The following is a 52,682-nucleotide window of genomic DNA, read 5'->3' as shown; positions in this document are numbered from 1 at the left end:
GGTCCTCACATGAAACGATGCCATATCAACTTTCTGGAATTACAGGCAGTCTTCCTGACTCTGAAACATTTCGAGCATGTTCTGGTGGGAAAGCATGTGTTGGTCAGGACCGACAACACTTCAGTGGTGTTTCATATAAATCATCAGGGCGGCACGAGGTCCCTCCCCTCCCTTCAGCTGACGCTGGCACTTCTGACTTGGGCGGAGACACGATTTCTCTCTCTGCGTGCGAGACACCTTCCCGGCCGCCTCAACACCGTGGCAGACACTCTGTCCCGGGGGGGCCCGAGACCAGTGGATTGGTGTTTACACAAAGGGGTGGTGAAAATGATCTGGAACACTTACGGTGCAGCAGCAGTGGACCTGTTCGCCTCGAAACAGACCACACACTGGGCAGGGATGCTCTGGCCCACGAAAGTGAACCTCCTGCTTTATGCCTTCCCTCCGATACCACTGATCTGGGCAGTATTGAGGGTGTGTCAGGAGGAAACAGGCCACAGGGTGCTTTTGATAGCTCCCAGGTGGCCGAGCATGCCATGGTTTCACTTGTTGCAAAAGTTAACAATGGGACCACCGAGTCCTCTGCCCTTGAGGAAGGACTTATTGTCTCAGATGGAGGGCTCTCTGTGGCACCCCTGCCCGGACAGGCTAAAACTTTGGGTCTGGCCACTAGGGGGAACCAGAGCATCATGGATTGTTCAGAAGGGTTTCAACACACTGTTCTAAATGCTCGTGCTCAGTCCACGAGGGTAATGTATGCTAGCAGGTGGAGGCTTTTCAGTGCTTGGTGCGCGGCTCACAATCTAAGCCCTGCTGAGTGTTCTGTGGCAGCAGTGCTTGAGTTCTTACAACACCTCCTGGATGAAGGACGGACTCCAGCCACGTTGAAGGTGTATGTCGCTGCATTGTCAGCCCATAGGGCTCCTATAGACGGGGCTTCCTTAGGCGCTCACAAATTAGTGGTGGCCTTCTTGAAAGGCGCACGAAGATTGCACCCACGGCCGAGAGTTGCCATTGCCTCCTGGGACTTGCACACTGTTCTCAACGGTCTATGTTTGCCTCCATTTGAGCCGCTGGAACATGCTGACATTAAATGGATCTCATTGAAAACAGCCTTTTTATTGGCAATCACATCTGCCAAAAGAGTTGGGGAACTTCACGCCCTCTCAGTAAGTGCTCTGTGCATGCGATGGGGACCAGATGACAACCAGGTTACTCTGTGGCCTAACCCTGCTTTTTTGCTTAAGGTGCTGTCCCCGCAGTTTGCCAATCAGCCTATTACTTTGGCTGCATTTTAGCCTGATGAAGGATCACGCTTACCATTGTGTCCAGTGCGAGCCTTACGGCTGTATCTTTCAGTGACTGTGCAGTGGCGCACGACAGACCAACTGTTTGTGCGCTTCGGGGCCTGTCAGAAGGGGGCGGCCATTTCGAGACAGAGGCTGGCGCACTGGGTCTCGGACGCTATCGTTTCTGCGCATCATTCTGCTGGCAAAACGGCTCCCACATCTGTGAGGTGCCACTCGACGCGTGCTATCGCGACCTCTTGGGCAGCTCTGAAGGGCATAACTCTTGCCGACATCTGTTCTGCGGCTACTTGGTCTATGCCCTGCACTTTTTCAAGGTTTTACCGGTTGAACGTGGTTCCGCTTCCTCCGGTCTCTGCAGCAGTACTCCCTAGTGAGGACTAGGATTGTTGCGTTAACCTGTGTGCTTTAAATAAAGTTGTTGAACTCAACTGTGATGCTTGTGGGTCTTTATTCCTCGTGACTTGGTGGTATAAGTCTTCCACTATGTTTTCATCGCCTCTGGCGGTCTGTAACTATGAAATAGAATGCTGGTTACAACTGTAACCGTGGTTCTATGAATAGTGGAAGACCGCCAGAGTCCTTGGTCACTCGGATGGCGAGAATGACCTTGGAGAAAGATCATGACAAATCTGTAGGCTTATATATTGTAGCGTCATGATGTCACCAGATGACAACCAATCAATAAGTTCTCGTAGCCAATGCGCGAGCGCATGATATCTTCCACTATGTTTTCATCGCCTCTGGCGGTCTTCCACTATTCATAGAACCACGGTTACAGTTGTAACCAGCGGTTTATGCGCTGTAAACACTGTCCTTCGTGAGAGTGAGCTTGTTGGCTATTCGCCTGCGTGCGTGCGTGCGGGCCCATTCCGATTTTGTGCCCAGGGCCCGTGGTCATGATAATCCGGCCATGTCTGCAAGGACCGCAGCCTTGGCAGCTGTCTTCACCTCATGGTCATTTAAATACGTGGTAATTTGTTCGGGCAAGGCGTCTTTAAACTGCTCCAGAAAAATAAAAACGAGTTAAGTCTCTTGCCAACTCAGCATGGGTTTGCCTTTCGAACTTTCTGCAGTTACAAAAGCGTTGTCTATACACCTCAGGAATAAGTTTGTAACACTTTCACAGTTTCTTTAGCTAATCGATAGCTCTTTCTATCAGCCGAAGGCAACGCCACAAATGCCTCCAGCCCACGAACAATCAGTACAGCTTGTAATAGCAAAGCGCTCTAGCTCACGGGCCTGCTCATGCTCAACATGTTTAAATTTCTCCATCTCGAATACGCAATCTTTGTCTTCTGCAGTTTTCTGACGTAATAGCTCCTGTTCAATTTCTCATTTCCTTTGCTCTCTCTCACGCTCCAACTCTAATTCCTTTTGATCCAACTGCATCCGTAGAAGTTATTTTTGCTGCTCAAAAGTCAATGCTGCCATTTTAGACACAGGTGCAGTTGGAAAAAAAGGACCTGGTGGACTAGGCTCTACCGGAGTGCCCCCCGGCAAGACTTGCTTTTTCTTTAAACGTTCACGAATGAACTGAACCAATTGTTCTTTCTTTGCCGATTTCGGCACCGTTAATTCAATTAAATAATGATCAGCAACATTTTTGTGAGTGCAACCAACAGGCTCTCAGAAGGAGCAACCAGATCAACAACGACCAAAACCACACAAACAAATACTGGTCTTCCGATTATATTTATCCAACCATACAAAAATAAATCAGCAAAGTGGAACACAGTTTACGCAGCAGAACAGTCCAATCATTGAGCATTCCCCCTAAGCATTTGCCCCCGTCATACTGACCTATCTTCACACTGTTTCCAAGGACCAGGATGATACATCATTTACTACCAAGCGCTGCTGAAGTCGTATTGTCCCGATAGAAACCAATGCAGCCGGTTCGTCACAGCGGTGCTCTGGCCCAGAAACAGTGGAACAGCAGCCTAACAAACCCAGCGCGGAAGCACTCTAAACCGGGGATGACGTACAGCTCCACAAGATCAGTCGCTCCGCTACGAAAACCGAGATCGCACAACAACAAATGGCCTGAAGAAATATCACACAATGCTCTCAAAGCTCCCCAGTTACCTTTTAACAAACAAACGTTCTTCCCAAACAAAATCAGTGTGGAACTCCCCCAAAACAAACACTAGCGAAAAGCCGGTAAGCCCAAACTATTACTACAGTACTAGGCCTACGCCCACTTCCATCCCCAGAAAGGGGCAGCCGTGGCTTACTGGTTAGTGCTTCGGACTTGTAACCGGAGGGTTGTCGGTTTGAACCCCGACCCCGAGTAGGCACGGCTGAAGTGCCCTTGAGCAAGGCACCTAACCCCTCACTGGGTCGGGATTAGTGTGTGCTTCACCTCACTGTGTATTCACTGTGTGCTGAGTGTGTTTCACTAATTCACGGATTAGGATAAATGCAAATCAAATTTCCCTCACGGGATCAAAAGAGTATACAGTGTTTCCCACAGTACTGAATTCTATTTGTGGGAGTAGGTTTGCAGAATTAACTTTTTTTGCAGAATTCAACAGTTTTTAACAAATTAGCATAGCGTGGTTATGATGAACCAGATTTAAGCACAATTTAGTACAACCTGGAAAATCATTGTGTGGTGGTCAATGTTGATATAGTGGTGGGCCGCCACATAGTCAATGTGTGGGAAAATAAAGCGCCGATTACGTAGCTCTACACACCTAACCAGGAATTAGACTACTTCCAATTTTCGGGAACAAATGGCTAAATGAGCCCCCAAAAGAGCTGCAGCCAGCCCCCAATGACAGAAGGCCAGAGCAGTAGAGGAGAGCCCAAGCCACCGTGGAGGAACTGCTTTTTTTCTTCCTGCAATCAGCAGCCCATTAGCTGCCAAACTAACCCCAAACAGCTCCCCCTGCAGACCAGTAGGGAGAGAGGCAGAAAGATATTAGCAGACAGGCAGACCCAGCATGGTGGTGAGCTTCAACTAACAACCGGACTCCTTATATGGGCTAAGATGGCAGCTGGTTCCTATCTGTAGGCGAACTTCAGAGGTCTATTGTGGGTTTTCGGAATGCTAAGATGCTGCTATTCTTGGGTTTCATCAGGTCCCTTGCCACAGGTGTATAAAATCAAGCACCATGCAGTCTGCATTAATAAACTAGGTGCTTGATTTTATACACCTGATGAAACCCATGAATGGACTTGTTGCACAAAAGGCTCTAGGTGAACTCATTTGTTTCCTGTGTGGAGCCAGGTGTGTTTGAACCTGCCGCTATTCTAAATGTAACTAGATGTACCGCCGAGCGGTACAAAATATGACCGCCGCCCAGTCCAGCACATTTTTTCCACAAAAATAAATCACGCTGAAAGGCCTACTGTATATGATTCTAACTGTCTCACTAAATTGCATTATCCACACTCAATTCTCACTGGTATCTGCTAGACAACAAGTACCAAAACATGATTAGTTCATAGATTTCACATGTAAAATTCATTTTATACAACCCCACCCCCATCTTGCCTGTTCATAATTCTGAGAAATTCTTGAATTGTGTGCATGTGTGCGTGTACATGTTTATGTTTATGTGTGTGGGTGTGTGTGTGTGTGTGTGTGCGTGCTTGTGTGTTGACCTGCGTATGTGTGTTTGTGCATGTGCATGCATGCGTACATATGTTTACAGTGTGAGTATGTGTCATACGTATGATTACTGTGAATGTATGTGTGTGCGTGTCTGTTTATGCACATGTGTGCACATGGAATGGGTTAACGTGACCCCTGGAGGCAAACATACGGAAAAAATTGGTCATCCTAGGCCCTACAGTTCTCAAGATATTCACAGAAAACTGTGTCTGCCCTACCCTCCTTTCGGGGGGTCCAGTACAGCGGGGGGGCTACAGATCAAAACGAAAAACGATGGTTCCATGCTATCCATGTGGGGTTACATGCCCACCAAGTTTCGTGTACCCCGGTCTTTCAGTGTCCCGGGAATCCTTGTTGGTGTACGGTCACTAAATAAATTATTTTATTGTAAGGCCCCCCATGAACGAAAGTTCACAAAACTTGGCATGCATTCGGAGGGTGTCATAATGATCCTACACTTTCAATTTCGTGCAGTTTTGACCATGTCAGCCAGAGATATTGTGATGAAAACACCTCATTTTTTGCTTTTTAATTTTTAACTAGGTGGCGCTATACATGAAATAAGTGGTAATGGGATGGGTTGACATGCCCCCTTAAGACCAACATACAAAAAAAAGGTGGACCTCCTAGGCCTTACGGTTCTCGAGATATTCACAGAAAACTGTCTCTGGCCACCTACAGGCCAGTTGGTGTATAGTAACATAAATTAATTTATTGTGTGGCCCCCCATGAACGGAATTCCACGAAACTTGGCGTGCATTCAAAGGGTGTCATAATGATCCTACACTTCCAATTTCGTGCAGTTTTGACTATGTTAGGTCACAGATACCTGCGATTACAACACCTCATTTTACTTTTTTTGTGTTTAACTAGGTGCTTATACATGAAATGAGTGGTTATGGAATGGGTTGACATGGCCCCTTGAGATCAACATACAAAAAAAAAGCGGGTTCGAGATATTAACAGAAAACTGTGTCTGCCCTACCCTCCTTTTCGAGGTGCAGTCCAGGGGGGGCTACAGATCAAAACGAAAAACAATGGTTCCATGCTATCCATGTGGGGTTACATGCCCACCAAGTTTCGTCTACCCCGGTCTTTCAGTGTCCCGGGAATCCTTGACGGAAATTTGGACATGCGAAAAAGAAAAAAGAAGAAAAATCTGACTAAACCTTCGCTGTGCGGCGGTCATAATTAGTGTCTATATGGACCCTGTTGGGTGTGGCACCAATAGTGAATCAGCACATTACGATAAAGAAGGACGTGTAGACACTAATTACAATGGACCCATTACACTACTCCCCTCCTAGTATTTCCGACGGAAATCATCGTGTCTGAACTAAGCGAAGAACATGCGGAGATTCTGTTCATGTGTACGAAACCACGCAGCGATTCTGTTCATGGCACGATGTCTTCACAACACACCATATGATTGGCTCAATGTATTCACATCACACCACATGATTGGCTCAACGTATTCACATGTCGACGTTTTGCCGAGTAAGGGGTGGGATATGTGTAGACAACGGCCATATTGGCGTGATAAACTAGCCCCATTCATTTCTATGGAGTATTTTTTGAGTGCTGTGTCTCCACATTAGAAAGTCTCTGGCATAGGTCATCTCTTTCGTTGCTCTGATTGGTTTTCTGTCTCTCCAATTGCGTCCTGAGGCATTTTGATCGGTGTCCTTTGGTGACGCCTTTTGGAAATGGGAGGTGAATCCTTCGCCAGACCTTTACCTCAAATAAAATTGTATTGAAAAGGGTCTGGTGTTAGCCAGGCTAAGAAATCCAGGGAGTTATTTAATACTTTGTATGGGGTTATTTCAGTTTCTTTGTCAGTTGCTTTGCCGTAATTGCATTCAACATAACATAACCAAATGTTGTAGTACATATCTGTCACTTTAGCATTCCCTTCGAATAATCGCATTATCCTTACAGTAGTCTTCTTGGGGCACCCTTCCATCCTTCACAACCATAGACTGTAACAAGATTATCTCGAGACGTTTGAGAAGTTCCAGAAACGTCCAGCAAGCGGGTGGTTCGTGTGTATCAGGGACTGTTAGTTCCCACCCACTTTTCCTCCACAGTCCATTCAGTCGGAATCCCCGAGTTGCTATCTCCGAAAAAAATTGTCGTCCCAAAGACCTGACTATCTATTTATTACCAAGATATGTAAGTATCAACGTTGACGTGTGTTAAATAGACAACACAATTATGGATACCCGCGCTCATGTGATGTGATAACTGGACAAATTGTTGGTTGCTGTGCAAGTAGGCTAGTCTGCACACTTGTTAGTTAGCGAACGGGTGAAATGAAAGGCGGGAGGGTAACGTGAGCTAACGCAAGGCATCGGAATTTAGTGAGCGCTACTGTTGGCTAGTAAGGCCCTGGCGCATACTTGGTCAGCATGTATGTGTGCTTACTATGATGAATCGCTTATCATTTAGAAGGAAATAGTACACGTGTGTTCACAAGGCGCCTGTGTTCGATACACAACTAGCTAGCGCAAAAGGAATGGCTAACATTAGCTTATAGTATTCTAAGATCTTGCTAGCCAGTATTTGGCTTGTCTGCACAGGCATGGGTTGAGGTAGCCTGTCTAATGTAGCTAGCTAACGTTAGCTAGTTCTAGCGTTGCAAAGTCATACTTAAGAGAACCGTAGCGTTAGCCAGATTACTTAGACACCATCATCGGCCATCAAGTCTAGTTATATGGATGTGAACATTAACTTAAGTTAGATTGAACGTCTGTGACAATAAAGGTAGCATTGGGACAACTACAACATTCTACCTGCATCTTAGCATGCTATCATATTAGCGTATTCGGCAGGCAAAGCATGTCAGCCTAGTGGCGAATGAATGAGGTAATGTTAACGTTAATGGTCGCATGTCGGTTTACGGACGAGATGGCTTTAATGGGGCCGAGTTGGGTGGCAATAAATTACAACATTAATTCAGAATATATCCCAAGTTTTGAAAGTTGTCCAATAAAACCAATATAGTTACCGTAACACGAGCTTGAAATCGGTCATTGTTGGATACTGTTGTCAAGGATTAACTAGCTAGTGAGCTATGCTCCATGTGAATTTACTAGCTAACGTAGCATGCTAGTACTATCGCTAGATTCCCAAATGGCTAGTGTGTGCTTGTGCACCTGTAAGAAGTGTCATTAGCTAGCCATGAGCTAGCAAACGCCTTTGCGAGGGACTTTCTTAGAAACTGACGTGTTGGTGGTATTTATTGTTATTAGTTGTAGTACTACAATAGTTGGGACTGTTGGTTATCCGATATTAGGGTAGCCTTTGCTAGCTATCACACATGGCATTATCCTATGTTTGATAACGTTATATAGATACATGAGTATTTTATAATGTGAATATTTACCGTTATTGATGTAGCACTAAGCCTCCATGGGTTATGTAGTGCAAATTGGAATGGTTTCTGAACCATAGTTTTTGGTTTCTCGTGTCCTTTTTCCTAAATGTTTCCAGCCTGTGTAATCACACACAATGGACATATGTTGGACAGCTTCAGCCTGCTTAAGATTTCTCAGTAACAAGGAGACTCCATGGATTAGCTTGAGCGCAATATGATAGTTATTGTAGTGGTAAATTGATGCAGGACCTTTGTCTCACCTGTGTAGGCCACCTGTCAAGTACAGATGGCCAATGACTTTCTTTTACTGTGCCTACTAAGATCAGTGATGCCTTTTAATTTCGGTGCTCTTTACTGTGTTTAAGTCATTCGCAGCTGACATTCTGCTCTCTACATCCGTTGATTGATAGTGCTCTTTCTTGGCCCTTGAAAACAGGCATCCAGCAACTGCCAAGTGGTATGACAGACGGGACTGTGTCTTCATCGAGTTCTGCGTTGCTGACAGCAAGAATGTTGAAGTGAATTTTGAAAAGTCAAAGTTTGGTTTTAGGTAAATTGACATTTAAATACAGTTTTTGAAACAAAAACATGTGGGCAGTGCCCTTATGTCCTTAAGACATGGTCATTAAATACAGTGTGTGGTCTAATGTTTTCGATTAAGTCTCAGTTACAACTATCTTCCTCATTCTGCACTTTAGTTGTCTAGGTGGGACTGACAGTGTGAAGCATTCAAATGAAGTTGACCTGTTTGAAGCTATCGATCAAAATGTAAGTTGAATCGAAATTAAAAATCCTTTTGAATTAAAACAAAACTAGCCTATATGGTCTTAATTATTGAATATAGTAATTTCATTGAATACATATTTCTTGTTCACAGGAATCCAAACATAAACGTACAGATCGGTCAGTGTTGTGCTGTTTACGAAAAGTTGAGGCTGGGAAGAAATGGCCAAGATTAACAAAAGAAAAAGCCAAGGTAACTGCCGTCCATCAGATGAAACCTTGCATTGTAGATTGTTAGTTTGCACTTGATTTTTAACATGGCAGGTAAAACACAATTGCTTTCAAATACTTCAGCCAGAAAAGGTAGGATAATTGTGGTTCATAATTTCCAGCTGAATTGGCTAAGTGTGGACTTTAACAACTGGAGAGACTGGGAGGATGACTCAGATGAGGAACTTGACAATTTTGACCGTTTCTCAGAGGTGAGCATACAGATTCTTGGGTTTAAATGTATGGTTTAACATATACTTCTCAGTAAAGTTCAGACATTGATTAGATTGTTGGCACAAGAGGTTCACATTATGTGCATAGCATACTGGAGTCTCTTTCAATACCTTTAGGCATACTGAATATACATAAGAAGTAGACATAGACAGATCAGATAGAGATCGATTACTTTATTCATCTACAAAGGGAAATTATGGTGCAGCATAGATTATAGTTTAAACACCTTTAAAAGGTATAATATACTGTAATTACTTTCATATGATTTTTGAGCACATGTTGGAACAGGTAGAGAAAATACTCATTTCAGAAGTTAATGAATTTTGAAATGTTGCTTTACGGTACAAATTAAACTAGTCTCTGCATTTAAAATAGTTAAATATTTTAGTATTGTGGGTTTATGTATGAATTGAAAGTTAAAGGGGAGCTATGCAGTTTTATTAGCTTAATTTACCTTAACTGAACAGCTTCGAAGTCATTGGAATGGTTATATGACTTTTTTCGGGTTGAATGGTGGCCGACTCGCTTCCCCCTAGTGCCTGTGAGCGGGAAACCACCCTTGCAACTTTGGGCCTTCCGGCCGACAGCCTCAGAGACAGAGTCTCGCAGCTATAGCTCGCAGCCTTGCAATGTCACGAATTGCTTTACTGCACTACACACATACACGCCAGGCACCGGCTAGAACAAGGTAGCTATGGAGTTTCTCAGACATTCGTAATGGCAGAGCCAGCGAAAAGAAGCAGAAAGCGAGTAAACCGTTGTCGGAGGAACAGGGAAAGAGGAAACGGCAGACTGACCGATTGAGGAGTGTCGTAAATCATATACTCTGAAGCTGTAGGGGGAGCTCTGCAGAGAAACCTGCGAGCAAAAACCGAGAGAACGGCGAAGAAATTGCCAAAACTGCATAGTTTCTCTTTAAACTATTATCAGAAAATGAATCTCTTGGCTTTAGGGTTGGAATGTGTACTTGTCATAGGAGGCGTCTGACACTAGGGGGTGCCAGAATCACATTTGTTGTCACTATGACACAGGCCCTGTTCAAACCTGGCATTATGGTCGAATCTTGACCACTTCAGACGACTAATGCCAGGTGTGTACGCACCCGGATCCGATCAGAGATTTGATCACAAAAAATATTTTTGGAGGTGGTTCAGGACCTCTGTCATTGGATAGTACTTGTAATGTGAACAGGAATGCGTCCTGGGTCTCATTTGAAACTGCCTACTCAATTGATGACCCCTGCATAACGTGCCAAGTGGCTCACGTTAAGTTAAAGCCACAAACTAAAACACGCTTTCTTAATGTAAGATCAATATGCATAATAAAGAAACAATCAGACACGATATAGCTATCTTTCAACAAAGAATAATCCGCAGAGAAATTATATAAGATACTTAAAAAATCCTTGATGGTTTGCAATTAGATAAGCCCCAATTTGAGAGTGTGTTAAAAATGACCCCAGAACCCCACTATTTCGGTTCAGTGACTTTCAGTGTACGCATCCTGTACGTTCGATCCGATCAGAGAGTTGATCACAAAAAACACATTGATAAGTGGTTCAGAATGCATTCGGCTTGATGGTGTTTGTAATATGAACAGACATGTGTTCTGGGCCACATTTGAAACTGCCTACTCAATTAATTAACCTGCATAACATGCTCCAATGGCTTATATTAAAGTTGCACACTATAAACCTTACTAATAAAATTAATACGCAAAATAACCAAACATTCGGACATGGCTGATATAGCTGAGCGTAAGCGTTAATTAATCACATCTAGCAGATTTCATTCAACTTAACACATTTACACAAAGCAACGTGAAATAGCCTGAACACCAGAATGTAGGCTACATCTTTTGATATGAAAATGTGGATTTTCTCATTGACCTTCTGAATGCCATTTAAATCCAGAAAGAACACAAACCAGTCTTTGATTTTGAAAACGTAAGCAAGGTTAACTGAATAGTGAATGGCCTACAGTAAAATTATGTGTCCTCACATAGCCTAACAAAGAGTTTACTTAAATGTAATTTCACTTTTGATTTTTTTTGAGGATTGTTTATGAAGAGTCAAGACATGTTTGGCGTGTGTAGATTCATAATTTAAAACCCACTGTTGAGAAAGAAAGTTGGCAGCTGCTTCATAATATAAATGTATTTATGCAAACAAAGCTGTAGACTGACACCTGCAATTTCTAATACAGTAGAGAGACTGGCATAACAATACCAGCCACCATTAGAAACGAACCAGAGACAGGAGAATATGCACAGTCATTTCTGCTCAACAATAATGCAGGCGTCTGCGCAAGTGTATGGATGACTTCGGTCAAGTTGGGAAGAAATTGACAGATTCCAACGAAGTAGGCTATGAGAAGATGACTTCAGTTAAAACTGAAGGTGCACAGTCTGTAAGCTCCAATATCCAAAGTTTGATGGGGAAAAAAACATAAAGCCGTATCAGCATATTAAGCACCAAATTTTATACTCTAATGCTAATTAACATTCTGTGTAACATGCATGTATTTAGAACTAGGCCTACTGCCGACATCGAGCAATATGCTGTTTCACCTTGTAGTGGCGCTCAAACTTAAAGTGTAAGTTCCGTGTAAAATGACCCATAGCCCTGTTGTATAAGCTCACCACATGCGGCCCATTGGAAAAAGAATGAGACATTTGGGACAACATAGGCCAAGTTATGGACAGCCAGCTTAAATCAGACCCGTGGGGCAGTGAGGAGTTACTTTCAGTTTCAGTTTTGATGCCCATGGGTCTGCTTTAAGCTGGCTGTCCATAGCTTGGCCCATGTTGTCCCACATTATCTCATTCTTTTTCCTATGGGCTGCATGTGGTGAGCTTGAACAGGACTATGGGTCAATTTACACGGAACTTACACTTTAATACAGCCCTCTATAGTGCTTAGCTGGGAAAGTGCTTAAGTCAGTGGCAGAATGTGAATTGTATACATAAGAAACGCCTGGATTTTGGAGTAGCTTCTCCCAAAGCGCTTCACTGGCTCCATGGTGCGTAAATGACTGACTGATGTATGTGAAGAGCAGAATGTGCGCAGGAAAATTGCTTAGTTGCACACATGGGAGAATTTGCCCCTAAGATCATTTCCTACTATGTGTGCACGGGCCCATAATCAAAGAACTTGAATTGCTCCAATATTGGCCATAATGTTTACAGATGATGAACACCATGGGTGGCGAGGATGGAATGCCAGACCTAGATGGAGTAGAGGAAGTAAGTTACTTATTGAGTGATTTTTAACCTGTTTGCTTTCTCAACAGTCATAAATCATGACCTGCAATATCTCCTTGATTTTAAGACATGCATGTTTGCTGTTGGTAGCCATAGCTACCCATAAGTAGGCAGCAGAGTTTTACAATTTGTTCTATAATTTTCCCCATCTAGGAAGACAGTGCAGACAGTGATGATGAAAGTAAGTATTATTCATCCATTGGATTTTAATTGTGATGATTGTGTAGACTAGTGCATATTGGAATTTTTAAAACATTTGGTGTCTCCTTCCAGAAATGCCAGACTTGGAATAAAGCTGCTCAGGAACCTTTAATCAAAACAATGGGAGAGTCATGACTGAACAGTTCACAATCTGGAAAAGAGGGGAAGACTAGATTAAGTGGACAAATCTTTTATCACCATAGACTCTGCTTGCAGGTCCCTCTCTAAACTCACCCATGGCTCCACTGAAGGTTGATATGCATACTGTTGTACAGCGCTTGTCACAATGATACTGTACTTGCTTATTTTTTCATCTGTTTTAACTTGTTCTGTTGTACTATGAACTATGAATTCTCTTAATCCTATTCTTAAGTACGGCACAGTACGTTGTACAGTTTTTCCATCTTGTAAGCAATACAAAATGAATTGCAAGGAAATATAATATTTTTGTCCACACCCTCATTGTTCAGTTGTCAATATGATTATGTAGGACTTAAATGGCCACCAAGGGCCTTTTTAATGTACAAAGAAATGTGTCCGTAACAGTAGTGCTATTGGATATGCTGCCTTAAGTATGTTATCTCAAAACTTCTGTTAAACTAAGTATCCCCTTGTAGTATATAACTACCTAGTGCATTACATATGTCCCCCTTTAAACCACAAACTGGAACACCGCCCTGTAAGAATAGTGTATAAATATTGCAGTTTGTCATGCTATTTGGAACTTTAACCCCACTTTTCCCTCCTTCCATAACTTGTATAGCGTGTCTCCTTGCTGTTAATCATACCCTTGAAGTCACACACAATGTAGATCATTTCATACACAAAGTGGATACTGGGTTCTATTTAATAGTTCCCCCACACACTGGGTGTTTTCCTTGTAAGTGTAAATGTTGTAGAGTCAGGCAGGACTCGGATGAAGCAGAACTGTTAACATTATATTGACCAAATTATATTTGCACTGTTTGTTCAATGCAAGTGTGAAACAGGGATTACAATAGGTTAGTCTGAAGTATGTGTGTCAACCTGTCAGTGTCACTGGCTATATAAAATATTGGGGAAATGTTTTGTTTTTTTTTTAAGAAAAGGATTGTCAACATCTTTCTAATAAACTGTTAAAGACGTGCCCATGTGACTTAATTGCACAGGATGATCGTATTTGAAGGTAAGAATTAGATAAAATGGTAGACTCCCCAGTAGATGGGGATAGCTAATGGAAAAACACTAGAAATATTAATCTGAATTTAAGTCAGATTCTTAATTGACCTGGAAATGTAATACGTGTATGCTATCCAGATGCCGCAATTTGAGCAATACCTTAATGAGTAGGCTATTTCCAAATGAGTGAGACCATTCTTGGCATGTATTTTTTCCTAGATGTAAAAGTTGACGCTGGTTTGATCTGGATCCACGTGTTCCAATGATCTACTCTCACGATCGTAAGGGGCCGTTTCTCCGTGCTTTGTCTTACGACGTCCTGCTGAAAATGCCAAGTCGGATAGTCATATGGTCACTTCATGTTCTTGATAATGTGGCCCGGGTATGAAATGACCTTATCCGACCAAATCGTGTGGCGTAAACTGTTTCAGAAATAAGGTTAATTAATTTATTTCATTAGGGTTAAAATACAGTGCGGGCATTAAATAAGGCGTTTTGTTAGCTGCAATGTAGGCTATGTGTAGGCTACATTACTATGAGCATGAGCCTAACACTGAAGATCTGACACTTCGCCCACTATAGTATAGCCTAGCCCACTGTCCATGATGCGTTAGCTGCAGATGACATCATGTTCGAGCTCTTGACCACCTGCTATCTGAGGAAGCATAATTGCGACAGCTCGACGCACATCCCATAAAACCGTTTTTTTTTTTTTTTTTTTTTTTAAATGTTTTTCGCCCCCTGCGCAATCCACCTTTTATCTGCATGTTCCCTTCGAGAATTCTGGCTAAATTAATCTGCCCTCTGAAATGTCAGTGGCTACTGAAGGGATACAAAACATTTCGATAACGTCGTTATTTTGCCTTTGGTTATTAATTTTGTTTACACGACAATTTCATAATGCCATATTTTTATGTTCTGCTGCTGAATAGTCTCATGTCCCTGATGTAGCCCGTAATAGCCAAAACCACTTCCTGTAGCCGCATTCTGACCAGACATCCTTTGCGCTCTGATGATTTCGGATTTGGAACGGACGTGTCGTGGGGTCCTAAAGCCTACCTTTGTGTAGCCTATCTTTAGGCGTCAACACTTTTATACAAGTTCCGAACGTGTTCGGATGCCAGTTCCCACTACACCTTGGAAGACAGCCTAAGACCACTAACAATCAAGGTTGAAACAAAATTGAAATAATGTAGTCAGCCTACTGCTGAAGGCCTGAGAGGTCAACCGATGGTCCATTTGCTGCAGGCTTACTCAAGCACTTCGCTCAATCAGATTAAGAGTTTTAGGCCCTACTTCTGAGTACAGGGCTGAACAATTAATTGATTTTTAATCGTAATCGCAATTTGTATTTACACAATTAAGTAACATTTGGCAAAGGCAATAATTAATGTTTAAACTCTTGGCTCTGTCCCAATGTTGATTTTTGTCACATCTATCATTTTTATAGGATATCCTCTGTGACAGACTGAAGCTCACCTAACAGGAATGCTGTGCACTGTGCACTCATGCAGTGGCATGTTAAAAAATCAGAAGTGGCCCAATTTAAAGAGGAACATGGAACTCAAGCTTGACTTCAAGCACAATATGTCCGAAAGAAATCACCAGGGCTTCAACATTTGGGGAAATTATGAAACTGCAGTATCAAGGGGATGTTGAATTAATAACCTCCTCATTTGGGAAAAGTTTCTCAAACTCCCATACGTCACAGATGGGCCTACTATATATACACATATATATATTTATAAAATAATGCAAATGATCTCAGCTGGCATTCTGTCTATAATATATGTATATTATAGACAGAATGCCAGCTGAGATCATTTGCATTATTTTATAAATCAGGGCAGCAGTTTTCAGATTACATTATGTGCTTACATACAGTAATTGCAAAATGATTCTTGACAAAGAAATGGCTGATCTTTAATGCAATTTCTACATTGCCCATTATCAGCAGCCATTCATCCAGTGTTCCAAAAGCACATTCTGTTTACTAATCTGATGTGCAAACCCTTTTGCAATTATGTGTTTTGTGTCTCCAAACTTTTGACTATATTTATATATACAAATATAAATTGACTACTATATATATGTTGGGTCTTTTAAGAGGGTTCTTAAGGCATATCTGTTCAACATGCACTTAGTTCATTAAGCGATTCTTATGCATTATGGTTTGTATAATATTGTTTTATTTTCATTAGGCTGTTGATTAATTTGACATTGTTGTTTATTATTGATATTCTCCTTAATATAGTCTTACTATGTTATTATTTTTATATTATTGATTGAATAGACGTTATTGTTTATTATTGCTTTTTTCCTTAATTTTCATTGTTTATTTCATTAGGCTATTGATTGAATTGACATTGTTGTTTATTATTGCTATTCTCCTTATTATAGTCTAGTTTTAATTTGTTGACTGTTAAATTGAAGTATTATATTGTTTTGTATTTGTAGGCCTATGTCACATTGGACAAAAGTGTATCCATAACCATAACCATATATATAGTGCAATATGTCCATATATATATATATATATATATGTAACTAAACAATATTTGCTTCTAATCTAACAAATATGGATTTTTAATGAATCAGCCTACATTTACATATCTTCATATTGTAACCTAGACAATGCAAAGGAGACCTTGCATCGTGGTTATCAAACTCTGAAGCTGATAGCCCAATAGCCAGCTATATGTCACAAGAGAAAACCAAGAAGATTAATCTTAATGACAAAAATGTAGCCTACTGATAGATGAATACAACCCCAGTAATAACTATAACAACAACAACAACAATGACATAATAATAATAATAATAATAGTAGTAGTACTACTACTAATAATAATAATAATATTCTATCAATAATATCAAGCATAAAAAATCCGGAACCATGTATTCAAGCAAAAAATAGGATCTAGCAGAAGGGTCGTTTATTTCCCCACAGGCACGTTCAGTTCAAAAAAATAAATCATAACATCAGCCCAACCTAATTCAGTCTAATTGACAGGTGTCTGCCTTTCACCAAACTAGTCATTTATCTGTCGGCGTTAAGACCCGGTACTCATGAGACACCCTGCAGTGTGTAGGGCACGGGCACCATTCACTTCCTCTTTCAGCTCGGTTTCTTTCTCTTCTGTGATCATGGCTGCGCTCAAACACACCAGCCATGTTTGCTAATTTGAGACCCAAAGGTTAGCGAATACCTGTTTACTATTTACATCGCCTGCACCATCTTCAACCATATATTTCTTCAGTCGGAGTGTCAGAGGCTTCAGTGCCTTTGATATCCAAGGATAACAAGGTTAGGCAGATACAATTTCATTTTTGCTGGAGAAGTTTTGAGTGTGTGTGTGTGTGTGTGTGTATGCGTGTGAAGGATGCTGCTTCAGAAATTCCCTTCACAGTGCAACGGGAAAACAATGTGAATTTATCAACAAAAGAAGAGCATCCCATAAAATAAACACAATAAACGTCAATTTGATGTGACGTTAAGGCTGGTATATCGTGTCCTCAATTAAAATATAACTTTCTGACAGTCTGGTTTTAGATGAAACGCGTGATGTTAAGGTTAGATACGCGGGCGCTGCACATTAGCTAGCTTGATTATCTGTACGTTTAACTTCTTTAATTATTTAAATAACCTTGGATTTGACGTTATCTAACGAGGGCTTGCATAATTAAGCACCTCGTGAATGTATGTTTATTAGTATTAATAATCCATATATTTATTGTATTGTATTCTACATGGTGGAAATTTCTGGTTGAACTGTACTGTTTCCGAAAGCATTTTAAGATAAACCAGTAATGCTAACCGTGGTGTTGCTAAATAGGCCCAGTTGGAAATGACGTTATTAAATGAGCATTAACATTAGCTCGCTAATCTGGCGGATTGTTAGTAACGTTACATATTAAAATATTTATTTCAAGAGTTGCGGTGGCGTTTTACCTTCTCTCGTATAACGAAACAACCCCTTTCATTTGTCAAGTCACAGTTTTCCTTAGGACCCCCGTTTGTATAGAGCCCGATGGCTAGCAGAGGCTTTTTTGTTTTCTTTTTGTCGAGCGTTGTAGCTAACGTTAGCTGCAATAAATGGGTCCAGTGTTGGCTAGCGCCCTAGCTGGCTAATCTTTTTCATTGGAAGAAGTTGGTGAGCAAGTTCTACTGAACGGACAGATTAAGGAATACAGCTGTATTGTCTAGTGTTATTGTTTGATGATTATAATTCCTTGTATTTGTTGGGAATGGAAGGACGTATTCGGTCAAAGATAGGCAGAATGGTTGAGGTGTATATTGACTGTTCCCTTTACTGGATGTTGGCTATCCCGTATATAAGGAGATGGTTAGGTAGGGAACTCGCGTAAAGCTGAGCGCATGGTCACATGTATTGGTTAGCATGTTTGCTAACCATTTTTCTTTCTTTCTTAATGGCAAGTAGCTCACCAACGTTAATAAAACGGCATTGTTGATATCATACGTATAAGTCGAAACTACTGTACATGTTATTTGTAGATACTATCAGTTGCTTAACTGCAGCTTCAGAAATTAAAGCAAATGTTTACGCTTGAAACCTGCTCACTTGCCTTGCTGTAGCTAGCGGGATGTGTTATTTTTGCGGTTGGGTTAGCTGGAGTGCTAATGATGTATAAAGCCGTAGCACGGACGGAAATCAACCAAGGCAATGTTGATGTATTAATATTCGTTTATCTGAACATCATGTACGATCGTTATTCTTTTCTCCGATGTTTCCAACGGTCCACAGTACAATAACGTTCCTTGTAAATAAAAGCATCGCCTGCTTGGCTGTGTGGTCAGCTGCAGGAGATCTTGTTGTGTCCATTATAAACACGGTAGGGCATCCCATCCGCGTTATCTGCGACATTTTAGGGAAGAGTTGTGGGAGTGAAATGTTTGTGATGTCGGCCACAGCGTGTCATCATAATCCAGCATTCGGTTGCGCACTCTTGCGATCTTGTGTTTGTAATTACTTTTATCTTAAGTGATTGCCGTTTTTATGGTCTGGTAATACTATTTCTGTTATGCGAGAGTTAGATTGCCGTGATATTTGTTTAAAAGAGGGTGTTGGTGTTGTTTGGTTGTTAGTCAAGTAACTTGAAAGCCCTCATCAATACAATTTAATTTCCTTTGTGCGTGTTAAGTTTTGTTTTTAATTCTTACTGTGAGTTGGCGTTAAAAGCAAAGATGGAAAAATAAAATGGAGAATTGCAAACGGACATGCAGAAATTAATACAGCGTATTTCCTCTGATAAATGTATTTTTTGAGTGGGGAATATAACATCCATTGTTTACATCGTCTCCAAAAATACGCTCCTTTGAAATATCACTTGCCTTAGTGAGCATGAAATGTAAGGTGCACAATATGTTCTTATGTTTCTTTCTGTTTCATGCAGATGGAAGCAAATAATCATTTTAACTATGGCCCACACTCGTCTGTGTCTGCAAACTCAGGACTGAAGCTTTCCTCAGGGGAGTCTCTCTATACTAATGGGTCCTCCATGAGCTTCCCCCAGCAAGGGAAAAGTGAGTAGCGGCAGTGTGTCCATCACCACTTTGAGCTGTTTGTGTTAATTGAATTTTTGTTGTTTCTCAGCACATTTGCTTACATTTATTTTAAGTCTTGTTTTAGAGAATGTAATGAACCGAATGCTTTTCTATTCTGTTCTCTCCTCTGTGTTTCTAATCATCTGTAAATGTCCTTGCAGATATAAACGGCGACATGAATGTGAATGGCATCACTACTGCAATTGGGACCAGCCAACCTGGCCCACACCCCACCTCGTCATCGTACCCACACATGACCAACCACCACCACCAGGGCAGCATGGCCTACGACTATCTGTGGGGCCAGCCCCAATACAGCCCGGCGATGTCGTCAGGGTCCACTCACGGCATGCACCAAAAGCAGGGCTCCCCAGGGGTCCTGCAACAGAACCAGCACCACTTCCAGAGCCACGGACAGTATCAGGTCAATGGGGCCATGGGGGCCTCCCACCAGACTCCTGTGGGTGGGGCACCTAACGTTAGCCTGGGGGCTGGACAGTACTGGAACAGGCCAACCCCAACACAGCAACAGGGAGGTGCATCCATGGCAATGGGCTACAACTCCCATAGTGTGTATGGAGGCTACCAGAGCCAGGTGCACCCAGGCTTGTCGCCCGCCCAGCACCACCAGCAATCAGCTATGACACACCAAGGGCCTCCCACGCACCACCACCCCCACCATCCACACCCGCACCACCCGCATGCCCACCACCACGCGCAGCAGCAGCAGCACTATGGCATGGTGCCCAACGGGATGCCCTACTACCAGCACCAGCCTCAGCATCAACCCCAGCACCCACCTCTGCCTTCACCTCAGCCCCAGCACCCGTCTCAGCATCAGCCCTTACCCTCGCCCCAGCCCCAACACCCATCCACGCACCAACAGTTGGCATCGCCCCAGCCCCAACACCCATCTACGCACCAACAGTTGGCATCGCCCCAGCCCCAACACCCACCCCAGCACCAACAACTAGCCTCGCCCCAGCCACAACACCCAACCCAGCACCAGACCTTACCCTCACCTCAACATCCACCGCAACATCAGACCCTGCCCTCACCTCAACACCCACCCCAGCACCAGACCTTACCCTCACCACAACACGTTTCCCAGCACCAGACCTTACCCTCACCACAACACGTTTCCCAGCATCAGACCCTTCCCTCTCCACAGCACCCGGCCCAGCAACACCAACCACTCCCATCCCCCCAACACGCCCCCCAGCCGACGTCTCAGATGATGCCTCCCACGTCCCAGAACTTCACCCCGCCCAGGGGGAGTCCTCAGCACCACCACTTGGGCCATGGCGCCTCGGGCAGCCCCCTTCCCATGCAGGTACCCATGATGTCTCCCTCGGCTATACCTGACGGTGGTTCCCCGCAGAGCCGGGACAGCCCCCTGGGAAGCAGTGTGCCACTGCCTTCAGTCATGCAAGGTGATTATATTGTGTTGTGTAATATAATTTATAATGGTCATCAGTAATTGTTGTAATGCATATATTGTGACCTGTGAGGTGGGTATTAATTTGCAAAAATGTGTATTGTTTGTGTGTGTGTCTTGCAAAAGTGTGTTTGTATTGTGTGCAGCTTCGCCCCATACATACTTTGTCACACTGTCCTTCTGCCACACATTAACCTGCACGTAAACTCCATAGATTCACTATAATGAAATATTTTAAAACCTCATTGATCAAGTAAGTAAGTGATAATTTAAGCAATCAGATGTCCTTTCTCGTGCGCAGTCCTCCCAGTCTTTCAGGCTAGAGGAGTAAATTACAGACTTAATTTGACAGGATGACCTAATCATCTGTCTTCTGTGTATGGGGTCATCCATGATTAATTCTCTCGTTCTCCTGTGCTCCCCAAGGCCGTCTCGGTGAAGCGTACAAAGAGGTGGACAAAGGCTACAACGGGGTGGAGCGTGCATCTGTTGCCCAGCGGCTTCCAAAAGCTGAGGGATACCCGGCCAGGCCCTCAGGCCACCTCTTAGTGCCCACCAGTGAATACTGCCAGCGCGTGCCACACGGGGGATGGACGTGGAGCCGCTCCACATGAGGGAGGCCATGCACTCAGCCGTGTCTGCGCCTCCTCCGCTCCTGTCCACGCCTCCGCGTCAGGCTCCGTCAGGGCCTCCTCCTCCTCCTGTGGTGTCCGTGCATCACATGAGCGCCACGGATCCCCCGCCCTCCTCCTCGTCCACCTCCACGTCTGCACATCCTCAGGTTGGGCCGAAGAGTCCTCACGGGAGCCCCGTGTCTGCTCCTGCGCCCATGCTCTCCTCTCCGCCACTGATGGTCCAGGGCTTGAGGCCCATGTCTGGTGGCATGTCGCCTTCCTCCATGGGAGCGGGACCACCGGAGCTGATGCCGGGTCCTCCCCCTCTGATGACCCACGTCTCGAGGTCGGCTCCGGTTCCGGTTCCTGCGCCTCCTCCTGCAGTGAGTTCGCCCTCCACGGTCCAGTCCGCGACCCACCCGTCTGCTCCAGCCACGTCGGCACCTCCTCTATGGACGAGTGCGCCTCCTGTGTCGGCTTCGCCGCACTCTCAGGTGGCCTACGTACCTCCTCAGATGGTCCAAGGCCCCAAACTTCAGGAGGCAAAGCCTCACTCCCCTGTGTCTTCTCCCTCAAAGGTGGCTCAAAGCCCCATGCCAGGAGAGCTTTCGAAGCCTCTCTCTCCGGCGTCTGCGCCTCCTGCGATGGCTCCTGCTCTTCCCTCGGGGGCATCTGCGACCTCTTGGTCTCCCCAAGAGGCCCCTGCGTCATCACCGTTGTCCGCATCACCTCAGAAGGCCGGCATCCCTTCACCCCAGATGTCGTCGTCGTTGTTGTCATCGTCGTCTCAGGCGGCCAAGTCTCTTCCTGATGCGCTCGTTTCTGGGCACGCTCCTGCTGCCGTCACAGCACCTTCCCCCACAGCTCCCGTCTCCACGGCACCTCCTCCTCCTCCTCCTCCTCTGGCGGCTGCTGCTTCCCACCGTGCCGCCTCCGTGCCTCCCACCGCGGCCTCCTCTCCCCCCGTGGTGAGCGCCACCCCTCAGGCCGCCTCTGTGTCTCTTCCTGCTCCCGGTGCGCCTCCCCCTGGAGCCGCTGCACCTCCCAAGACGGTCTCGGCGTTCCCCGCCGTGTCCACACCGACTCAGGCCGCCACCGCTCCTCCGGGCGGCTCCATGCCGCCACCTCCACCACCTCCTCAGCCTGTCTCCGGACTGCCTGCTGTCCCCACGCTCTCTCAGACAGGGTCCGCTCCGAGTGTCTCGGTGCCGCCTCCGGCCTCCAAGGCCACTTCTTCCTCCCCTCCTCAGTCCGCTGGGCAAGCCTCACAAGGGTTGGCCCAGCAGGACGCCAGCAACGCTGGCAAGAACTCCTCTTGCCAAGCTGCCAGCGAAAAGGAGGTGAGCGCTCCTCTGCTCGATGAGGACGTCGCTGTCAGCAGCTTTTCAAAGTCGGACTCCACCCCGACTCCACACTCCAAGTCTCATGAAGGCCTCAGCGATGTCGGTACTGAGATGTCGGCCCACAAGGTTGATAGCCCGGCCAAGAACATTCCCCCCGAGGCAGGGATGGCCCCTGCAACGGCAAAAGACCATGACACCCCAAGAAAGTTTGCTTCACTTGATGACACTTTTGACACTGATTCTCTGGACTACACCTCCGTGGCTGAGTCAACGCGCCTCGAAAGCTCTCAGGCTGAGGACACCAGTGTCATGGAGGACACTTTCGATGACTCAATGGCTGACACCTCATGCACAGGCGAACCCTCCATGTTTACAGAGGACTCGGCCACAGAGGACTCCAGACACGTGCCGGCTGACGACACCCAGGAGGATTGCGACTCGTCTCAGGTTGACGAGACCATGGACAGCTGTCTGAGCAACAGGGAGTCTGGCACAGAGGAGGACCGCTCTTGCCTGAAGGACTCAGTGAGTGATGACTCACAGAATGATACCTCACTCATGTCTGTGGACAACCACAACCTCTCGGGACTGCCCGGTAAAGGTGAGTGCATCAAAGAACTGGGAAGGGTCAGGTGTGCACATCTGGTGTGGTGATGTTTGTGTCAGTTGGTTGATTGGCTCTGCTGTGTAACTATTTTTTTATATATATATTTTTTATGATTTTGCTTCTGTAGTTTATGTCCAATGTGTTACTGTTGGGTTTTTTTTCATTGTGGATTTTATGTTTAGCCCTATTTGTAAGTAAACCAAAAGACAAACCACATGATGACTGAATGATGGATAAGCTGTTAGTAGAGCTCAAACCCTTAGACCACATCTTCACAATCTGAATCTACATCATCTCCTTAGCCAATGCCTACTTTATTCTTCTGTTAATTCCTTTGTTTGTTTATTCACTATATTTATACTATATACCTTCACTATATGTTTCCATCAGCATCATTTTTGGATTAGAGTTAGGTGGTTAGAATGATCATGTTCAGCCTTATAAATGGAAAACTGGAAGGCTGTCCTGTGTCCTCACACATGCTCAATGTCACGCTGTCCTCTTGCAGCCCCTGAGGAGTGCAGCGAGAGTCAGGAGAAGGCTGTGGAGGCGAGCGGCGATGGGCGTGACGCTCCAGACGGCCTTGGCGCCTCTGCTGCTGCTGCGCTCATGCCTGGCACAGCTGGCACCCCAGTGAGTGCTGATGAGGGCTGGCAGGAGACGGTAGTGGTGGTGGCAGAGGCAGACCCCAGCCCTGCGGAACTAGCAGCCAAACCGCTGCCCCTGTCCACCTCGGCCGTCACCGTGGCAACAACAACACCCCCTCCACAGAAGCCTGCTGCCAAGAGAGGCAAAGCCGCTGCGAAGCAGGGTAACAGCACTGTCCACTCGGACGCTCCTGACTCATTTGGGTGTTGTCCTCACTACTAGTACAGCGTTTTGCATTTTGGTTGTTCTCATGTTTTTACACTGTAGAGGTTGTCAACATCATGTTGAGGGAATTACATTTGTCATTCTACGATTTTCATGCTCTCTCAGCAGGCTACCCAGACTACTCCGTTTGGCACATAAATGAGTGCACATCATTAATCACTTTCAGTCACTCGTGTCTCCTTCCTCTTGGCTTGGTTGGCATGAGGATAATATACATAACTTTACAAATTCTATGTGTTGTATAGTACCATGTGTCAGTGCAACTATTTGAGGTTTTGCGTCTCATAAATATTCTTGTCTGGGTTCTCCAGCGTCCCAGGCCTCTCAGAAGAAGACCCCTGCAAAGGCCCCCAAAGAGGAGAAGGAGAAACGGAAGAGGAAGAAGAATGAGGACAAAGAACCTGCCGGAACAAGGAAGAAACGCAAGCTCTCCAAAGACTATGCATCTGGCTCCGCCACTACAGAGGTGACCCCACTCCTAAGCTCCCCAGACGCTGGTAAAGCAGCTGCTGACCAGAGCCCGGCGGCCGATCAGGCCACTCCTGTCAAGCCCAAGAAGCCCAGGAAGCCCAGGAAGCCCAAGCAACCTGGACCTGCTGCTGGCACCGCCACGGCAACCACCTCTCCAACCAAGACTGATGGAGAGCCCAGCGTGGAGAGCGGTCAGACTCCGCCTGCCAAGCCCAAGAAGATCCGGAAGCCCAGGAAGCCCCGGGAGCCGAAGGCCACGGACGGAGCTGCAAAACCGCCCAAAGCAGCCAAGGCCAAGCCAACGGACACGCCCAAAGCTGAACAGGACCACAAAGATGATGGGGAGGGCTCCACAACAGGTACAGCCTGACAGAATGACCACCCCCACCACCAACCCCGACGTGCATACACACACGTGACACACACTCCTCTCTCTCATTCTCACTCACTCACTTACTCACACACGTGCATGCTCACACACACACACTGTATGGTGCAGTGTTTCTGTTTGTGCACTATTTTCTGTTTGTGCAACCACCTCTCAACCACCTGGAGAGCCCATGGAGGCGGTACTCGCCTTCACCAGTACTTGTTTCTGGCCTGCAGGAGACACTCCAAAGAGGAGGATTGCCACAGAGGAGCAGGTCCACTTTCCTCTGCTGCACGGGTAAGATCCGGAAGCCCAGGAAGCCCAGGAAGCCCAGGAAGCCCAGGAAGCCCAGGAAGCCCAGGAAGCCCAGGAAGCCCAGGAAGCCCAGGAAGCCCAGGAAGCCCAGGAAGCCCAGGAAGCCCAGGAAGCCCAGGAAGCCCAGGAAGCCCAGGAAGCCCAGGAAGCCCAGGAAGCCCAGGAAGCCCAGGAAGCCCAGGAAGCCCAGGAAGCCCAGGAAGCCCAGGAAGCCCAGGAAGCCCAGGAAGCCCAGGAAGCCCAGGAAGCCCAGGAAGCCCAGGAAGCCCAGGAAGCCCGGGAAGCCCAGGAAGCCCAGGAAGCCCAGGAAGCCCAGGAAGCCCAGGAAGCCCAGGAAGCCCAAGCAACCTGGACCTGCTGCTCCTCCACATCTCTCTCAAACGCTGGGGTTTTCTGCCCCACCTATTGCTGTTGCGATTCCTCCAGACTTCTCAGCTCATCTTGGTGCTGATCTCAGCGCTTTCTTCCTGAGGCTTTGCCCGTCACTCTGCTGAATTAAGTGCAGTGGAGCTCCACTGCGGACGGCACTGTGATCTGCAAGATGCTGACTGGCGATCTGTGTGTGTGTGTGTGTGTGTGTGTGTGTGTCAGGTGGAAGAGGGAGGTCCGTGTCAAGAAGCTTGAGGACCGGCTGAAGGGAGAGACCTGGTACTACAGTCCCTGTGGGAGGAGAATGAAACAGTTCCCTGAAATCATCAAGGTGAAGAGACCACACCATACATTGCTGATTTGGTGTTTTCTACACCAAATAGTGCATTTCTCTCTTCAGGAATCAATATCAATAAAAACATTTAAACTTTTCAGTTATGCACTCAATTAGTAGAAATTAGTTGAAATGAGGGTTAGTTGGTTAAGACTACTAAATCAAGCAGAATAGGTTTTTTACCAGTCGTATTGGCAAGGTTGTCTTTGTGTCTGACATAGTGTGGTTCTTTCTCCTACAGTACCTGCGAAGACATGAGTGTGGGGTTGTGACCAGAGAGCACTTCAGCTTCAGCCCACGCATGCCTGTGGGAGACTTCTACGAGGAGCGTGATTCACCTGAGGTCAGTGAGGCCATATCTGGAGTCTGTGTGTGTTTCATTGAGTTGAGTGTGTTTGGTGTAGTTAAGCATTGCTTGTTGTCATGAGGTCAAAATGATGAGGTGTCTCTGACATTATTGTTTTTGCATCATGCACACAGCTACTTTAAATGTGGTAGTTTTGGGCCCCCTTCACAATTAAAGCCAGTTTCAGCTTGTGACCTGTTTGATTCCCTCTGTCGTCCCCCAGGGGTTGAAGTGGTTCCTACTGGCCAATGAAGAAGTGCCCTCCATGATCATGGCCATCACTGGCAGGCGTGGCCGTCCACCCAACCCAGACAAGGAGAAGCCGCGCGCCCGGGTCAGAAGGGCGAAAGGCACCCCGGGGCGCCGGCCCGGCCGACCACCCAAGACTAACGCGGTGGACCTGCTGAGCAAAGTGGACGCCAGGATGCTGAAGAGACTGCAGGCGAAAGGTGAGGAGCCGAGAGGGTTCGAGTGTGTGTGGGGGTCAAGTGGGCGGCTTCAAGACGGATAGGTTGTGTGTTTAATGATGAAGTGGAATCTTTTTTTGTTTATTGGAGAAAAGGCTTCTTGGCTTCGTTTTAGTAATAGTGTGGAAGTGATGATCGTCTTTCGTTTTTGTTGTTAGCTGTCCAGGTCAGACCAGAGGTGCGTTCAAATTCGCAAACACAGGCAAACTGTCTGAGGAGGTAGTTCTCTGCGAACATACAGTGGAGCTGGACGATGTGTTACCGTTGCAATGGAATGTTTAGACCAAATCGTTCAAATTTAACTGTTCAGAGAAAACATGTTTGCCATTAACGTTCGCCACTGTTTGCCAAATTTGAACGCACCTCAGAACTTAAATGAACACACAAATAAACATGAATGCTTAACTATGCTGACATATTTGGCTTTCATTATGCTTTGGTATGTCTCCGGCTACTCAGGGTGAGGTTTGGGAGTATGATCTCTGGTTTGGGTCATAATGGTGCTTACATTTTATATAGTATTAAAGATGAATGTTCATATTGTTTTTGAACTTTTTCTTAATAATTAAAGATCAATAACTAAAAATCCTTAACCAATTTTTAGAAGTACTTACTGATGAGGACAAGGAGAAACTGGTCAAGATCAAGAAAAAAATGAAGAGAAAGGTACAGTCATCTTGCTTAGCATGTTACGTTTGCATAACCTGCATTTACACTACTGATAATAATTTTTAACCTGTCTGTCTTTATATTTTAGGCAAGACTCAAGCGCAAGGAAGATGCTAAGAACAAGATTTTCAGACAGCTGGTCAAAAAAGCTAAGGTATGAACCAGACCAGACCAGTTTCAGTCTCTCAAAGAGGGCTAAAGCTTCACTTTTCAACTTCCTACAGTCCTACATTTAAGTGGTGGATGCCGTCTTGTTTCGTCATGTTACTTTGAGACCTTAAGATAACTTTTTAATTTTGGCCTACAAATATACCCAAGAAATCCCCTTTGTGATCATATATTATGTACTTTTTCCTTAAGTCATAAACTTTAACAGTTGTTGTCTCTGATTAACTCATTCTCCATTTAATCCTAGCTTGAGAAAGCCAAGGAGGCAAAGGACCAGCCCCAAGACGAGGAGAAACCAGCCCAGCCCGGGCAACCTCAGTCCCAGCAGCCCTCTGACCAGCAGACCCCCCCGCCCGCCACTGAACCCAAGAAGCCCGGGCGCAAGAGGCGCGTGCAGACACCCGAGGAGCTGGAGAAGGCCGGGCAGGTGAAGAGGGTGGCGAGCGCTCGGAGTCAGGCCAAGGCCCTGGCCAAAGCCCAGGCGGAGGCTCAGGCCCAGGCCCAGGCGGCGCTGGCGGCCAAGCGGCAGGCGGAGCGGCGGGCACAGGCCCAGAGGAGGCTGGAGGAGAGGAAGAGGCAGCAGCAGATCCTGGAGGAGCTGAAGAAGCCCACTGAGGACATGTGCATCATGGACCACCAGGTGGGGGCGCTAGTGTCACTCTATAAGGCAGTTCTGTCTCATGAGCAGGGTTGGGTATCGTTTGGGTTTTATCCGATACCGGTGCTAAATCGATACTTTGAAAATGCTGCCGGTGCCTGAACTGGTACTTCCGGTGCCCAACCCTACTCATGAGTCAGAGATAAGATGTGATACATGTTTCACTCAGTTACACACCATCTGTCCTACCTGTTTAGGCTGTTGTTTAGTGCAGAGACTGAGAACGTTGTTTGAAGCAGGCCACTTAAATCCCCCTCTACACACACACACACACACACACACACACACACAGAGACAGACACTCGCCACCACTGAACCAGACACAGCACATACATTTTACTTCCATACCTCTATTACTGACATAATGTTGCTACCAGTTTTTCTTAAACTGAGGAGGAACTCAAGTGAATTTTGTCTGATGGACATTTTTAGGCCTTAGCCTTCCCTCTCCCCCAGCTGGAGATGAAATGAATGTACAACATGTCCTAATTCTCGTCTTCCCCATTCCGTGTTTGTGAGCAGCCTTTCCCCGAGCTGTCCCGACATCCCTGGGGTGGTGCTGTCGGGCCGGGCCTTCTCCCACTGCCTGACGGTGGTGGAGTTCCTGCACAGCTATGGGAAGGTGCTGGGCCTGCAGGTCCCCAAGGACGTGCCCAGCCTCAGCACCCTACAGGAGGGCCTACTGGGCGTGGGGGATAGCCAGGGCGAGGTCATGGACCTGCTCATCAAGCTGGTGGAAGCCGCGCTGCATGACCCAGGCCTGCCGTCCTATTATCAGGTACGTTCTCATGAAAATATTAACGCTTTTGTCACTAAGTTTGTTTTTATGGATGCTGCAGTAACAGTTGATATAAGGTGAAATAGACATATCATAACATTATTCTGCTTCTTGGTTTGACAATGACACATTTGCTGTGTGTCTCTAGTCTGTGAAGATCCTGGGGGAGAAGCTGGTGGATCTGGAGCTGAGCTACAGCACTGTGTCGGAGTGTCTGCGGATCTTTCTGGAATCCCATGGCTTCGAGCTCGACGTCTGCAACAGCCTCCGCACCAAGACATTCCAGGCTCTCAAACCAGACGTTAAGGCCGCCATCCTGGCCTTCATGGTGGAGGAGCTGAACGCCAGCAACACCGTTACGAGGTCAGGATTCGGCTCTCTCTCTCCCAGCGTACATGTTGTCAGTTAGCTTGTTAAGTTTTCTCTTAAGGTTTGATTTGAAGGAGATGGTTTCAGATTAGAGTCTGCCTAATGCAGAGTTAAAAACTCTCTCTCACATGAAGGTTTACATGATTTCTCATGACTTACGGATGCCATTTCTCCACTCTCATTTTTACAGGGACATTGACAACACACTGGAGAATATGACTACCTACAGGAAAAACAAATGGATCATTGAGGGTAAACTACGCAAGTAAGTTTTGAAACATGCGCTACTGATTTACCCTCAGAGAGTGTGTGTGTGTGTGTGTGTGTGTGTAAGGAGCACTCCTCAGCCATCTTTGCTTTTCTCAGAGGACTTTAATGCGTATTTAGATGAATTGCTCTCTCTGCTCTCTTCATGTGCAAGTTTGTCAGTTGTGAAAGCTCTTACTGTCCATGCATCCAGAGTGAGCCAGTGGGTGATTGAGTTTGTGATTGTGTGTGTTTCCCCAGTGTGTCTATCTTTGTGTAGTGGTGTGTGATCCCGTGGGCAATGTATGAAATAGAGGGATTGCACATGTAACATTAATTCTATGATGTCTGTTAATTGTAGTCTGTTATTGATATGTCGAGCAACTGTTGGCATATCAACTTGTGATGGGAATGTTTTGAATAACCTTCTAACGTGTGTGTGTGTGTGTGTGGTCAGATTGAAGGCTGCTCTGGTGCGTCGGACAGGTCGCTCTGAGGAGGAGCTGTGCATAGAGGACCGCAGGAGGAGTACGCGGGCGGGAACGGCCGAAGAGGAGAGCCTGGAGGAGACCACCCTGCTGGAGAGGAGCACCCGGCACGGACGTGGAGGAGTGCGAGAGGAGCCCAAACTCGCTGAGGTACGACAGGGCCACAGGAGGAGACCCACTGGTCAGCAGGCTCAGGGAGAGGGAGGGCTTGACCAAGAGGGTCACCTGGGTTTGGGCATGGTTTTAGTCAAAGAGCAACTATACTGCATGATGGAGGTGTTATGGGACTCGCTCAGTCCTCTATGTGCTTTTACCCACAGGCTGAAAGCCCAACCAACGCCAGCATTCCAGAACTGGAGAGACAGATAGATAAGCTAACCAAGGTAAAGAAAATAAATATAGATGTGTGTGTTTATGTATATATGTGTGTTTTTTTTTTTTTTTTTTTTTTTAAATATATATATATATATATATATATATATATATATATATATATATATATATATATATATATATATATATATATATATAATGTGTGTGTGTGTGTGTGTGTATGCTTTTGTTTTTTTACACACGCACACATTTCCCAGATGAATTATCAGTATGGTGTGCCAAGTTGAACATGAGGCATCTACTCTTTTACCATAATGGATTGTTCTTTATCTTTACAGCGCCAAGTGTTTTTCCGTAAGAAGCTGCAGCAGGCGTCTCACTCGCTGCGTGCAGTGTCCCTGGGCCAGGACCGCTACCGCCGCCGGTACTGGCTGATGCCTCACATGGGGTCCATCCTGGTAGAAGGACCAGAGGAGATCTTGGGTAAGTCAGCCACTGCCAAACAAGGCTTTTATCTTGATTGGGTATTCTCTTGTAAACCATAATTTTAGCTGCATAATTTTAGCTTTGAGTAGTTTTTGTTTAAATCCACTTTCTTAAGAAGTTTTGAACTTGTTCTTGATCCAGTCTTTTAAGTAGCTTTTAACATGTGATGTATGCATGTTTCTGAATGCCACATGTTTTTGCCTCCTTGCAGACTCATGCAGTGATATTCTAGTCACAGATGAGCCCATGGTCTATGTGAAGAAGGAGGTGAAGGTGGAGGTCAAATCTGAGGAGCCTCTCTCTCCTGTCACCCCCATTGCTCCTGCTGCCACTGCGGTCACGCCACGTTCCTGCTCCCCCCGTGCCTCCGGCAGCGGCAGTGGGGTCTCCCCGACGGAGGTGGACCCCCTCCCTGGTGAGGCGTCCCTGATGAGCAGCAGCAGTCCCCGGGGCCGAGGGCGCCCGCGCAAGATCAAGCCCGAGGTGGAGCTCCACCTGCGCACCGCCAAGTGCCGCCGGCGACGCCGCAGCAGCAAGTCGGTCGGCGAGGAGTCCTTGGCCGACACGGCCAAGGCAGGCATCCAGACCGACCTCACCCAGGCCGCGGTCACCGCATGGCTCAGCCAGACCCAGGTTGCTGGCGCCCAGGACCCATCCACCGCTGCAGCAGTCCTGGCAGCAGTCGCGGCAGGAGGCAGGGTCCCGGACGACGGCGGCCTGTCAAAAGAAGCCGTGAAGGAGCTGACGGAGAAGCAGGCCCAGTGGTTCCCACTGCTGCCCAAGACGCCCAGCGATGCCACAGCACTGTCCGAACCCTGTCTGCCCTCTCCCAACGCCACCTCGCCCACCTCTCTGATGAAGGACGCTCCCCCCAGCACCCCCTCTCTGCAGGCTGCCCCCACCCCCCTCACACAGGTCAGCCCTGCTCAAAAACGTTAACAGTATTATGTGGGGGTGTCACGTTTCTCCAAATCCTTGATTTGATTTCATTTTCGATTTTAAAGTCATGATTTGATTAGATTTTCAATCTTTTTTCAATTATATTACTATTAATGCATTTTTTCCTTTTTTCCTTATTTCCTTGTTTTGGGGAAAGAAGGCATTTTTATCACAGAACGATAATGTGATTGTTTCAGCACACTCTGAAGAGACATAAGGTGTTCATGGAATATTGCACTTATCAATGTGCATGTTATGCCTTAAAGCAAGAATAATTTCGGACTGTAACTAGAACTTCTTTTCAGTTGAATAAGTTAGCGTTAACTGACGTGAATGAACGACAAAGCAGCCTACTTCCATACTGGAGATTTCAGAGTAGCAGGAGAGGCGTGTGGCTGCATCGTCAATTCTACATTGATTTTGAAGTTCGAGATTGAGATGTAATGTCGATCGATTTTTGACCTCAGACAGAAAGCGTTACACCCCTAGTATTATGCATCACCATTATACCATAAAGTGTATACATCACAACTACAGGGTATTAAGCCCCGTTCACATATACGGCGATTTGCTTGTCTCCCATCGCATGTCACCTTGAAAGTTGAAATGATTTTTTTCTATATTTCGCATGTGATCGCTGAATTACATTAACGTTGCATGGTCTCTGGTCGCTAGTTGGTGCATATGTGAATGGAGCTTAAATTGTGTGTGGATAAATGTTAAACTGTCTCTGTTGTCCTTTCTCACACTTTGTCTGTCCTGTCTTGTAGACTCCGTTACAGAGTCCCGTGCAGCCTGGAGCCCTGACTTCTGATTTGCCCACGCTTCTCCCGCTGTTGCCCGGCTCAGCCCCCGTTCCTCCAGCATGCTCCACACCGGTGCAGAAGCCGACCAGGCGGAGGAGGAGAGGCAGCAGCCCAGCGCGCAGGCCATACTCCCGCCCCGGCACAGGCAAGCGTCGTGGCAGGCCCCCCTCCACGCTCTTCAGTGAGATCGAGCAGAAGTACCTCACCCAGCTGGTGGCCAAGCCAATTCCTAAAGGTCTGCTCTTTTTTTACCTATCCTCAGCCAACACCAGTCTTTTCTAGCGTCTTGTTGATTGCTGGTATGCTAGTGTAAACCACTTTTGTGTCATTAGGAATGAACATGTTTACTGTATACTGTCTAATCAGTTGCTGCAGTTCTCCAAATGTCTGACTATTTGAGCTGAATCTGCTGATGTTAAGGATATTTGAGCTGAATCTGCTGATGTTAAGGATTTTTTGTGTGTGTGTGTGTGTGTGTAGAAATGGCTCAAGGCTGGTGGTGGGTGAAGGCACCAGAGGAGCTTGCTGCGGTCCTTCAGGCTCTACATCCTCGTGGTGTCCGGGAGAAGGTGCTGCACAAGCACCTGACCAAACACCTGGAGTTTCTGTCCGAGGTGTGCTCGAGACCCAGCAGTGGTAAGAGCTGTTTTCCTTTTTTTTTTCACATTTGCTTTGCAGCCTCTTCCGCAGTTCCATATTGTTTACTACATTTTTACTTATCTTTGTGATTTTGCATTATGTACACTCAGAGCCAGAGTGAGTAGAATGTGTTGCGTTGGTTAATCTGCTTGTGCAGACTGTGCAGCCTACCAAATCTGTAAGCATATAATTAAACCCCCCTCACCCCACACCTTCTTGTCCCCTCCTCTCAGACCCTGTGTTCAAGCATGCACAGGAAGAGGGCAGTTCAGTGCTGGAGGTTCTGAGTCAGCCCTGGCCTGAAGTGCCTAAAGCCCTGCAGACTGACATCAGCGCCCTCCAGTGGGTGGAGGACCTGGAGCAGCGTGTGGCGGCAGCAGATCTCCACCTGAAGGTGAGACTCCAGGAGAGGGCAGTCTACTACAGGGGTGCACACAAGTGTCAAGTTTTTGCATACATTCTTTCGGTGATGGCACACCAACATCTCTGACCACAAGTCACCAAGTGCAACATGAAGTTAAAAGATCTGGTCCTGTTTTTATAAGTGTTTCCCCCCCAAAAAAAATTGTGGCTATCTTGGTCTGTCAGTTTATACATCAGGTCAAGTATATAGTGATGACTGAATTATTTAGAACAAATCAAGTAAATACATGATTAGTTTGGTTATGAGAAATTTTATTAATTAATATCTTTCACATATGTGAGTAAATAAGAGAAAGAAAATCTTGGGTACATAACGTTCCCTATCTTGTGTAATTGATGGGTGCACCTCTGGTGCATGACCAGAGGGAGGTGCTGTATAGCTTGTTGGTGCAGCTACAGCACACACACACCACAACATCACATTTCCACCATTTATATTCCAAAGATGGCTCCCCAGAGTGGAAAGAGCGACACAGAGCCTAGCACGGAGGAGCCTGTGGCAGGATTTCAGGTACAGTATGCGGGAGACTGGAACCAGGGAGGGAAGGATTTGAACCAACATGACTGATTTCACTAACAAGGGTTGACTGCAAGCACCATTTCGATTTCTACATGTCACTTAGTTAGTTAGTTAGTTAGTTAGTAAATAGTTTTAAATAATTTACGCTAAATTCATACTGCCTTGTTGGGAGTCTTCCTCTCCAGTTGCCTCAATTTCCACTACTCCTCCTTGTCCTGTGTAGTGGCTAAACATTTTCCAAGACTAAAACCAGCTCAAGGCATGTTACACTGGACAAGGCTTTCGTGATGTCCATGGTAAAAGTCAATTTATAAGATAATTTTATAAAGAATTTCTGTGAACTTCACATTTTAAATATACTTGATACTTAATACTAATATGTTGAGGACAATGTTTGAAATATAATTAGGCCATGGACAACACTTAATCCTTATCTAGGCCCTGTAACCTCTAATGGTAGGTCTAAAGTATTAAGCCTTTGTCATTTCTCCTTCTCTTCTCTCTTTTGGTGTCTAGTAAAAACTGATTACCCGTGTTTCCGTCTGTGGAAAGTCTGTCCTATGTGTTCTGTTGCAAATCATTGTATTATTTGTAATGATACAATAAGCTATAAACTGTAATAACACAATGAGCTATTTCCCTTATCGGATCAGGCAGATTAGTTATTGAATTCCTTCCTTATTGCACCCTTTAGGCGTACACAGTCCCAGAGGCAGACTCCACCCGCAAAGATCTGGAGTTCTACGACCATGAGGTTGACCCGCGGGACGACTGGATCGTTAGGACGAAGCGCGAGTGGTCCGACCTCCTGCGCGTGCCCAACAACCCACTGGATCTGGCCGTCTTGAGGCTGGCCAACCTGGAACGCAACATTGAGCGCCGCTACCTGAAGGAGCCGCTGTGGAACCTGACCGAGGTGGTGAAGCTGGCCCCTCTCACTCCACCTCCAGGGGAGGATGTCCCTATGGACGTGGGCAGGTGAGTGAGATGCCTGGTACACACAGACATTGGCAGATTAGGCAATTGACCGATTCCTAGTCCCGCCCATTGAACGCAAATGAGCCTAGTTTTAAATTTAGCACTAACCGCGCAAGCTCAAACAGGCGCCCGCCATCAGTCTCTTAGATAGCTAGCATAGTTAGCTAATCACTACTAATGTCCAAGTGACATTGGCACTGGGTGGCCAACTATTAGGAGACTAAGGGACAAATGTTGCCCAGAAATCATTCGTCGTGCTCTGGATGGTCATAATAAGCTTAGTTTGGAGGTGAGAGAGAGGTCACAGATCAATAGTCAAAACCTCATCTCTTGGTCATCATTCTAGGTTGGGGCAGCCGTGGCCTACTGGTTAGCGCTTCGGACTTGACTTCGGAGGGTTGCCGGTTCGAACCCCGACCAGTAGGCCACGGCTGAAGTGCCCTTGAGCAATGCACCTAACCCCTCACTGCTCCCCCGAGTGCCACTGTTGTTGCAGGCAGCTCACTGCGCCGGGATTAGTGTGTGCTTCACTTTACTGTGTGTTCACTGTGTGCAGTGTGTTTCATTAATTCACGGATTGGGATAAATGCAGAGACCAAATTTCCCTCACGGGATCAAAAGAGTATATTTACTTATACTTAGTACCACAGATGGCATGCAGTTCTAGCCAACTCCCGTAATGTTTGACCGACCTAGGCGGGATTGGTCAGTTATGGGACCCAAGGCAGAAAGGCAGTTCTCTACCTTTTTCTATCCTTATTTATCTAAGAATCATCTTAGATGCACTTATAGAATATTTCTAAATCCTCCGTAGATGCGCTCAAGGATTAATCCATTGTAGTGGGGGCAGGGGAGCTAAAACACTGGCTACTCATGAATTATAGGCATTCTGATTCCATTTTAGCTTATGCATTTTTAGAATGACATGATTATTGATTATTTAAGATTAAAAGAATAAGTTTAACCATACGTTTATTATGTTTTATTATGTATGTATTGTTAGGTGTTCATGGGGCCCCTGGTTGTTCGGGGCCCAAGGCAATTGCCGACCTGACTAATGGTAAAGTCCTCCTCTGCGCATGGATATGATAGATTTGAGTGCATCTGTCTGGACAGTGTGTATGGTGATCCAGCACAAAGACTACTCAAAGTGCTTCACACAGACAAAGACAACATCAATAATAAGTCCATGGGCAATTGTGACTCTTGCCAATAACATCAGCATGGTGTTCTTAGTCCAACAATAGGCCGATATTGTGTAGTTACACATTGTTAATATACATGAAGTCCATTTCCTTGTGGGGCAGTAAATGATTGAGTCAATCAAACTCCCTAGTAGCTTCTTAGCCTCTTCCCCTAGATCAGAAACTTTGGGGGCTCGTCCAGGAATGCTCCAACCCAAACTCATACTGAATAGCTTCAGGGCTCTCCCTGTTCTCTTAACATACTGTAAGTCTGAGATTCAATACAAGCTTTATGATGTGCTACAGCCAACTCGTCTATCTCTTTCTTTTTGCCTCCTTATCACTATCCTGATGCAGTTTGGAGATGGAGATCACCCCAAGGCTGAGGACGTGGCGACAGGGCCTTGATCGTTGCCGAAGTGCTGCCCAGCTCTCGCTGTGCATTATTCAGCTGGAGAGGGCCATTGCCTGGGAGAAATCAGTTGTCAAAGTGGTAGGGGAATTGAAGAGACACATAATGGAAGTTTTAGTCATTATTTCATTGTGTCATTTCTCATCGCCTGTCTGTTGTGTCTGTGTGCCATCTCAGACCTGTCAGGTGTGTCGTAAAGGGGACAATGATGAGTACCTGCTGCTTTGTGACGGCTGTGACCGTGGCTGTCACATGTTCTGCCTCAGACCCAAGGTGACAGAAGTGCCCGAGGGAGACTGGTACTGTCCCATCTGCGTTGCCAAGGTAAATCCCAGCGTTTAACAACCCTCTCCCTTCAATCACATGTAGGCAGTTGATTGCAGCAGGCTGAATTGAGATTGAATAGAGTACTGAAATGTGACGTTCTGTTTCCATGTCTGCAGTGTCACTGGATCTAAACAAACTTTCGAAGTGGCATCGTCAGTATTGCATTTAGACATGTGTTATATGCAGGTCTCTTTTACAGAGGAAACCCATACTGAAATAAAACTCTGTAGTCACAAATGTGATCGTGTTGGTATGAATATATGTTGTAGTATGTGAATCCTGCAGTGTAAAAAAAATAATAATAACGTCTTGGAAATGTTGCAAAATGATTTAAATAGATTAAGAAAGCCACTGCTATGGTCACAATGTAGGAACAAAAACTGTCTAGGGATCAGGAAAACAAAGTCTCAGCCAGTCGATGGTTAGCTTGATTTGTTTAGATCCAGTGGAATTGCTGCCTTGACAACGCTACATCAAGGCTTCGTTACTCTATTGATTAATTGTGGTTGTGATGGTGAACAGTAACAGGTTGAAAGTCCAGAACAAGTCTGTTCCATGTTTGAATGCGATTAATGTGTGACTCGGGCTGACTTTTTCTCCATCCATCTCATTCGGTTTCTTCCTTTTCGGCTGAACTCTAGATGGACGACGGTGAGATGCGGCCTCAGCGCTCGGCAAGGCAGCGGGCCCGCAGGCGTAAGCGTCGTCTGGGCGCCTACATAGGCGACAGCTCCGAGGAGGAGGAAAGCCCCCGACGGTTGGCCGGCATGAGCACGCGGCAGAAGGACGGACCCTCGTCGTCCGCCAGCAGCACGAACGGCAACTCCGGCATCTCGCCCAGCAAGCGCCGGCGCATGACCACACGCAACCAGCCTGACCTCACCTACTGCGAGTGAGTACAGCTCAGAGACGAGGACACTTCACAGACAGTACTGGTTAACTGGATACCAAAATATTTGCAGCACTGTTTTAGATTGTTTTCATGTTTTCTATGCCCTTAGATCTTGGAAGCCCTGTTTGGGCATTAATATCTTAAAGTATTATTTCTAGCTTGCGCTAAACTTTGTAGGATGGCAGGACCATTAAAACTTTGTACTGCATGACTATTGATTTTATATAAGGCCCTAGATTCTACATTTGGAACAAAGTGCAAAAAAGAGTGATATTCAGGGTATAACTTATAATAGAACAATTGTGCCTGCTTGATTATCAATCTGTATGTCTGCAAATACAATGTTTTTATGGATAACTGGTTTACCCCCAGTCATTTTATGCAGTGACCAGTGAGATGCAACTGATTTAAACCAATATTCAGGAATGTTTGTTGCATATGATAATAGTCCGATGTTAACTTTTGACCTACTGACCTTCAGGATTATTTTGATGGAGATGGAGGCACATGCGGACGCCTGGCCCTTCCTGGAGCCAGTGAACCCGCGACTGGTGCCCGGATACCGCCGCATCATCAAGAACCCCATGGACTTCCTGACCATGAGGGAGAGACTGCTGCAGGGAGGGTAAGGGACCGCACATGTGAACATGACAATGTTCAACATATCCTCGACATCATGGCCACTTCCAACTTGAGATAACTCTGTGAAAACAAAGCAAAAAATTACACTGAATATCTGGCCATTCAGTCGGGTCATTTTTCTATGTGCCAGGTGGTAGGTAGTAGGGACACTCTCAATTTAGCTGTCTTCAGGCTGTAACGCTTTTGCCTTTCTGTCAAGCTCATCAGAATAGTTCTATGACCTTTTCAATGAACACATACAACCATGTGGTTGTGTTTTCACTGAGTGCAGCCTTTTGCAGACTTTGCGATATTGAGAATTAGTCTACAGTGACCGACAAAGAGCGCGTTCTTGAACTGGTTGGGTTCAGAACGTTTTGAACCTTGGTGCTATGTAGTGAGCCGTCATCAACAATGGTTGTTGCATGCATAAACAAAAGTTAATGAGATGATTGATGAACAGGAGGATGATATGATGGCTGTCCCGTAAAAACAGCAGAAATTAACTGTGTAAAATGCTAGTTAACGTCTGCAGTGTAGTGCTAGTTGACTAGTTTTGTTTACCCATGGCAACAGTTGACAAGGAGGGAGAACTCATGCCCACTCCGGTTCGCAGAAAAAAACAACTCTTTTTTGGTTCTAGCTCCGAACCAAAATGCTACGTTCTGAACCAGTTTTTGTTTGGTTGAAATGCTCCGAATGGTTCAAATGTTGGTGCGCAAACAGGAACAGAACCGGTTCTCTGTCGGTGGAAAACTCCTATCTGTGACCCGGCATGTTACATTATGTTCGAGACCGTGCGAGAGGTCATTATTTATTATACTTGACTGCAGTGATATAGGATTGGTGTTAGATGAAGGGCAGGTCCGTTTCTGAGTGAACTGCTGGTTTTGTGGGGTTTCTGTTCCTCAGGTTTGACTGACCAGTTCCTGCCGCTCTATTCTGCCCTTAGGTACTGCAGTGTGGAGGAGTTTGCTGCTGATGCCCAGTTGGTGTTCAACAACTGTGAGCTCTTCAACGAGGACACTTCAGAAGTCGGCAAAGCCGGACACTCCATGAGACGCTTCTTCGAGAACCGCTGGGCAGAGTTCTACCAGACCAGGGACAAGGACAAATGAGATCCCAGGATTGGCTGTATCCTGGGCAGGGCCTTGTTTTGCCCCTCCCCCATGTCAATGTCGCCTACATTTCCCATACCTCCCCAAGACTGCTACTGGAGCTTCCTCCCAGACCCTTGTATACATAAATGTACAGATATATCTAGAGTTTGTTCATTATTATTCTTCCGTTTATCCTGTTCTTCTGTCTTTTTTTTGTTTCGTTTCCCTCCTCTATCATCGTTGTTCTCAAGCATGGGACATTTTCAGGCCGGCAAAACAAAGCCTAAACAGGAAGAGATCCACCATGAGAGGAACTTCCATTTTATTTTCAATTTTTTAATTTTATTCACCCGTTCACCACACGTTCCTCTCATGACGACACACACAGGCACTCACTCACACACCAACTTGCTCGCAAGGTCTGATCTGGAACCAGAGGACTGTTTCGGTTCTGGCCTCTCCTGCCAGCTCTGCGTTTTCCGTTACGGTTGGATCGTCTCTCTGACACAACCCTGTGGACAGGACCTTCGGGTTTCTTGCCCACCCCTGGACCAGCGAGTGGACGAGAAACTGGCCTCTTTCTACACAGCGTCTCACCTGACAGAGTGCCTCCCACGTCCTGTCACATAAAATGGTGACTGTCTCCACGACTAGAGGCTGTTTTACCCCCCTCCCCCCTTCTCAGTATATTTTTTATTATTATATATTCTATATACATATAAAGATTAAAAATAGCTGGGATTATTTAATAGCAATAGCTCGTAGTGACTCTGTACAGACCACACCGTAGAGATGTATAGGTGATTTCATGAAATGGCCAGTAAAAGTGATTTTTAAAAGGAACATTTATCCTTTAAAACTATATATCCTCGATCATGCACACCTGCAATGCACCCCACCCCTTTCCTCACCCTCTCCTCCATTCCTCCTACCCTTGCTTCGTGTAGAGTGCTGTTTTATCATCTACTGGAGGTGTTAACCTATTTCTGTTCTCTCCCCCACTAAGCTTTTCTCCCTCCTTTTAACTGATAGCCGCCTTCCAACTCTTTTAGCTAATCATAGTCTTTGTGGCAATGGCAATCACGTCAGAAGAAAGTGTGTGACCACATGTTAGAGGATCTTGATAAGCAGCACTGAAGCGATAATAATGGTTGTGATTTTTACCTCCCCCTTTGCTCGCACTGCTAGCTTGTGTAGCAGCTACCCTGACCCGCCAACCCATCCTTCTCCTCGTCCCAACCCTCTGTCCCAAGCTTTTGCCAGTTTGTTCAGTAGTCTGTCAAAAAGAGAAATAGACTGATTCAATATTGGTTAAAAAAAAGAAAGGTTATGTATATACATTTGGAATACAGAAAGTTTAATTATGTGTCAGCGATATTTGTCCTTCATTGGAAGTGTTTGGTTTTAATTATGACAGTCGCAGCGGTCCTGCTGCTTAGTTCTCAGTACGTACGTTCAGAACTGTTTTAAAGTGTGCTCTCTTTCGCTCTCACACCTTAACTCTCCAGGGCCGTCACAGACGGAAACAGCCTCAAAATAAAGCCTCATGAGTTGTACAGCTCTGGTGGAAATTGGCTTTGAATGTTAAACGTATCCAGACCGCACTTGTTCAGATGCATTCACTGGGAACAATTAAATAATTCTACATTTCTTCCATTGTGCTCCGACTACACTGCGTCTGGCCGATTGGATCTGGGCTACCCAGTTACCAGTCTGTGGCTAAGGCCACAAAACCTCACACAAGTTCTGACGTTGCATAGACCACTTGATGTAAAACGGGACATGAATTGGCCAAAGGCTATATTGATAACTAACACAGCTTGGCTGATAGGACTTTAACTGTTTAAAACGCATAGCTACTGGTAAATGTGATGTTATGAGAGAGTGCACAGCTGTTTTCTTTCTGGTTTTGCTTTTGTGTTCTTAACTCTGGTAACACCCGACACCCTGGCACTGAAGTCACTGAATTTCCTGTGGGATCATGACAAGCAGGACTCCAAATAACACAACTGGCTTTTATTTAAATGTAGTTTCTTACACTGAACTCCACCTTATCAATAGGAAAGTGCATATATGCCGTATGTGTTCCTTGCAACCTGAAAGGGACATTGTTTTTTTTTCTACAAAAATGAAAAAGCTAATAAAAAAACAACCAAAATGTGGTGTTTAGTGAATTTTTAATAATGTACAGTTTTTGTGACTTTAAATTTGTTCCTTTCTATATTTTTAGGACCAATATATCGTTTTTAAGAGGAGGCATTAAATGATCATGTTGTTTCGAGGTGATGTAACATGTGCATCTGTAGAATGTACTGTAAGCTGAATTAAAACCACATCTAGTAGAGACAACTCTCGTCTGTCGCATGCTTTGTATTTCTTGTGCTTTTGTACTGAGACTTTACTTACCATATATAAATGGTGGTAGGTTAGATACTAAAAGGTCCACCAACCCAATGACAAACCAACCGTCTGATACAATATATCAACCAAATTAAATTTTTTTCTCTGCGTTCTCTTTTAGCATTTCCTTGGATTGAAGCCTACGGAGTCCTTAAGGGGACATGAGCAAAAAAGAAATCTAAAGTTTAGTTTCATGTGCTCATGAAGCTTTCATGTGCTCACACGAAACCTTCATGTGTTCACGTGAAAAGATTTTGTGTGAGTACCTGAAAAGTAGGCTATTGATGCTTTGTAGGTTTTACATAGAAGACCAATGGGCTTTATTAGTCTATAAATACTTTATAAACATATCATGCAGCATCATATAGTAGACTAATATAATGTTGACTTTCAAACAAAGTCTTTATAGACTAATAAGGCCCATTGCTCTCCCATGTAAAACCTACAAAATATCAATAGCCTACTGAGCAAAAAAGAAATCTAAAGTTTGGTTTCATGTGCTCATGTGAAGCTTTCATGTGCTCACACAAAACCTTTTCATATGCGCACATGAAGGTTTCACATGAGTACATGAAACTAAACTATAGATTTTTTCCCCCCTCATGTCCCCTTAGGGGCTCCGTAGAAGCCCATGTGATCAGCCTAACATTTAAACACCTTCTGATCAGCGTTAGGCTGACAATCCGGAACAGAAATGATTCTCAGAATTCAGACAGAGCTACCCTGTCATCTCCCATGCTGGGGGCCCTATGAAGTGGCAGTGGGCTTTGTCGGGTCCCCGGTCTCCCTGTAGCTCCCTGTCCACTGCACATGGTCATGGGCTGCCTGCTGTCTGGTCCAGCTGGGGCTCCTCGCACAGGGGGAGGGACAGGAGGACCATCCCCTCCCTCTCTCCGACTGGCCCATCTTTCCCCATTGGCTCCCTCTTTCTCTCTATCTGCATGGAAACACTTTGAAGGCCCCCCTGGTGGGTTGCTTATAGAGCCCTGGTTAACTTAAGTTATATATGGAGTGGTATGCTGTGTGGGAATAGGGGCCTATCTGTTTTTATCATAGTGCTGTTTTATCACATGTCCCTTGCCCACTCTTCATAGTTGGGCTGTTGTTGTGGTCTCATAGCCTTTGTCTAATCTCTGCTCATCTTCAGTCTGTCTTTTATCTCTCGCCTCAGTATCCCTGAGCTGGCACTCTGCGCTGCGTACAGTGTTTTTGTGCTGCCGATGGCGGGGATCAGGAGTAGTGGTTCAGCCCGGTTCTGCCGCAGTCAGCACTGTGTGTGTGTGGGGGTGTGTGTGTGTGTGTGTGTGGGGGGGTGCCGCGCTCGGAAAACTCCCCATGCCAGCAGGTTTCCGCTCCGTCAGGGCCCTCACCACGGAGGGCGGTGGTGGGGTGAGGTGAGGGGGCTGGAGGGGGAGTCGGCTTACCCTCACAAAAGGGGGGATCACAGGCCCAGTGCTGCGCTGGGAGGGAGTGTAATCCAGCCCATTATGAAGTGTGCTTATGGACCCCCTAACCAGTTTATTCTGGACCTGGCCAGGACGCGTGCGGTAGTCAAGCTCTATGGTTAATCGTTTGGTGCATGCATGGCCCAGTCTGTCTCCCTGCTCACCTGTCTTCAAACACATGTACACACACTTTTGCAGATACGTTAAGCGTGTTTGCATTCTCCTCTGATGCAGGGGAGATCATTATGATCATTTTGTTTGATCTAAAGCTCCTTTACATGCACCCTCTTTCCCTCCAGACCGAGACACCCTCCTCTCATCTCCCTTTGTCCATCTCATTAGGTGGATAATTGGGTAATTTCCTTGCAACACCGCTGAAAACCATTCACTTCAATCTAATTTACAGACTGAACCAGACAGCTGTCTCAACTTGGGTTTTATAGATATAACAGGCTTAAAATAGGTAAAAGTAAGATGAAATGAAGCTTTCTGGAGATAAAAACATGTTTTCTTCATCAAAGTAGTTCAGTGAATGCTATCAGACTTTGAACAGAAATTCTACTCCTGTTGTCTTCAGACAAGATGTCGTCAAACAAGAAGCATATTTCACAGGTCACAGATTCAGAGACCCACTCGGCCCATCACTAACAAGAGTAAAGGTGACTCAAGAGAATGCGCTCATTCCCAACATGATGTTTATTCCATCTAAACTGAACCATCACAAAAGATGTCATGGCAACAGCATTGCGCCAGAGGCAGTCTCCATGGCGATGCGAGCAGCGGCACACAAGTGGGCTGATGAAAGGGAAGAGAGAGGATGAGGAACGCGGAGATGCTGCTAGAAGCGGGGGGATCAGACAGGACTGTTCGTCTTTTTCATGCCACAGCGCATTTAGGTCCTTTTTTTAATTCTTTTGCTAAAAATACTTTTTCCATCGCTCTGTGCAAAGGCCCAGTGCTCCTCATTGCCTCGGCCCTGTGTCTTTCATGCCGTTCACTCTCCTCTGATCTTTAAGCTGTCATCTCAATCGTCATGGATTAGGACAAATTTGGTCATTGTTTAATAAAAGTCACTATGTTAAAGTAAAAGTTAATCTTCCCCTGCTGAACTGTTGGTCCTGTTGGTGTGGTTTTTTTTTGTTTTTTTGTTTTTTTGTTTTTTTGTTTTTCCAACTATGCCACACTCAATGCTAGGTGTACTAGACAAATTCACAGGGACAATGACTTGCATTAGTTTGCCACCTCAGATTTTCACCTGACATTCACATAGATTTTCTTACTCTTCTTATAGAAAATGAGGGGACGGGTGGTATGTCTGAAAACAGTTTAAAGCAAAGAAAGAGAGAGAGGGATATGTGGTCAGACGGTTTAAAGCAAAGAAGGAGAGAGAGGGATATGTGGTCAGACAGATGGAGGAGGAACGCTCTCTTCATTTGGGAGGACCTCCTGGAGGCTCCTTCAGTGGAATTAATGAGCATGTGTGTGATAAGCGCTTAGCGCCCCCAACCCCCTGGCCCTCAGACGGACACAGGGACGGCCAGCTCCACACCGATCCGCTTTCAGACACACACTCAACATGACACTTCAGGAGGTAAGGACAGAATCACGCAGAATCCGACATCACCTCTAGATATATAGAAAAGATACAGAGGGGAGAGGTGAATTGGGAAATGTATGAGTATATTTTGATACTGAGAGAGATTTGTTTATGTTAAAATAGCCTCCTGAATTTGGCAGAAATTGCACTTTGAGATGGTACCGTGCAAGACAGCTGCAAGTTCTCCCTTTGTGCCATCTTATTCTTGAGGGATAAACAATGCCAATGGGTTTAAAATACTGAAGGAAGTTCAGTTCAATACGTTTGTAATTTTCCATTCATTGCCTATGTGTTTATGTTTTGAGTTGGTAGATAGAATTATGTTTGAATACCCTGGTCATCCATTTGTTTTGTGCCTTGTTCACATCATTTGACCAAATCATAAGCCACTCTACTCTACTCTACTCTACTCTACTGTTAGTACACTTCTTCACTTCACATTTTGAATATTCTAATGATCACGTAGGAAAACCCACACCAAACACTTGTGGTTATTATGTATGCTTCAATTTCGCCTTTGTATGTATGTGAGTGAGAGACCTTGTGTGTGAAGACAGAATGGGAGTTAAGTATGCCCAGTTATCTGTTAGTTACATTTCACTAATCAGCTAAGTCACCTAGAATTTTGAGTCTCACACATTCTGGGAAATTGTAGGGTGAAACTGCTGTGCATCACCAAGGTGGGTGCTACACATTGGTGGTGGTTAGAGAGGGTTCCCCTTCCACTGTAAAATGTGTTGGGGGCCCTAATAAAGCGCTATATAAATATAAAAAGTTGTCGTTGTTGTTGTTGCTGTTGTTGACTCTGTCTCTCTGCTCTCAGGAGCTGCGGAGTCGTCAGTTCTGGCGGGCCATAGCCGCTGAGGTGCTGGGCACGTTGGTATTTGTGTCGGCAGTGCTTGGTTCCTCTATGCCAGGGCCAGAGGGCAATGATGGGGGCCCTCTGTACCCTGCACTGGCGGCGGGAATGGTGGCGGTAGGCCTGGGACACTGCTTTGGGGAGATCAGTGGAGCCCAGGTAAGGTGGAAGCAAATAATCTACAGACAAAACTGGAGTTCATGTCAACCCTTTCTCCTGTGTATTTATGCATCCATGTGTTCACGTGTGCATGTGTGTGTGTGCATAAGTGTGCACGTGTGCGTGCGTGTGCATATGTGTCTGTGTGTGTGTGTGTGTGTGTGTGTGTGTGTGTACAGGCATGAACACAGGCTTGCTAAGAAGGAAGTGATGGACTCAGAAAAAGAGCAAATATAATAGTATAAAGGAGACCTTATAGAAAATGTATTCTGTGTATGAAATAGTGATACAGAATCCTTTAGTATATAAAAGCAATAAGCCTGCATACATGAATAAGGGTTATAAAGTGACCTCGAAATGAGCCCAAGTCTAGTGGCTTGTCAGGTTTACAAGAACTGCACCGAATAACAGTCCTTACAGTCAAATAAGTCACTTAGAGGTTAAGAGGTCATGACATCAATGTCCAGAAGCAAGTTATACATGTGTGATTTAGATTACAATGATTTTCTGCTGTGTATAAAATTACAGATGTCAAAAGAGACATGCAGCTCTGTATCACATCCGGTTCCAAGAGCCCACCTAGACGCGGGTTCGGATCCACCATGCGGTCATTTCCCGATCCCACCCCATCTCATTCTCCCAGCTGTTTCCTGTCACTCTTCACTGTCCTATCTAAATAAAGGCGAAAAAAAAAAGCCACTTCAAAAACCAAGAGGCTTATGATGAGTTCGCTCCTTGTTTTGCACCTGTGCTCAGGTAAACCCTGCGGTCACTCTGGCCTTCCTGGCCACCAGGCGCCTGGAGGCTCTGAGAGCGCTGGTGTATGTAGCGGCCCAATGCCTGGGCGCCACTCTGGGCACGGGGATCCTCTACCTGGCCTTGCCACAGAAGTCCACCGCAGAGTCCTTTGCCAACAAGGTCAGGTTGGACTACAGACATAGAAATAATCATAATAATACGTTTATTTTATATAGCGCCTTTCTCAAACCCAAGGTCGCTTTACATAGTAGGAAGGCAAGGAAACACAATAACAAACAACAAAACAATACAACAAAGACGAGTTATCTGTATGGAGCAATGTGTTGGGTGTGGAGGATATAAATATCTCACTGACATACACATAGAAATATTTCATGATTATAATTTGGTTTATGCAAGTTATTCGCCTGACTCTACACTACTGGTACTACTGCTATAGGACTGGTACACTATATTGCTGATTGGGTTGGGGTGGGTGGGAAAGATGGGAAGAGAGACTGAGACACGGAGAAGATGACTGGATGAGTGATAAAATGACTGCTCTGCTCTCCTCCTCCATTGCTCAGTGGCTTCTCTCTCTCTCCCTGTGCTCAGGTTCCCATGGAGGTGAACGCAGGCCAGGCGCTGGGGATGGAGATGCTGGCCACCTTCCAGCTGGTCTTCACCATCTTCTCCGTGGAGGACCAGCGGCGGCGGGAGGGGGCAGAGCCAGGGAACCTGGCCATCGGCTTCTCACTGAGCGCAGGGATCTTTACAGCAGTGAGAGCCACTCAGATGTGCTTTTAGAAGATACCACATACATGTGCTGTTTATCTGCGTTTGTGGGGCTTTTTCAAAATGCCAGTGACGATTTGTTTAGAAAACTTAAAAGTATTCAATAGATAATCAATGATCATCAAAGATAATATAGAATATTGACTCTCTCTCTCTCTCACTCTCACGCTCTCAATTTCAATTTCAACTTAATGTGCTTTACTGGCATGACAGTTCAGTTTACAATAGCAATAGTAATAATAATAATAATAATAATAATAATAATAATAAGTAATAGTAAAATACTAATAACCCTCTCTCTCTCTAAGGGTCGCCTCTCAGGGGGCAGCATGAATCCTGCCAGGACTCTGGGCCCCGCCATCATCACTGGGGTCTGGGAGTACCATTGGGCAAGTTTACATATGTCTCATATCAAAGTCTCTGCACAATCCTAAGTAAATGCATTTAGTGCATGGTCTGCCACTAATGGAAGTATATGCCTAATACATAGCACAAGCATGCTTATAATTTTGATACAGACATGGCACACATAAAGCTGTTTATTATACTTGTATTAACCTCTTTTGTTATTTACAAATCATTCCCTTATCAGAGTAAAACGTCAACATCAGTTCACCAAAATGAAACACATGGTGTGTCATGTCATTAACTACATTCTGAGGAAGAGCCATGGAGCTTGAAATGTCACTGCAAATAATAATAATAATAAAAACTTAAATGGGAGCTCCTAAGTGTGCAGATCAACTCTTATTTCCTGTATACTAATATTCATTAAATCCTGCACCCATCCAAATGGCCTTTGCTATGTGCATGGCCTCTCACTGTTTTTCTATCACGTCATCAAATAACCCGAACAGTCTCGCCACTGTACATCTCACATTTTCTTTGTTGCCCCTCACATTTTATTTGAATGTTGGTCTTGCTCTTCACAGGTGTACTGGATTGGGCCGGTGTTAGGCGCGATCCTGGCTGGCGTGTCCCACGAGTTCTTCTTTGCTCCCAGCGCATCCAGACAGAAGCTGGTGGCGTGTCTGACCTGCAAGGACATCGAGATGGTGGAGACCGCCAGCGTCTCCCGCTCCTCCCTCTCGACTGTCACGCAGACGGCCATGAGGGCTAAGCAGGCCCACAAGTCTGAGCACACCTGAGCTGACTGCCTCAGCAAGAGAGAGAGAGAGAGAGAGAGAGAGAGAGAGAGAGAGAGAGAGAGAGAGAGAGAGAGAATGAGTGAGAGAGAGGAGAGAGATCTGTATGTATGCATGAATGATGTGTCTCTCTTGTAACATATCTGTGTATGCATATATTGCACAGTGTTTCAGTATGTCTGCAAACTCTTTTAACAATTCAGTATTCTATTGTGTAAAATATGGGCAAACGATGTGATAATAACATTTGGATAAACAAATTCTAAAAATAAAATAAGTTGAATAGAAAATACATAATGAATTTCCAAAGAGAGTCATGTGAAGAGAAAGTGTTAAAAACAAATGTGCTACTCCTTATCTTCAGATGAATTATGACAAAAAGACTGCAGTGACCTAATGGAGAGCTAATTAGCATAGTAACTGATTTAGCTAATTAACGATCAGTTGCCTTAATCAGTTTCATTAATATGGGTCATGGAAATGCTTCACCTTTATTTTTATATAATATTCATGTTATGCCATGAATGTGTATTCGTTTTATTGGACACATTGACAGTGTTGTTTTTCCTGTTGTTTATTACTCCAAAACAAATGACTTTTGCACAACTGATTTATCAATAAAGATTTGGTATGATTTGGTCCTTGCTAAATATAAATAAACTTACCTTACCTTACCTTACCTTACCTTTCTAAACCCATTTTGGATTCTGTCTAGCTGTCTAATGATATTTGAAAAAAAACGTCTTATGTGTCCTGTGTCTGAAATATTTTTTTGTAGCAGTGATCATGATCAGGCTTATTTATGCTTTATCTAGCGCTATTGTTGTCATGTCATTTTCACATAATTACACCTGTCTTGTGTGTCACCTTTTTGTTTGGAAAATTGTCACTACACATATGGCTCCACTGCATATTTGAACACTAAATTTAAAATACAAAGTTATTGTTATTATTCTGTGAATTCTATTTGGTTCTATTTTTTCATTTTTTATTTAGGCCATAGGACATTACTGTCAGTATGATGATAATGCATTATAAACTGTCAATTTGGATGTTATTGTCATTTTTATTGATGTCATTGTAAGTCGCTTTGGACAAAAACGCCTGCTAAGAACGATAAACATAAACATTAACAATGGTGCACCTGTGTATTTGAATAGCGGAATGATACACACGATACAGTCAAATTTAAATGGACAATCCTGCTTTGTCAGTGGTCTTTCATCTTTTGAATGTGTCCAGCTGTGAGAAATTAGACATCAGAATAGCTGTGTAGGCTCCATGTACATCTACCCTCTTTTCTACATTTTTTTTGTGTCTCAAAGAAACCAGACCTGTATTTTCACACACATGCGCAAAGACACTACTTCTCCCACCAACATGTATGACGCATGCGTGCTCACACTGAAACCTCGCCCATAGACACACACACACACACACATACAGCCATATGCATGCACAATCATGCGCACAAACAATAGCAGACAGCTCCCTTGTGCTGCCAGCATTTTGTTTTGTCCATGTGTGTGTACGCGTGGAGTGAGGTGCTCTTTCTTTTTTTGCTCACTGCTTGTGTATAATAGGAGCAAAAACTGGTGAGCTAAGCGTTCTCCATTCAACACGTGCCCCCAGCAACTCGGCTAGCCATGGATGGCCCCCTTGTGTCCCCCCACCCACAACACACAACACACACACACACACACACACACACACACACACACCAACTATGGGGCTTTCCAGGGCTTCAGCAAAACCCCGCTGCCTCTCTACACCCCGCCCCCCACCGCCCCATCCCACCCCTTCAGTTGCAAACACAATGCAAACCTCTGGCTAATCAATTCCATCATAAAAAAAATCAATATCACTCCAGAAGTTTAGCATGGAACCGATGGCCTTATGTTATAGCTTTGTGTCGAGTTGAGGGTATTGTCCCATGGACGGTGGTGGAATTGGGTGGCATAGCTGTCTATGGAAGTGAAAGTCAAGGCAAATAATACACATAATACACACCTTGAACTTGAGTGTTGATATGTTTTAGTGAACAAAAAATCTGTCTGAGCACAGCTCAGAGTCTATTGACCTTGACCTGGCAGAGTGTACTTTTGAAAAAGGTATGACAGACAATTAACTCTTCACTGATCATCTGTCGAGGGGCACTACCATTCTCAAGCTAAAGATGGTGTTTCTTTATCTCACATTACTACCTTAGGTCTATTCGGTTTGGATTTATTTTGTTTCTATTCCCATAATGTCACTTGAAGACTCATCTTTTACACCTTCAAACGCATTGTTAACAACCTGAAAATTAAGCTTGATCTTGATCCATTTATTTCCATCATTCTCAAATGAGGAGAATTCTAAACGATTTCTGCCTATCTTCCATGACTGATAAGTTTCTATTGAATCACCTAAAATTTAAGAAGACAACAGATTTGAACTTGTTGTTGGAAGTAGATGCCATCGCAGAACAATGCTTTGACCCTGTCAGGCATTTTGACCCCAGTTTCCTCTGCCTGTTGGTTCAAGGTTCTTCCGTAGGGACCCCCCATGACGTACTATGTGTGAAGAGCATGGTATTGTGCTTGTGTATATCTGTGTGTAGGCATGTGTATGTAGACATGATGTCCTTGCTGATAGGTGTCAGATATGAGCAGTGTATGTGTGTGAGACCATGTTGGTGTGACCATGTCATGACCATGTCAGCACTTTTCCCCTCCGCTAGAGAAGAAGCCTGCCATGATATCTGTGATTGTTTGCATCATGTATTGGCCGGTTACTCCTGACGTGATTGGACGGAGAGCTGTCCATCACAAGTGAAGAGATACTGACAGGTGCCTTAGGGTGTCTGAAATATTCACTTCAGAGTAAAATCAACACTTTCAATCCACTCAATCATGCAATCAATCAAATCAGTCAATCCACATACAGTATAATATTGATGTTTGATTGCTTTCATTTGTGGAAATGCTCTGGGAATGTCCACAGTGAGAACCAAGTTCAATGCTGACCAGTTAGTTCACATTGAACCCAGCAATTCCATTATGATCTGAACCATATCATCAATCACCAGGTCAAGCAATACACAATTGTATTCAGAAAGGATCCAGAAAAAGGCCCATCATAATACAGTCATCACATTGACTGTAAACCTCATTTAACACGCTCAGTCAAATCTATCGTTTGATGTAAATTATCTAGAGATCCCACCCCCACTCCCTTTCTCTCTCTCTCTCTCTCTCTCTC

General features: G+C 45.2%; 4 protein-coding genes across 5 annotated transcripts; all 4 read left to right on the top strand.

Annotated features, from left to right (window-relative positions):
- The first annotated feature begins 6,953 nt into the window (after nucleotides 1-6,953).
- Nucleotides 6,954-14,120, top strand: ptges3b (prostaglandin E synthase 3b (cytosolic)). Its single transcript, XM_048241708.1, has 8 exons — nucleotides 6,954-7,101; nucleotides 8,742-8,855; nucleotides 9,004-9,073; nucleotides 9,183-9,281; nucleotides 9,421-9,510; nucleotides 12,719-12,775; nucleotides 12,947-12,974; nucleotides 13,067-14,120. Coding segments are annotated over exons 1-8 (480 nt in total). The 5' UTR covers nucleotides 6,954-7,099; the 3' UTR covers nucleotides 13,087-14,120.
- Nucleotides 14,121-17,208: 3,088 nt separating this feature from the next.
- Nucleotides 17,209-21,770, top strand: LOC125293647 (trithorax group protein osa-like). Of its 2 annotated transcripts, none has more exons than XM_048241691.1 (4): nucleotides 17,209-17,349; nucleotides 19,568-19,697; nucleotides 19,880-21,151; nucleotides 21,583-21,770. In XM_048241691.1, exons 2-4 carry the CDS (start codon nucleotides 19,568-19,570, stop codon nucleotides 21,768-21,770), a joined length of 1,590 nt encoding a protein of 529 aa, XP_048097648.1. In that variant the 5' UTR covers nucleotides 17,209-17,349. The 2 variants fall into 2 exon arrangements, with proteins under 2 accessions (XP_048097648.1, XP_048097647.1); XM_048241690.1 differs by having other exon boundaries at nucleotides 17,217-17,459.
- baz2a (bromodomain adjacent to zinc finger domain, 2A) lies at nucleotides 21,746-42,650 on the top strand. Its single transcript, XM_048241664.1, is given in 28 exon segments — nucleotides 21,746-23,714; nucleotides 24,229-24,531; nucleotides 24,905-25,423; nucleotides 25,671-25,731; nucleotides 26,341-26,449; nucleotides 26,694-26,795; nucleotides 27,022-27,247; nucleotides 27,870-27,931; nucleotides 28,023-28,088; nucleotides 28,350-28,742; nucleotides 29,283-29,297; nucleotides 29,299-29,538; nucleotides 29,687-29,901; nucleotides 30,098-30,172; nucleotides 30,611-30,791; nucleotides 30,962-31,024; nucleotides 31,313-31,457; nucleotides 31,672-32,375; nucleotides 33,170-33,440; nucleotides 33,686-33,841; nucleotides 34,078-34,238; nucleotides 34,713-34,778; nucleotides 35,482-35,765; nucleotides 37,307-37,442; nucleotides 37,539-37,685; nucleotides 38,330-38,580; nucleotides 39,062-39,205; nucleotides 40,154-42,650. Coding segments are annotated over 28 exon segments (7,230 nt in total). The 3' UTR covers nucleotides 40,320-42,650.
- Nucleotides 42,651-45,672: 3,022 nt separating this feature from the next.
- Nucleotides 45,673-50,569, top strand: LOC125293553 (aquaporin-4). The gene is made up of 6 exons (XM_048241526.1): nucleotides 45,673-45,737; nucleotides 46,567-46,761; nucleotides 47,518-47,679; nucleotides 48,115-48,279; nucleotides 48,603-48,683; nucleotides 49,227-50,569. Exons 1-6 carry the CDS (start codon nucleotides 45,723-45,725, stop codon nucleotides 49,440-49,442), a joined length of 834 nt encoding a protein of 277 aa, XP_048097483.1. The 5' UTR covers nucleotides 45,673-45,722; the 3' UTR covers nucleotides 49,443-50,569.
- Nucleotides 50,570-52,682: the final 2,113 nt, after the last annotated feature.

Source organism: Alosa alosa, chromosome 4 (genome assembly GCF_017589495.1).
Source record: "Alosa alosa isolate M-15738 ecotype Scorff River chromosome 4, AALO_Geno_1.1, whole genome shotgun sequence".
In the NCBI taxonomy this organism is placed as follows: Eukaryota; Metazoa; Chordata; class Actinopteri; order Clupeiformes; family Clupeidae; genus Alosa; species Alosa alosa.
Note: the sequence above shows the minus strand (reverse complement) of the source record. Positions and strands in the feature narration are given on the sequence as shown.

Excerpts from the sequence above, each read along its gene's own strand:
- LOC125293553 (XM_048241526.1), top strand. Across the intron at positions 47,680-48,114 it reads CAGAGTCCTTTGCCAACAAG|GTTCCCATGGAGGTGAACGC; the intron begins GTCAGGTTGGAC and ends CCCTGTGCTCAG. Across the intron at positions 48,280-48,602 it reads GCGCAGGGATCTTTACAGCA|GGTCGCCTCTCAGGGGGCAG; the intron begins GTGAGAGCCACT and ends TCTCTCTCTAAG.
- ptges3b (XM_048241708.1), top strand. Across the intron at positions 9,282-9,420 it reads TAACAAAAGAAAAAGCCAAG|CTGAATTGGCTAAGTGTGGA; the intron begins GTAACTGCCGTC and ends CATAATTTCCAG. Across the intron at positions 9,511-12,718 it reads ATTTTGACCGTTTCTCAGAG|ATGATGAACACCATGGGTGG; the intron begins GTGAGCATACAG and ends TAATGTTTACAG.
- LOC125293647 (XM_048241691.1), top strand. The coding sequence starts at position 19,568 with ATGGAAGCAAATAATCATTTTAACTATGGCCCACACTCGTCTGTGTCT. Across the intron at positions 19,698-19,879 it reads CTTCCCCCAGCAAGGGAAAA|ATATAAACGGCGACATGAAT; the intron begins GTGAGTAGCGGC and ends ATGTCCTTGCAG. Across the intron at positions 21,152-21,582 it reads ACTGCCTTCAGTCATGCAAG|GCCGTCTCGGTGAAGCGTAC; the intron begins GTGATTATATTG and ends GTGCTCCCCAAG.